General features: G+C 45.9%; 1 protein-coding gene and 1 long non-coding RNA gene across 2 annotated transcripts; one reads left to right on the forward strand and one right to left on the reverse strand.

The window, feature by feature from the left end:
- Positions 1–17,537: 17,537 nt before the first annotated feature.
- LOC139585851 (uncharacterized) lies at positions 17,538–21,424 on the reverse strand. The gene is made up of 4 exons (XR_011677378.1): positions 20,898–21,424; positions 19,479–20,301; positions 18,576–18,697; positions 17,538–17,892 (listed from the first exon to the last, which is right to left on the reverse strand). It is a non-coding gene; the product is annotated as an uncharacterized lncRNA (long non-coding RNA).
- A 1,289-nt stretch (positions 21,425–22,713) lies between these two features.
- Positions 22,714–25,372, forward strand: LOC139585852 (uncharacterized). The gene is made up of 5 exons (XM_071418846.1): positions 22,714–22,751; positions 24,040–24,097; positions 24,191–24,440; positions 24,706–24,762; positions 25,011–25,372. The coding sequence occupies exons 1-5, from the start codon at positions 22,714–22,716 to the stop codon at positions 25,223–25,225; spliced, it is 618 nt and encodes a 205-aa protein (XP_071274947.1). The 3' UTR covers positions 25,226–25,372.
- Positions 25,373–71,613: the final 46,241 nt, after the last annotated feature.

Raw genomic sequence — 71,613 nt, forward strand, 5'->3', positions numbered from 1 at the left:
TACTCACCCTTCTCCTAAGAATGCTCGGCTCCTTGGGCTGCACGCTTCGGGCTCGCTTGGAGGCCGACGCCATTGTCGCAGGGTGCGCCTGGGTAAAGTGGAGACGAGGCAATTTGGCATTGCTGTGACCTGAGTTGAGCGTCGCCCCTCCTCACTACCTCCACCGCTCACGGCAACTCCTCGGCCGTTCCCGAGGGCTCCTCGGATGGGACCGTGAAATAGAAAATTTGAAAGCTTCATCATCATGGAGTCCTGTAATACTTCCACGGAGCTCATATTTGCAGGAAACCCGGTGCATCGGCCGGTTGGTGACAGGGGCCAGACATACGCCGAGTCGATTGCCTAAATCGCACAAATGAGAATGGATGCTTGTAGTTGCACCAGAGAGCGAGACTTGAGCAATAACCACTGCTTCTGTACGCTACTCAATGCTCACCTTGCCCACTCAGCCTTGACCGCTGCTCTCTGCTTTGACTTCCTAAAAAGAAAGACAAAGAACAGTGCTCTAACACAGTCACCATTTACACTTCCTCAGCAGAGACAAATGGTGCCTCACCTGCTTGGGAGAAACCCCTCACCCGGGATGGGAACCTCTGGCACAGATTTAATCTATCTGAATCTGAAAAAAGAGTTAGGACAAAAGTCAAAGGGCTGTGGGATAACTTAAGAGCTCCAGATAGCTTGTGTCCATCTACAAATCCCACCTAGAGTCCAACTACACCCCACATTACAAATTCCAAGTCCCCGGGACTTCTCCTGTTGCGGCAGGTTATGCGGCAGGGCAGAGCAGCTCCGGCACAAGCATGTGCAGACACCCGTGACACAGAACGCAACAAACTGGGGGACATTAAACACGACACATTAGGCTTGTGGTGAGGGCCTCGAGGGGAAAAGGCAGAGATATCTGACCAAAGGGAGCCCAAAGACACACTAGGTAACAAGGTACGCTGGACAACACGACGTGGACCGGAACTGCTCTGCGTTGCCTGCCTGAAAGCTGCCATCAAAATTAGAGCTTCTCCCTTCAGCTGTCCTAAGAGGCCTTTTGGAGAAGATTGCTTTTCCCTCTGCTAATTTTTAAATCTATCCCAAGAACTCCCAACCCGCTACTCTCCTATCTCCAGGCCGTGGCCCCTGACTTATCTTTTGGATGATCGGTGACGTGAATCCACGTTGCACCTGAAATGAGTCTGCCTCGGAGGGCCCCGTGATCGCCTGTTAGTCTCTTGGTCGGCTACAGTAAAGAAAACCAAAACCAATGTATGAGTTCAGAGTTATGTGGGCCAAATCCCAGTAAGTCAGCTACTTGCCCTCTCCTGAGTGTGCCTGAGTCCTTCAGGCTCTACCTTCATCCTGATTCCAAGGGTGTGACCTTTATTATTAGTGGCACCTGGGTTAGAGAAAAGCAAAGTTAAATGGCATTCCTGTGAGTGCAGTGGATGACCTTGTGTGAGGAAGACATGGGAATGCCTCTGCTATGCTTCTGAAAAGCCTTGTGTGGGGGGGCCCTCCAATAAACACCCTTTCTCACCCTGCTGTCTGCAAACCCCCCTGTCCCCCAATAACTCCTAACTGGATACCTGCTCACCCTCCCTCTCCTAGTCACAACCCTCAACTCATCTGAAGCCTCAATCTCAAACATCATTTTTGACACTGGGCAGATTCCTCTTGTGATATGATGAATCTGCTGAAAGAAGTGCTGTGCTTGGCAAAACCTGGAATCTCTGAAAGCTGCACTCCTCCTAAAAATAATAAAACAAAACCCAAATAAGAACAAAACCAGAAATTGCAAATGCATTTTACCACCCCTAAATGCAATATCCCAAATCATGAACTTAAATACTCCCTGTATTCCATGCTGAAGAAAACAGTATCTTCCAAACCTCTGTTGCTTTGGATGCCCAGAAACACCTGCTGAAAACAGGCTGAGATAAGCTGAAAGAGCCTCTTCACTGAAATGAGAGGAGAGCTGTTATCCCAGCACACCCCAAAAAGGGACTGAAGCCCCTCAGCAAAAGCTGGGGTTAATATACCCCTGATGGTGCCCGCCTCTCGTTCCCATGATGCCTGGGAAAAGGGAGGGGGCTAATCCCACCGAATATAAAAGCCCTCAGAGCAGCTGCAGCTGTTTGGCTCCTCTGACTCAAATTCAAGGGGAGTAAAGGGCTTGTTATAGAAGAAAGCTCTTCAGAAAAATAGCAGTGCTTTCTTTTTTGCAGCAACTACTCAGAGTAGAAGAACAGAAAACAGGTAAGACGTAAAACTTTGTGTTAAAGTTACATAGCTAGATAAATTGGGTTATTTGCTGTTAACTCACATAATTATTCCTTGGTGATTACTAAGTAGAACATCAAGTGTGAGTAAGTAGGGTGGAGAAGAATGCTAATGATATAAATAGTCTAAGTCTCCTTGGGACTCCTAATTAGGCCTATCTACATTAGAAACAAAAATAAGAAAAAGAAAAAAAACCTCCTTGGCAGCGTATGGGTTAAGTACATGCCAGGCTCACCCTTCTCTGAGATAGCTGGTCCAAAGGCACAGAAAGAATTGCCCAGAAATGAATATTTAAATCCTAAAAAATGCTGAAAAAGACAGAGCTTCCTTCAAGTGAACCTGTAAAAATGAGAAACCAGGGCAGTTAGGTCCACTGAAATTGCTAAAATGGCAAATAAACCAATTCTGCCCTTTAATTTATTCTCCAAAAATATTGTGAAAAGAAGGGTTCTCCTCAATTTAAATCCCTCCAGCGATGAAAAAAACAGAAATTTTTCCCTCAGTCAAAACCTTTAACAAGGAGGGACAGCTGGGGAAGGTTTGCAGGAGGCACTTAAGACTCACAAGGCAGCCTGACTTTGCAATGGTGGCAGCTTGTGTCTGGGAGATATTTGGCGCAATGCATAGTTTTTAGCGTGCAGCCGGCCACAGGCCCCCGAATACCAGTGCTGGCCCTTTTCCCTGGCAAACAAAACTAACTACTCCAGGTTCCTGAAGGCAGATTGCAGGAGGCACTTGGCACTACCAAAGTACCTTGAGTTGGCACTGGTGCCAGCTTGGCTCTGGAAGGCGTATTTCGCAAAGTAGAATTTCACCAGGCAGCCGGCTGCTCCGGGCCACAGGCCCGTGAACACAAACACCGGCCCTTTTCCCTGGCAAACAAAATTCACCAGCCCAGGTTCCTGATGGCAGATTGCAGGAGGCACTTGGCACTGACTATGCAGCCTGATTTTGCAGTGGTGGCAGCATGGGCTTGAGAGGCATCCTGCGCAATGCAGAATTTCAGAAGCTGGCCGGCCGCTCGTGGCGCCTGGGCCCTTAACAAAAACACCGGCCCTTTTCCTAGGTTAACAAAACTAACCAGCCCCAGTTCCTGGTGTTGGTTTCAGGTGGCACTTGGAACTGTTAACGCAGGCCAAGTTTTCACTGGTGCCAGCTTGGGTCTGCAAGACATCTCGCAGACAATGTGGAATTTAAGGAGCCGGACGGCCACTCCGGACCACGAGCCCCCATAGACCAAAGCCAGCCCTTTTCCCTGGAAAACAAAACTCACCAGACCAGGTTCCTGATGGCAAATTGCAGGAACACCTTAAGACACTGAAACCAGCTGGAGCTGCAAGTGGTGCCAGCTTAGGTCCGGGAGGCATCCTGTGCAATGCGGAATTTCAGCAGGCAGCTGGACACTCTGGGCCTGAGGCACCTGGAAAAAAAACGCTGGCCCAATTCCCTGGCAAACAACACTCACGAGCCTGGGGTCCTAAGGTCCACTTGAAGGAGGCCCTTCGTACTGTTAAAGCAGCCTGACTTTGCGGTGGTGGCAGCTTGGGTCTGGGAGGCATCCCGCACAATGCGGAATTTCAGGAGCCAGCCGGCCGCTAAGGGCCCCTGGCCCTGAACACCAATGCCGGCCCTTTAAACAGGTAAGCGTAACTCACCAGCCCAGGTTCCTGATGGCAGATTGCAGGAGACACGTGCCATTGTCAAAGCAGCAGGAGTTGGCACTGGTGCCAGCTTGGGTCTGGGAGGCATATTTGGCAATGAAGACTTTCAGCAGGCAGCCTGGCACTCCGGCCTGCAGGCCCCCCAACAATAACTCCATCCCTTCTCCCTGGAAAACAAAACTTACCGGTCCAGGTTCCTGAAGTCAGTTTGCAGGAGGCACATGGCACTGCCTATGCAGCCTGACTTTGCAGTGGTGGCAGCTTGGGTCTGGGAGGCATTCTGTGCAATGTCGAATTTCAGCAGGCAGCTGGCTGCTCCGGGCCGCAGGCCCCCAAACAACAACGCCAGCATATTCTCAGAGAAGAAACTCACCGGGCCAGGTTCCTGATGGCAGATTGCAGGAGGCGCTTGGCACTGTCTACGCAGCCTGACTTAGCGGCTGTGGCAGCTTGAGTCTCGGAGGCATCCTGCGCAATGTGGAATTTCAGCGGCTAGAAGGCCACTCGAGGCCTTAGGCCCCAAAAAAACCCACTGGCCCTTTTCCCTGGCAAACAAAACTCAGCAGTCCAGGTTCTTGATATCAGATTGCAGGAGGCATTTGGCCCTCTAAAAGTAGCCCGACTCGGCACAGGTGGCAGCTTGGGTCTGGGAGGCATATTTCACAGTGCGGAATTTAAGCAGGCAGCAGGCCCCTTCCAGCCACAGGCCTTCTGAAAAAAACACCAGCCCTTTCCTAGAATAGGAAAACTCACCATCCCAGGTCCCTGGTGGCAGATTGCAGAGACGCTTGGCACTGTCAAACTGGCCTGACTTTGCGGTGGTGGCGGCTTGGGTCTAGGAGGCATCCTGTGCGATGCGGAATTTACGGAGCCAGACGGCTGCTCCGGACCGCAGCCCCTGAACGACAAGGCTGGCCCTTTCCCAGAAGAAGAAAACTCACCGGGCCAGGTTCCTGGTGACAGATTGCAGGAGGCACTTGGGACTCTAAAACCACCTTGAGTTGGCACAGATTCCAGCTCGGGTCTGGGAGGCATCCTACGCAATGCAGAATTTCAGGAGTCTGCTGGCCACTAAGGGCCCCTGGGCCATGAACACCAATGTCAGCCCTTTACACAGGTAAGCATAACTCACCAGGCCAGGTTCATGATGGCAGATGGCAGGAGGCACTTGGCCCTCTAAATGCAGCTCGAGTGGGCACTGGGACCAGCTTGGGTCTGGGAGGCATCCTGCGCAATGCGCAATTTCAGGACCCAGCCGGCTGCTCGGGGCCGCCCCCCTGAACACCAACGCTGCCCCTTTCCCAGGTAAACGAAACTCACCAGGCCAGGTTCCTGATGGCAGATTGCAGGAGGCACTTGGGACTCTCAAACCAGCTCGACTTGGCACAGGTGGCAGCTTGGGTCTCGGAGGCATCCTGCACAATATGAAATTTCAGGAGCCTGCCGGCCGCTCGCGGGCACAGGCTGCTGAACGCCGGTGTTTTGCGGAGATAATCAAAACTCCACAACTTTGGTGAAAGTTGTAAAGCCTGTATGTTTATTACAGCCCTGGACGCACATGAGTATCGTTCCCCTAAAATGACATGTGTACCTCGGGGAACTTCAGGTCTCTTTTTATCCCCCTCTCAAATACATATGCATACAATTTCACAATAGGTTCGTACGTATTAATTTTTATGAATTTTGCGTGATATTTTCTGCTAGTTTTTCTTTATCAGAAAGAACTCCTTGGTCAGGTTGACCTGCTCTCACAGCAGTCTCTCTGTCTCTCTCTATCACCTTCTGTCTCCCCCACCCTTTATCTCTGTCCTTCTCTGAAGTAGTTTCTCTGAGCCTCGGCTTTGCAGTCAGGCTAAATGGCTATGTTTTCTAAGCACAGACTCAACTCAAAAATGTACATTTGACCTAAATCAAAATGGATTTCTACCCTGGAAAATTTCCACTCTGCCTCATTCCCCCCTTTCCTAAAAGGAAGAAGTAAATTCTTTTACTTCATGCAAATTCCTATGACAATAAGTGTACTTTAGTGCTTTACCGTGTACGTTTGATAAGGAGGTTAATGCAGCTACTTGCTGTAGCATTCTCTAATTCCAAATTAGCTGTATAATGGATAATCTTAAACTTCTTCTAACTAATATTAACAAAACTACAATGGGATGACACAACTTTAATTAAAGATTCCATTTGCAGTTGGTGACCACCCAAAGATCACATGCCACCGGTGATGATCTGCATTTTGTTTTATTCTTTGCAGAATTCCGGTTATTTCCTTTTGTATCGTGTTGGACAGTTCTCTCCGCTTTCTTGGGTTTTTCTTCAAGATCCCCAGTAGGTCTTGGTACTTAATTAATTGTTTTACCAATGTAAGGTCCATTCCAATAGGAGTAAGTGATAGCCTGTGATACATTGTGTAATTGGTTTTAATCAACTGGTGGGATGTCACTCGGGCCAAGTACGAAAACCACACTCGATAATCTTAACGAATTACAAAGACAAAAATTAAAATGATTTCTGCTAGACAAAATAACATCATTGTTATCAATTTTTACAGCGGCACAAGCAGTTCTCGGGCGCACGCAACCTTTATCGGTATATACGAGCACAGTTTTCTGGTCAGTGACTGGATGAATTTCAAAGTGGCAAACACTCTGTTCAGTGTCTAGACACACATCTTGGGCATTAATAGTATTTCTTTAACAAATGAATCCCAGCTGTTCTCTAGTAATGCAGGATTTTAAGTTTACTTGTTCTAAAGGGTAGAGCGCTGATTTAATCTTAGCGCAATGACGGGATGGATAACGTAAACAATGGCATTACATATGGTAAGCACAAAGGCAGTGGCCACATTAGAAGCAGGATAATAGGTGAAATTTACCATAGTCCACAGGGATTGAAACTTCTTTTCAAAATCAATGGCATTATCTCAGACAACTTTCCAAATTTCAGCTGGAAAATGACCTTCACCCCTTTCCCATATGATCAGAGCTGCTGTTGCTTGCATCTATAACAGTGCTTGTATACAACTGAAAGCTAAAGACACATTATCCTGAACTGTACTAAGCGCTTCTTCTATTAACTTGTGGTCTTGGTACCTGGCCTTTTCTCACTTGGGTAGGACTTTTGAAATCTGCCACTGGCTAGTTCCTAATGCCAATAGAGATGGCTGTAAAGGCTGCTTCAATTTTGCTAGGCTACCTGCTGTAGTGGCCAGCTTATTCATCAGTATTTCTGAATCAATTCAATTTAAAAATCTCAATCCTGTCCTTAATATCTCAGTTAGAAGCTTTCTTATTCTGCTCTTGGGGTAGACTTATCTTTGTAACCATGTTGTCTAGCTCTTAAAGGATGTTCTTAGGAAAGAGCAGCAGGCTGGTTGAATTTTTGAGATGTTCATTTGCATTAGCAACTCAACACGTTTGAGAGGCCATTCTGGATTGAAGAACGGTTGTTCTTCGCCCTCATTTCTCACTACGTAAGGGCCTATTTCATACGCTTCAGATTCATGTTTGGGTTGCGTCTGAACTATTTGATTAGTAGTGTGGGTTGTATAAGGTCCTGCTTATACAACACTGCAACAATAAAGTGCAGTGTCTATTTTAAACTTAAATGAGAGCCTGATAGCATCCTGAGCCTAAAGGCAGGTCACTTCTACAGGCTGTATCAAGGTGAAATTACACCAACGGTCTGATTCGCTTAGGCTATCGCAAACTTCCTGGTGCCTGTATACGGGAGAGGTTGAGACACTAATTGCATCTGGTCTCTCATAAGCCATCCCATTGACCACCCAGCACCCTACTTTGATTTCTTCTCTCCTGATCTCTTGAAGTGTCCACAGTTCTCGTTCCTGCCGCTCCTGCTCCTCATATACCTGATCTTCATGAATTACTACAGTGGATAGGTTTAGATCTTTTATCTCAGCAAGTTCTCCCATGGATCTAGTATACTGATTAAAAGCCTGGGACCAAGGCCATTCAGCATTGCTTTGGATAGAGGTACTCTCTAATTCTAAGACTCCGGTTATAATTATATACAAAACAATTCTGTAAATGAAATTACAAACTACCCCCGGCCACAATATACTCATTTTGTCCGAGTAAGCTTAATCTCAGTTCGTTGTCTCCTGATGTCACTCTCTGAGGGGCTCCTGGGGCCTTCTTCACTCGAGAGTGATGGATCTAGGCATTCTGCTCTTTGATCTTGATTGTGGTGAAGGTGGTGAGAAGCACTTGGAAGGGTCCCTCCCACTGTGGTTCCAAAATGTTTTCTGCAAGAGGCTTAACATATACATAATCTCCAGACTGTATGTTATGTACTGGTCTATCTAGCTCTCTGCTCCGAGTTCCAGCCGCGTGTTTCTCAATTTCTCTAAGCTGTTTGCTTAAAGCCACCGTGTAGGTGGCCAGTGTTATCTCCCCAGTGTGGGTGGACATTCCCTTTTGTATTCCATATGGTCTTCCATAAAGCATTTCAAAAGGACTCAGCTTTCCTTTAGCCCGAGGTTTAGTTCGAATTTGCAATAGTGTCGGTGGAAGATCTTGGGGCCAGGGTAGATTAACTTCCTGCCCCAGTCTTACAATCGGCTGCTTAATCAAATGATTCATTTTCTCTACCTGGCTGTTTTACCGGGGGCGGTATGGAGTGTGAAGTTCCCAATCTATGCCCAGGTGGCTACTAATCTGTTGCGCTACTTTGGAAAAGAAATGTGATCCTCTATCTGAGGATATTGTGGCTGGAACTCTGAAGCGTGGTATTATTTCTTGTAATAATACCCTGGTCACCTCTTGAGCTTTGACAGTTCTGGTGGGGAATGCCTCTGGCCACCCTGAAAATGTATCTGTTAATACCAATAAATACCGATACCCCCCTTTCCTTGGGAGTTCTGAAAAGTCAATTTGCTGCTGCTGTCCGGCCTGTGGTCTCTCCCGGTCTGACCGAGTTTAGGCCTGGGGGTATTTCTGGGGTTAGTCTGGAGGCGAGGATCACGCTGTCGGTTTACCTGAGTAACAGTGGCATATAAATTCCTGGCAACGATTCTTTCAATCAGATACGTGTTCTAGAAAGCCTGTGGAAACTACTACTTAAAAGTCAACACTTCATTTCAATGCACTCTGTATCACTGGCAGCCTTGGTCATTCTGGGAAAGGAGCCACACTTTATAAAAGCTTTTAACTAGTTAGGCCCTGGTGTGTTTTCTAGTGCTCCTCCTTCGCTAGTGACCACAAAAATGGGAAGGGATTACCAGCTCTCTTTCAATGGTAGTCCACCCCTTGTGGTTGCATGTCTCTTTTGATTAGTATTATTATATTCTGGCTTACCTTCGAGGAAAATCTGTCCATAATTACCTCACCTTTTGCTTTCTTTGCCTCTCCATCCACCAGCTCATTTCCGTCCTCCAATTTCCTTTCCTCTGAGCTCACTCTCTGGTGTGCCTTAATATGCCTTTTCAGGCAGCTGAACCGCTTCCACCAGCCGGATTGTCTCTTCTTTCCTCGTGAGGTTAGCGGTCCCCTCTCCTTCCAGATGGCTCCATGTGCGTGCACAGCTCTGAATGCATACCTCGAGTCTGTATAGATGTTTATTTTCTTTTCCTTTTCTATTTCTAAGGCATGGGTCAGGGCATTTATCTCGCCCTTCTGTGCAGTGGCACTTGTCGGTAAGGGTCCAGACTCTATTACTTTATTACCTCTCTGCAGGTAGTCACCGTGTACTTAGCATGTAGCTTTCCACCGGCAACGTAGCTGCTCCCGTGAGTGAACTAGGTCTCTGCATCGTCCAGAGGAGCGTCTTTCAAGTCTGAGTTGCTGGAGTAAGTAGCTTCAGTGGTCTCTAGGCAATCGTGCTGTACTGCTTCTCCTTGATTCCACTGAGAGAAGAAGCTGGCTGGGTTGACAATATCAGTCACTACTATCTCTACATCACCTTGCTCTACCATGATGGCCTGGTATTTCAGGAACTTCTGTGGTGAGAACCAGTGGCTGCCCTTTACTGCCAGTACTGCGGACACTGTGTGGGACACTAGCGCGGTCATTTTTGTCCCAGGGTAAACTTGCGTGCCTCTTAAATACTCAGCACGACTGCTGCTACGGCCTGAGGCAACCTGGCCATCCCTTTGCTGTTGCATCTAGTTGCTTAGAGAAGTAAGCAACTGCCCTCTGGTATGGACCCAAGTCCTGAGCCAGTATTCCCAGGGCAATTCCTTATCTTTCATGGGAAAATAGAAAGAATGGTGTACTTACATCTGGAAGTCTCAAAGCTGGAGCTGACATGAGAGCACTCTTTAGCTGGTGAAAGGCCCGTGTGGCTTCTTTTGTCCACTGGAGATCTCTGTTTCCAGTGGCAATAAGAGCATAGAGGGGTCTGACGAGCAGTCTATAATTATAAACTCACAGCTGGCACTACCTTGCCGTGCCTAAGAAGGTTTGGAGTTCCTTCGTTGTCTGGGCTTTTGGGGTTTGGCTTATGGCTTCCCTGCCCTAAAGTCCGCTGCTCGGCACTCGCTCCGTACCCCAGGTAGATTACTGTCTGTTTCGCTACCTGTGCCTTTTTCTTTGATACTCTGTATCCTTGGAGTCCTAGGAAATTTGAAAGGCTTACCGTCTAGGCCACGCGTGCTTCCTTCCTCCGAGTGGCTACTATAAGATAATCCGTGTACTGCAACAGCCTCCCTTCTTCTTTTGGAGCTTACCAGGACTCTGGATCTTTGTGAGTTGTTCTCCAGTCAGAGTGGGGGAATTTTTGAAGCCTTCAGGCCCATGGACCATGTGAGCTGTGTTTTGCACTGCTTCTAGGGCTTTCTCACTCGAACGCAAAAATTTTCTGGCTGGCTTCGTGGATGGGGAGGCAAAAGAAGGCATCTCTCAGGTCTAAAACAGTAAACCAGGTTAACTCAGGTGTTAAACAAGTTAGTAAAGTATATGGATTTGCTACCACAGGGTATAAATTCTTTGTTATCTTATTGACAGCCCTCAATCTAGTACTATCAATTATTGGGCTGATTTCTTTCCTATCTTCTTTTGAGGGGGTACTGCTTAATTCTTACTGGTTGTGTTCCTTCCTTAAGCCTGATTACCATGGGAGGGCATTTTTCACTCTCCCTGGTACAGTAGAGGACCATGCCCCCAAAAATACTTATTTACTTATTCTAATATCTCTTTCCTAATGCCTTTCTTAATTTCAATGGCTGTTAATGTTAAGCCTAACATCTTTATATCATTTGCCTCCAGAGTAACCTACTCATTTGAAATTGTTTAGCGAATTGAGCATATACAAAAGCTTCTAAGTACACATGTTACTTTAAAGGTTTGCAAAAGTATGCCTTCTCAGACTGGCCAGTTGTTCCCCACACTACAACATAAACATTCTCCACAGGTACTAAAGCTTTATTTAAAACTGAATATATGGCCCCTGTATCAACTAAAATTCCACCCTTTTCTTTCTTCTGATCTCACTGCCTCTTGCAGAGGGGTCTGTTACCTCCTAGTTCTGGATGAAATCGGACTGCCAGGAGGGGGATGGGTGCGAATGGGTATACCTTTGGAGCCTGAGTCCTCTTCCCTTTTGGGGAGGTCATTCTTATCCTTCCTCCCTTACCTCAGGAGGAGCCTTCAACAAATCATATGTACTCATTTTGCGAACTGTAATCGCTTTGCATTTCAGCATGATAATCTTTGTCTGACTTCATACATTGCTATCTTATGCTGCATACTGAACAACATGTTTGATTTGCCTTCTCTTTGCTTTGTTTTTTTCTTTTTTTTTTGTTCAAGAGCTACACCAGTAGGTCAGAGGGAGCTCTGACCCCACAGTTAGTCCACCATTCTGGGTGATTTCTTAAACCAAAAAAACCACATCAGCATACGGGACCTTATCCCATTTACCTTTCCATTTTAAAACAGCTTTAACTGCAATGAGGTATTATAAATATTTTTATTTTCTGAGCTGCCCCTACTGACAGCCTTGTCCCAGTCAGCCCCTCCCAAAAGGGGCTGGTTCAGGAACCTCTTTGCTCTGGTTAGTTCTCATTATCTCCTTCTCCTTATGCTATCTTGTTTCCCTCCAAGCCTCACAGTGTCTTTTCTCAGTTTTTCCTCACACACAGATCTCCAGGTGGCAGGTATCAGATGTGATTGTTCACACATAAGCTTTAAGATCTCAGGTTCTGAATTGGCTTCATCAGGAACCTTTAATGTACGCTTAAGACACAGTACAGCAATACTAGTGCCTCTCACAAACTCTTGCACATAAGGTGCCAGCCTCTCAATGCACCAAAAACTCCCAGGAATTGCCTGCAGTCTATTCCGTTTATCACTTTGGCGTTTATTACTTAACCTCTATGGTGGGTTGTTCTCAGTCTAAACTTACTGTATTACCCACTGAAGTCCCATAAATTCATTCATCTCTTCTATCTAAACTCTATTTTACAAAATCTCAGTCTATTTTAGTTCTCTTCTTGCACAATCTAATTAAAGCATTGCTTCTACTGACACTCACTTTACTGCCTTGCAAAAGGCTGTGCTTGTTACAGCAAAAACTCTGATATGCTCACACACACAGACACACGCACACCACTGATCACAAATTCACTAGAGCCAGGCCGCACCAAATTCCCCATGTGCCTCGGCAACTGCCCGGGCCGTGCCAGGAGGGCTCCTGAGCGGGAACGTTCCAGGCCAGGCCACGGGCACAAGAAGCGCCCTCAAATGCAGCAGCACAGCCCGATTGCAGCCCTGCAAACACTGCCAGAGCTGCAGCTTCCCGCAACTGAACCCCGAAACTGACACCGCGGGCGGGGCTCACCTTGCTTCAACAAGGGCAAAGAAATGTGTTCTCCCCTTCAAGTTCATCCCCTAGGAGAGCAAAAAAGAAGGGGCTTTCCTCCAATGAAATCCTTCAAGCCATGTGGAAAGGGGGATTTTGACCTCAATTCAAACCCTTGAAAAGGAGGGACACCAGCGCTGTCCCCTCCATTTAAACCTTAGGATGATGAAAATGGGCTGGCTGCCTTCAAATCAAACCTGCCACTGGCAACTATTTACAGACTCGAACAGGACGGGCCACTCAAAAATCAGTGTCTTGAGCTGGTTTATTTCAACATCAGTCTCAACACTTAACAATGGAGACACTCGATGTGAACAGCTCACTGATTTAAACAGAATGCCAAAGAAACATAATGTTACAACACAGCATAAAGCAAAATCTTCCCAAGTTTCAGCCAATCACACATAGAGCAAAAGCATATTCACATTACTTCTACCCAATTACATGGAGAATACATAGCTTTGGTTAAAACAATAGTGGCATATTTTCTAACACAGTGGCTAACTAACTAACATATTCACGTAAGCCTTCTAAAATATACATTAAGTAAATTTGTTGCAACCAAAAAGGACAAACCACATAGGCTTATTGTTCTATTTCTCATGTCTAAGCTGCAGCCTAAAACTCATTCTGCTATCTTGGCAGTTCTCTGTCTTTGCTAGCTTTTTGGGGCCTGCTTTTTTACCATTTTCTCAAAACCCTTTAACTTTATGGATTCCAGCAAAACCCATAATATGACAACAATACTGTGCCCATTCCCGTTCAAATGGAACACAGGGATTCCCTGTCACCCCTGGGATACCCCTAACAGCCTGGAAAAGACAGGTTTTCTTTCAATCAACACCCGTAAAACGGCAAGTGAAGGCGGATCCCCCCCAGTTCAAACTCAGACAATATTAGGAGAGTAGCTGCTTCTCTCTCCTTAATTTCTTTTGTCCTCAAAAGCTGCATTTTTGTTCCTGGAGAACCGGGGAGGGACTAGCAAGATGAGATTGAAAAGGGAAAGGACAAAAGTCCCCACTCCAAATCCACACGCGCTCACCCGTTCGGCTGCTGCATCCCTCGGCACCTCCTTGAAGCGATGCTCCGCGTATCCAAGCGCGTATCCAGGTGTTCGCCCAGACGCTGCGAGAAGCTCTCGCAGTCCTTCCATGAGACAGCCCCAGGAGCCCCCCATGAACCCCTCTACTCAGCAGCTCCATGCAAAAGGGAGCTGAGGCAAAGCCTCCCCCTAAAACAGCCTCCCCCCCCCCCCCCCCCCCCAGCAGGAGCCTGCCCCTCATCATCCTCACAGCTCACACCTGGGGCTGATGCCACTCTCCAATGGCGCCTCTCCCCATCCAGCACACAGCCTGCTTCTCACAGACACAGAGCCAACAGAAATCTGCTCCGGGTGCTGGCTTTTCTTAGTCCATCTGCTTCCACAATTCAGACACGTACCTGTGCTGATGGCACTGAGGGAAAGCTTTCCAGTGCACAAAACTGTCATTCTGGTAGCACGCTTTGAGACGCCTTCAGAAAAAGCAGAATCAGAGCCACCTCCTAAGAGCCCTGCTGAGGAACCCCGCCCTCCTTGGGACACCCAATGCAGCAGAGCTCGAAAAACGAGGGCAAAAGTCAAGCTTGGAGTGGAAAAAGACAATATAAATACAGCAGCCGTTCAAAAAAGCCTTCGCACAGCAATAGTGGGAACCGGTCACATTTCTTCTTTCCTTGCTCTCTGGAATGACATTAATACGAAATAAAAAACCCACACGAAACACAAGGCAGAGCTGGGATTTTACACGTCTTCCTTTTGGCTCTCTGGATGACAAGCGCCTCTTCCGGGACTGCGACATGATTTGGGCACTGGCAGAGAATGGAGGCAAAAGGTGCCAGAGAGCCCTTTCTATCGCCTTCAGCCCCTGCAGCTGTTCTGAGGGTTCCAGGGCACAGCTCGGTCCGTTCCTAGATCAAAACCTCAGGGCAATATCTTCAGAAGTACTACCCATCTCCAGTCGGATCCTCCTACATTCCTGTAAACAAATGAGTGCATAGAGAGGGTTTCTCCCCAGCTGAGTTTAGAGACCAATTTCTATTCTTTAGCAATACCTAGAAAACCGAATACCTTGCCAGGTTTTAGCATCCTACACCCACTCACCCCTCCCTGTGCATTTGGTGGCAGCTTTGGGTCCCTCTGGGGGACGGCACCCAGCGTGACCCCCCCCCCTCGCCCGCCACCCACCTGCTCCTGCACCGCAGTGGGGCTCCCTCTCCTGGGGACCTTGGGGTGCCCCCAACGGCATCAAAGCCCCGAGTCTTCACCCCCCCTTTTCCTGACCCCCAAAGAAGACACAGGAGGAGTCCGACTGCCCTGGACAGCAGCGCAGCGCTTCCCCCAAGCCCTTCCCACACGTGCATGGCCCCAGCAAGGGATTCTGCTGCAACAAGAAAGGGGGGGCAGCCCCCAGAAGGCTTGAGGTTCCTGCCCAGCCTCGCTGTCACGGGCCAGGGGCAGCGAGAGAGGGAGCGGCACAGACGGCGGAGACGGCACGGCACAGAGCGGGGGCCGCTCTCAGCGCAATGCCGGGAAAGCCGCAGCTCCGGCGCTGTCGGCCGGGGTGCTTGACCGGCACGGGGGGATCCGCCGAGAGCCTCCGGCCCCGCGCGGGGACTCCCGCAAGGGCCGAGGGGCGCCGGGCTCCGGCCCTCGGGGCTTTATTCTCCGGCAGCCCGAGCCCCGCGGCTGCGGGGCAAAGAAGGAAAGGGGGCACGGGAAGAGAGGAGCGAGAGCAGGGCATGAGAAAGGGCGGGGAGGGAGCTCGGGCTGTGGAGGAAAGCGGGACGGGAAGGGAAAGCCCGGGACGAGGGTACAGGGAGGCTGGGCAGAGGAAGGAGAGAGGGGGAACAGAAGGCAGTAGCGGGCTAGGGACAGGACAGGAAGGAGCCGGGTTTGTGGGGGGAGAGGGAATGGGGGAAAGGGAGCGAGAGAAGGCGAAGACGGGGAGAAGGAAGGAGGGCTAGAGAGAGGGACAGGCGGGGAAGCCTCCCAGAGCCCCGGCTGCACCCCGAGCCCGGCCCGGCGCCTCGCCCTGCCCGGGATGCTGCGCTCGGCGGAGCTCGGCTCGCTCCGGAGACACTCGGCTCGAGTCGGCTCTTCGGCTACTGTCGCCTATTGTCGCCTAAACTCGGCTCTTGTCGCCTGCATTCCCCTCTTCGGCCGAGCTCGGCTCGCTTCGGCCCAACTCCCAGCCGCACTGTGCCTTCGGCGCGCCTCGGCTCGGCTCCCTGACGGCGGGCAAGCGCCGCCGCCTCACGTTCAGCTCGCCCGGCTCGGGGCTCTCCCGCTGCCGCGTCCCGCGGGCGGCCCGGCCATCGCGCGGACACGACCGGGAGCGCGGGCTCGGGCAGGAGCTCATTAGGCTGTGACCGCACTCGCGCTAATTAGCGCGCACGAGAGCAGCAGGCTCGCTTCGCCTGAGCTCGGCTCGCTTCGCTTCAGGCAGCCTCGGAAGCCTCGCCTCGGTTCGCTCGAGGCCGTCAGGTTCGGCCGCTCTCGCCTTGCTTCGGCCGAGCTCGTGCGATTCCCCCGAAGGCGGCGTCGTTCGGTTGTGTATTGATTGTATATTTCTATAGTTAGATTTATATTTCTAGGATACTTCTATTAATCCAAATAAAAACCCCATCTCTAACCAAATAAATACAAGAAAACACCTTCTTTTAAACGATATCGAAATATTTTTATACTTTGTATAGTTATATTCACATTTATATTTATAGTTTCTTTTGATGCAATCTATTAATAATTATATATAATATCTATAAAATTCTTGACATGTATTTAAATTATTATTTATATTATGTATCGTATTTACTGCTGCAACTAAATTTTTCTCATATTTGTAAACTTTATCTGTATGTATTTATGATATATTTCTAGACTTAGATTTCTACCTTCATATACTTTGTATTTATAGTTTTTATAATCAAAACCCTGCCTATTAACAAGTAAAAAAACCCGCTTTCTTTAACGATTAAAAAAAAATTTTTATATTTGTAATTTTCATATTTCTATTTATAATTTGTTCTCTAGTACGTGATAACATACCTGCTCCTGTACCGCAGTGGGGCTCCCTCTCCTGGGCACCTCGGGGTGCCCCCAACGGCATCAGAGCCCCGAGTCTTCACCCCCCCCGTTTCCTCTAGTTAGAAACTACACTGGAACTTTTTTCTGGAAACAAAGACATGGCCTAAATGCTCTCCCCATGTCCTAGACAGATAGATGTTCAGTTCTTAGTTGACTGGGCAGCAGTTTCTTAAATAGAATGATAAACAATATGGAGACATTTTAGCTACAAGCAAATAGGCAAATCTGAACAAGGTCCTGGTGGCCAGCCACTGCAGTTATTTTGAAGCAATTTTTTAAACAATCAAATACTGATACCACAAAAAATAAAGCAAAAAGCTGACTACTGGCTAAGAAAGAAGGAAAAATTAACTTTTGATGACAACAACAACATTCCAAGGACACAGGCTTTTTTCCAATGTCATACCTTATTACTACCTCTCTTGGGAATTCTCATCGTGGATCCCAAAAGGAATAAATACCTCAGAGTGTCCTAAAGCACAAAGTAGCATGCACCAGCTCCTCACACTCCCAGGAGGTCAGCACAGCGTGCACCGAGTCTGCAACAAATTCTGCTCAGTGAGGGTCTGCAAACAAAGTTTCAAGTGATGAATTGAACTCATTTTCAAGGGACGCTTTCTAAGCACAGAAGCACAACAAAGAACAAGCAGAAACAATCCTTAAAAAAATCTGCAAGTTTTATTTAGCACATATGCGACGGATTTCCACCCTATGGCTTCTCACTTGGATTTGTCTGTAGGTTCAGGAAGATGATAATGCACACTCTGCCTTCCCTGAACCCCCCACACCAGCTGAGCGCTGCTCAGCGTGTTCAGACCATCGGGAACTGGGTTATGCACACCCGGATGGACCGGAACTCCTCTGCTGCAGATTCAGGAGACCAGAGCAGAGAGGCGCTGGCCGAGGCGTCATCCCAATTCTATTTCTGTGTGACGAGAAGTAGTTTGTTCCCAACAGCTGCAACAATCCTCAGCTCGCTCCCGTGGTGAGTATTAATGGCACACAGAGGGCAGCCTGAGGAAACAATGGTCTGGGCTCTAAGTGGTGGGACAGGCTCTGATTTTTTTCTTTTGTATTTGCATGATGATCGGTACAACAGGGCTCTGATGGATGACTCGGCAACACGCAATTAAAAACTCCTCCATAGGATTACATGGACTTGTAGGAAAAGACAAAAGCCTATCACCCTTCTGAAATCTCCTTTTAATCCGAAGCACGTGGATTGTCACTGTACTGCAACTTCCAGGTTTTCAAAGCAGCTTACTTCTGAAGACCAGGAAACATTTATTTCTACAGAAACAATGGGCAGCACCCAGGCTAATCTAAGCACTACTGTTTGATAGGGGATCTGCAAGTGTGCCAGTCCAGCTTAAAGCGGGCTTTATGCCAGTCTAACGTCCCCACTAAATTCTTCCCGTATCTCCCGACCCCAAAATCTTATTTTTCCCTAAAGCTTCTCATCATTGGCAATTTCCAAGTAACATGGTTTTTTTACAACATTCAAAAATGTCATGCTGGACTGAACTAGAGAGTAATTTTCCAATATAAGCTTAGCAAAGTCTGAATTGACTTGTCCAGACAGAAAACCTACAAGTGAACACCTACACCTGCCTAAAAAGACCTAATGAGCCCCTGGCAGCCACCGGCATCAAGGCACAGTGGATGTTTCTAATACAGGGTAAGGATAACAATATCACCTTTTGTTCTCTCCAGTTTGTTTCCTCTGCAGTCATATTTGCTTCTTATGATTTTTACAGTCTCTGTATCTTCTCGGACAGCGCTGAGTCTGACGACCAGGATACGAGAGTCTTTCCCTGCCCTATGGAGAGAACCAAGAAAAAAAGTTAAAAAAAGAACAGGGCAGTTTGAAGTTAATACTTCTGATGAGAAGCAGCACCTAACAAACAGAGCAACAGTGAACAAAGCGTGATACCTCCCTGGGGACAGAAGACTTACAAACTCTCCGGGATTTACAATTCTAGTAACCAAGCCCTTCAGCACAGCAGCCAAGTGTCCCATTAGGTGGTGCTGCACCAAAGAATGATCCGAGAGGTTCCAAAGAGTGAAATGCACCTTATTTTCCAAAGACGTAAAATCTTGCAAAATAACCAAACTACAATAGATATAAACTACAGGGCAAGAGTACAAGTGTTAACTTGAGGAACTAGAACCAGCCAGGTGAGCAACTGCTAACTGGATCCTCAACAGAGTTTGAGGAACCCTTCAGGATACAGAAGGGTTTTCCCCAGAAATTGCACAGGCTGAGTTTTGATAGAAGTACACTTGCCAGACACTCAGAAACGTCACCCACCCTCCGGGTGTCTTGAGAGAGCTGCGAATGGCTCACACGTGGTTTGAGCTGGTTCTGTAAGGTCTCAGGGTGAATTTCACCAGATGCAACCAAATTGGGCAACACCCAGTGGGACAGAAGGAACCCAAAGCTTGTTTTACCCAAAGCTTGGGTAAGCAGAGCTCCAGCAAATACTGCGGAAACAGACATAACAGGGTAACAAATAATAAACCTACTTTTTTTTTAATCTTACTTTTTTTTTTTTTTCTTCAGGTGATCAAAACAATTAAGGAGAAGGTGGAAAACTCACCATTACTGAACATTTCATCATCTGTAAGCTGACCATCCTTAGCATAGAGGACTCCAAATTTAAAATTCACCAATCCCCTGGGAAATAAAACCAGATATTGCATGATAAACAGTCAAACAGAAGACGTAAGAATTTGTTTCCTCTAAGGACTTTCACGTATGTACGTATCTTTGTATACATCCTACGCATTAGAACATACATTTTATACCATCTTCCAATACATAACAATTTACCTTTAAACTTTGATAGTATAGCATCAAATCATTAACTTAAATTGTTGCTCTATTATTGTTAAGTTGGTGCTTAAAGTTATTTTTGCTGTCATGTTCAAAAAAACATCACTTATTTTTACTGTAACGAGCAATTGATTTCCAAGTCATCATAAGCACATCAAAATACAAAGCTGTATTCACTGGACGGGTCTGTGAGATACAAGTAGTTAGGCTTATCCTTACCTCTTACCCTTCAAGAACCAATAAATCCTGTCAACAAAAACAGCATCTTTAGCCCCCTCCTATTAAAGATTCTACAAGGATGATGGTTTTATTTGTGTTTAGAAGTTTGGATTTGAAATGGCCAGTTCAATGGATAAAGACAGTTTAAGTAGTATTAGATTATTATTATTATTATTATTATTATTATTATTATTATTATTATCTGCTACTGGAAGAGACAAACCAGTAGTATCTATACTTAATTACTTCTATTTCCCGAAAATAATAAAGAAAAAGAACCAAACAAAAAAAAGTCACTTCCTTCCTTTTGTATCTCAGGATGAAAAATGTCTCTTGGGCTCTTCTCCAGTTTATCAAGACTCCTAGCACTGAAATGCAAATGAACGAGTGCTTTATAGGCCCCGAACCACCAACCGATTGCAGTTACAGCGCTTACAAAATGAATCGTTCCCAGAGCCTCTGGGAAATGGAACGGTTTGTGCAACTGCCATTTCTTCCCCAAAATACTAACTTCCAACACTTCCTAAACTTAGTTTGCATTTTAAAAACAGAAATTAGGGAGACTCAGGGTGGAGATCAGGTTGAAATTGATTTCCTTCTAAAGCACAGGGCTCTGTTCCATCACCCTTCACTTTGGCTCCACACAGAATCACAGGGAGCATTTTAGGAGGGCTCAAGAACCAATTCTATTTCTCTCTTTTTTCTAGTTCTCTCTCTTCCTAAATAATTCAAGGCAAGTCAAATGAAAAATGACAAGTTCAGCATCAAATTCACACTTTTTCCCTTTGTCTGGTCAAGAACAGGCTTTAAAACCACTTCTTGCTGCCTTCAACGATTAAGACTTGCAAAACAGTTTCACAAGTTTGATAGGTTTATCATAAAAACCACAGAACGCAAGCTCTGAATTACAGGAAAAGGTACACAGGCAAATATCTAAACTGATGGCTTATTTGTCAATCCATACCTTAATGGAGATTGCACTGAGAATGGTTTTGTGGGACTCTAAGGGAGACATATTTTCTGAGTACCCTGTAAACAAGAAAAGCTAGGATATATTACAGGACATACCCTCTTTTTCTGCATATTCAAATAGGATTATCAATAAAAACATTTCAGTTAAAAATGAAGAAAGAAAGCCACGGTAATTTTACTCAGCTATATTTACTGCCGATTTAGAGAAAAAAAAAATCACGGGTGCTGGAAAGAAAAAAAAAGTGAACCAGAAATGCCTACAGTAGGACTTTAAAACAATTGCTTGGATAAAAGCATCACGTGGAACATGAAGTAGAAAAAAAGCGAAACCAGTATCAGAGCTGCCTATTTTCTTACCATTGCACAAGAAAATCCGACAAGCAGTATAAAGTCACTGCCTAAAACTGATCATAGGATGCAACCAAGAACAATTGAGGCATTTGCTAATCTAAACAGAAACCTTTTCTGGATCCTAGTGTGAAAAATGCATGTATTTTATGATTGGCTTTTTGCAAATATTAAAATGAATATTATATGTGTTGTGTTAGAAAGTAATGCTGTATTAATTCTCTTAAGTAGTGTGTTAAATATAGTTTTAGGTTATAAAAATTGTTAAAATAGAAACTATTTTTAGTAGGATACTATTTTTAAAAGAAAAGACTCACAGCGAGATAGCAGCCACAGGACACCTAAATCTTTCAGAGAAAAAAAATTTATGGCCCTCTTATCAGAAGAAACAAACTTCTTCCTGACTCGAAGGCGCTGTTAGGATTCAGAGGAAGAAGTTGACCATGACCAGACAGAATCCTGTGTTTGAATGGAATTTATGCATCATGGATGAAGTGTATGAATATGCAACAGGCTGTTGTTTTTAAGGGTTAATCCTTTGTTAACGGGTGTCCTTTTTCGGGCTCGTGCTGCCCAGAAAAAGGTACTCGGACGTCCATAACTCTTTGTATTTATTGTCTCATATTGCCCTAATTAAAATTGTCCAAATTATTATTACTGTAATTGTATTACAATTTTTATAACCATTTTATTACTATTAAATTTTTAAAATTTTGAAAACAAGTGATTGGTGTTTTTAACACTAGTGTCAAATCACACGTTTTGTCTTTCAGCAGCTCGAGGCTGGAGAGCATTTCCCCTGGGGGTCGGGAGGGGCACAAGGGGGTGAGTCTGCAGATCGCACCTGTGCCATCAGAAGGATCCAGCCCGGTGCTCCTTGCGCTCGCCATTCTCCGGGCCATCGCTGTGTTTTACTGCTCAGCGATGCCGCTCCATCTGTTTGCGTGGAAGGAAGAGCCACGAGCACTAAGGCAGTCAGCAGCCGTGCCATTCCAGCGATATCGCAGCGCTCTCTGCTTGCAAGGCTGAACACGCTGCGAAGCCGCCTCCGCAGCCGCTCGCCCGTCCCCGCTCGCTGCCCCCGACCCGCGGAGCGCTGCAACCGCGCCTCTGCCGCCCGCCGAAGCCGGCCCCGCCGGGCCGCCCCCGTGCCAGCCATTCTTCTCGGCCATCGTGTTCCTTTGCCTCCGGAATGTTCCTCAGCCCTCCCGGCCATTTACCGACCCCGCCCTGCCCGCCGCTCGCTCCCACCCCTCGCCCTTGCCTCGCTCGGCAGCCGCGTCCTTGCCCCGCCCCTGGCACCCAGCGGCGAGGGGCAGGGCGCTGGCTCGGGGGACTGCAGTACCGCGCTCTGGCCACAGGGTGGCGGACTTACCAGGGCAGTGATTTTCCCGCCCTTTTGGCCGCCACCTTGAGAAGGTCAATCGAGTCCGCGACATCCGCGACACACCACTCCTAAGATGGCGGCCTCTCGGCTGCCTGTCGCTGGCGGGCTGCAGTACCGGGCTGTGCCCACAAGGGGGCAGCACTGCGCCCACCCCAGCCAGGGCTGCCTGGGGGGAATGCGGGCAGGGAAGGCGGCAAATAAGAGCAGGGGCGATCCCCTCCAAAAACTCCTCTGAAATAAATGCCCCAAAACAGCCGGGAAAAAAAAAACAACAAACCCTGCCTCTAAACCAATAAGAACCAAAAACCAAAAAGTTCCCAACCCTTTCTTTTAATCAATATTTAAATATATTTTATGTTTATATTTTTCATATTTATATACACATTTATATTTGTAATGTATATTGATGTATAATGTTTATTTATACATTTATATTTATAATTTTCTATTTAGAAAAAAAATTATATTCTATATTACATCTATTTCTATTACTTAGATTTATTTATATATTTTTATACATATCTTCATATATTGATTATATATTTCTGTGTTAAGATCTTTACTTCTGTAACACTTACATTATTTAAAGCGCCTGCCTCTACCCAAATAAAGCCAAATGAAGCCCTTTCTTTTAAAATGTATTTTAATTTTTTAATTATATTTTTCATATTTATATTCACATTTATATTTAAAACATATACTAATGTATAGTGTTATTTGTGTTCTATATTACACCTCTTCCTATTATTTATATTTATTTATGTTTTAAATTTCTATATCTATACTTTTATATCTTGTTTATATATTTCTATAATTAGAATGTAAATAAAACCCCTTTCTTTTAAACTATATTTACATATTTTTTTTCATATCATATTCACATTTATATTTATAATTTATATTTCCGGATAATGTTATTTATATTCTATGTTACATCTCATCATATTACTCACATTTACATTAATATTTTTAATTAATTTTATTTATAGATATTATGTATATTATAGAGAATATCTTTTAATAGAATATCGGATATACCATTTTTATATTATATATTTCTATTACTTATATTTATTTATAATAAGTATTTATAGATATCAGAATAAAAATTATATAATTGTATATTTGGATTTATATTTTTATATTATTTATATTTATACTATTTAAAAAAACCCAGCCCAGAACCTACTAAAAAGCAAAAATCCCAAATTTATTTAAAAGTATATTTAACATTTTTATATTTACAATCTATATTTAAATATCTTTGTATATGTATAATAGATTATAATTTATATCTATTATGTTACAATAATATACTATATAGTATAGATTTTTGTATTTATCTATTTTCCATATTTATTTTTACTGTTATAATTATATAATTTTTCTTCCTGAGTAGGAGGGACCTCGAGGAGCGGCTGATGAAGAGGCAGCGGATGCAGTTCGCCGAGCGCCTGGTAAGGACAGCCCGGGATCCCCAGCCGCAGGCTGGAGAAGCCCCCTAGCCCCGGTGCTTGGTGCGGGGCGCTGGCAGCTGTGGCCCTGCCCAGCGCCGCTCCCGGGCCCGCCAGCCCGCGCCCCCCCCGCCGCTCTCTGGCCTGGGCCGTGCGGGCCGGCTCGGCCGGTGCTGGGCGCGGGGAACGCCCGGCCGAGGGGCACAGCCCGCGCCGAGCCTTTCCTGCCGGCGCTCCCCGCAGCTGCTGCAGGACGAGAGCCGAGCGGCCGAGCAGCTGCGCTGGGCGCTGCCGCGCCTGTGGAGCCCGCAGAGGCGCGTGCGAGAGGCGGCCGTCGGGATCATCGGTGAGCCCCGAGCCCGGCGCCCCTCCCCGCCCCCGGCCCGGCTGCTGCCCCGGCGGCAGCGGGAGCCGCGCCCGGGCCGCTGCAGCCCCGGCCGCCCTCGGCGCTGCCGCCGCCCTCCCGCAGCCAGCCGTGCCCTCGGGCGGCAGCGTGCGGCAGGGGCCGGCAGGAGCCCTGCCCGGGCAGGAGGGCGTGCGGCCGCAGGGCTGGCAGCGCCCGTGCCGGGCAGCTGTGCCGCCCGGGGCCGACACGGGCTCTGTCTTGCCAGGGCTGGCCGGAGTGCTCGTGAAGGGACAGAAGGAGGAGCTCCAGATCCTCAGCGAGGGTGAGTCAGGGCATCCTGGCCCCGGAGCTACAATCCGTGCCCGGGCTGCGGAGGGCTCTGCTCCCCGTGCGGACCAGGGGCGGCGGGGGCAGAGCCCGGAGAGCTGTCAGGGAAACGTGGGCGATGCGTGGCCAGCACCTTCCGGCCGAAGCCATGGCAAGAGCCGGCTGGGATGGCCCTGGCAGGAGGCTTTCCTTGGATTCCCTCAATCTGGCCTCTGCGCGTGGCTCTGTTCCTCTCTCTTCCAGCTCTTCAAGCCCTGAGGGAAGATGAGAGCCCATCCTGCCTCAGCATACTGATTCAGCTGACCTTTGAGAGAAGATCTGCAGGACTTTGTTCATCTGCTGGATCAGATGCACCGGCGTCCATCGGCGATTTCCAGTTCCCACTGAAGATGAGAGCACCTGCAGAGCAGGATGGACCAGCTGGAGCTCCAGGCACAGCTCTTGCTGCTCAGAGCTGAGCCTGTGGGAAGCTCCAGGAGCTCCTGCCATCTCTCTCCCTGTTGGCAGCTCCCTCCCTGCAGCCCTCAGGCCCTGCCCACTCCCTTTTTTTATCTCCCAGCTCACCCCTTCCCTTTGCTTTCCCTTAATAAACAGTTTGGGTTTTTCACTTGAGCCGCGTCTCCGTGGAGCTGAAGGGACACAAAATCTGAGCCCGGGCATGTGCAGGGCCCTGCTGCCGTTCTCCTCCCCGCTGTGTTCTGTGCAGGGACAGAGAGGAACAAGGGCAGCTCAGGCTGCAAAGGTCCCTGTCCTGCTGCTCCAGTTGCACAGCCCTGTGGAGTTCAAGGTTGTGCTGAGCACGCTGAAGGGGACAAGGACCCTGGGTTTTAGAAGAGTCAATTTGAGTTTGCTCTGATCCCAGCCGTGAGGGATTCTATGGTGTCCTGGTTCAGGGCAAATTTTGGACAGAACCCCCAAAGGGGCTCCTCTAGGAAAGCAGATTCAATCGGCCCCTCCCCCCAGCTGGTCCAGGAGAAAATACCTCCTTGGAGAAAAGTGGAAAAAATCTGTTTATTAAATAATAAAACCTAAACAATATTAAACGATAAAACCCTTGCGGCTCCAAAAGAGATGACAAACTGAGAAAGTCCCCTCCCTGGGTTGTAGCTCAGCTCACTCAGTCTCTGATCAGTCTGTCTGGTGCTGGAAATGTCACAGGCCAGGCCCAGCCCGGTGGGCCACAGGTGCAGCTGCCGGTGCTCCCCTGAGTGTTCAGTCCAGAGCAGGTTTGAACAGGTCCAAAGAAAAAGGGAAAAAACCCACAGTCCAGGGAACTTCCTTGCCTCAGCAAGCTAAAACTAACTAAAAGCAAAGGAGAGCTCTGTTCCGCTGTGTGTCCATCCACAGACAACACAGTCCAGGAGCAGGAATGTGGAGGAGTGAGTGCAGTGTCTGAAAACAAACTGCTGCTTCTTCTTTCCCCCCTTCACTCTCTGCAACAAGTCTTAAAGGTGCAAATTATTATTCAGCATAAACAGAACAAGATGATTTGGGATAAAAGGATCATATAGTCAACCTTGGACATTCCACCCCTTATCCCCTGTCATGGTTTGATGCTGGCACAATGCCAGTGCCCTCATGAAAATACCTTCTCCCTTGTGTCTGCTGTGAGATGTGACCAGGAATAAGCAAAGCAGGCTCCCACTTAGAAATAAAAAAAACCCTCTTTATTAACTAAACTAGAACTCTAAGTAAAAAGAAAACACACAGGGAAAATTAAAACCTTCCAAAAACATTTCCTCCTCCCCCCACCAAATTTCAATACATCCATCCCCCAAATTACCAACTCTCAGTCCATTACCACCCTTTAGGTAATCAATTTTCAATACATCCATCCCCCAAATTACTACCTCTCGGTCCATCACCACCTTTTATGTAATCAATTCTCAGGTCATCAAGAGGAGAGGAGTCCTTCTTGTGCCATAGGCTTCCCCTGGAAACACACTTGATACCTCTTGTGTTTCCTGTCACACGTGGCACCGCCCGGAGAACATTTGCCATCTTCCTTCCATGCCCAGTGCTCTCACCACTGCGCATGGACCAGGGCTGCTTCTAGGGTTTTCCTTTTAAGGATGCTTTGTCCAGTTCCAAAAAAGAGCACAGTCTCTCACTTTTGGGACAGCTGTCCCCCCCAAATTTCACCCCCTGGGGCTGAGGGGTCTCGAGAACAGAGATCTTCTCCACTGAAGATCGAGGGCACCAACCACCACCCTCCTCATTCACTGTCTCTGTTCATGCACTCCCATAACATCACTGCACTCTCTTGGCTCCAAGCCGTTGCCTCCCCCTAAATGCAGTCTCCGTGTCACAGGGAAAAAAAATGGTTCTGTCCATGGCTATACAAGAAAAGTCCAGCCAAAAGCCACTCCATCATCTCCTCCCACCTAAGATTCTTCTCCACTTCTTTTTTCTTTCCTCTTATCTCATCTCTTATCTCTCTCCTTATTCAGCTCCAGGAGGATCAGCATTTGTAAGGTTTCCATGATGCAAGAAAAGGGTCAAAAATCTCAGTCTCTGCCTGTCCAGAACTCCCACGCTGCCCTGCCGGGCACCTTCTCACCGCACCCCCCACCCCCATCCCCTTTCTCCTTTTTGGCTGGCAGTGCTATCAGATTTCAAGGTGGCACAAGCACAGGCATAGGCTGGCTCTCTCTCTCTCTCTCTCTCTCTCTCTCTCTCTCTCTCTCTCCTGGGGGGGGGAGTGGGGGTGGCTCCCCGATGCCTCTTGGTGCTCCTCCACCCTTCTGTCCTCAAGGGCCTCTTCACCTCCCATCTCTGTCCAAGCCCAGCCTACCTCAGGCTGCATGGCTGCCCGTCCCCCACCCAGCAGCAGACAGCTGGGCAGGGCAGGTCCCACCTGCTTCCCTTGTTGGAATTCAAGAGAACTTCCCTCACGAGTGCAGACAGCTGGGCAGGGCAGGTCTGACCTGCTTCCCTTGCCGGAATTCAAGAGAACTTCCCTCACGAGTGCAGACAGCTGGGCAGGGCAGGTCTGACCTGCTTCCCTTGCCGGAATTCAAGAGAACTTCCCCCACGAGTGCAGACAGCTGGGCAGGGCAGGTCTGACCTGCTTCCCTTGCTGGAATTGAAGAGAACTTCCTCCACGAGTGCTCTGCTTTTTAACCTGTGTTCTCAGAGGCGTATCCATTGTCCCCAGTGGCCACACCAGGTGCCAATATTAAAATCTGAACACCTATTGGTGACCACAGCATATCCCAGAAAACCTACTTCCTGTCAAACCACGACATCTCCATATTGTCATCTTACTACTAAAACTAATATAAATTCTAACTTTACAAACACATACATTATACATCCAATATACAGCTATACACAAAGGTAATAACATTCAGCAAACAGTGATTTACCTTTACACATAGGTCTCACCCAACAATCAGATCTCCCTGAGGTACACATTGTGATCTTCCATCTTTTTGCATTATCCACCATGTGCAACCTGGTCCCTGAGCAAAAAGAACCCCACAAATGGGTTTGTCTGTATTCGAGGCAGAATTAATCCAAACTGTCTTCTCTAACAAACTTCTGACATGTACCACTGGGACTTTGTCTCCATCTACTCTATGCAAAGGCTCAGATTGGGCAGGGCCCACTCGGTTAGTAGAGCCTCGGGTGTTAACTAACCAGGTGGCTTTTGCCAGATGCTGCTCCCAGTTTTTGAAAGATCCCCCACCCAAAGCTTTCAAGGTGATTTTAATAGTCCCTTGTACCTCTCCACTTCGCCTGCAGCTGGTGCATGGTAGGGGATATGGTACACCAACTCAATGCCATGTTCGCTAGCCCGGGTGCTGATAAGGCTATTCTTGAAATGAGTCCCATTGTCTGACTCAATCCTCTCAGGGGTACCATGCCTCCAAAGGACCTGCTTTTCCAGGCCCAGGATGGTGTTCCGGGCAGTAGCATGAGACACAGGGTGGGTCTCCAACCATCCCATGGTGGCTTCCACCATGGTCAGCAGGTAGCGCTTGCCCTGGCGTGTCTGGGGCAGTGTGATGCAGCCAATCTGCCAGGCCTCCCCATACTTGTACTTGGACCCCCGCCCACCATACCATAGGGGCTTCACTTGCTTGGCCTGCTTGATGGCAGCACACATCTCACAGTCATGGATAACCTGAGAAATAGTCCATGGTTCAATCCACCCCTCGGTCTCGTGCCCACTTATAGCTGGCATCTCTGCCCTGATGGCCTGAGGCATCATGGGCCCATTGAGCTAGGGATATCACTCCCTTGTGTTCCCAATCTAGGTCTATCTTGGACAGCCTTATCTTTGCTGCCTGGTCTACCTGCTCATTGTTTTGGTGCTCCTCCTTGGCTCTACTCTTGGGAACATGGGCATCTACATGGCAGTTCTTCACAGGTAGCCTCCCTACCCTGGTAGCAATGTCTTTCCACTCATCAGCAGCCCAAATTGGTTTTCCTCTATGCTGCCAGCTGGACTCTTTCCACCTCTCCAGCCATCCCCACAGAGCATTGGCTACCATCCACGAATCAGTGTAGAGGTAGAGCTTTGGCCACTTCTCTCTCTCAGCAATGTCCAGGGCCAGCTGAACAGCTTTGAGTTCTGCAAGTTGGCTTGATCCACCTTCTCCTTCAGTGGCCTCTGCGACCTGTCCTGTGGGGCTCCATACGGCTGCTTTCCACTTTTGTTTCATTCCCACAATGTGGCAAGAACCATCAGTAAAAAGAGCGTATCGTGTATCTTCTGCTGGCAGTTGATTGTATGGTGGAGCTTCTTCAGCCCGTGTCACTTCTTGTTCCCCTTCTTCAGCGAGACCAAAGTTTTCACCTTCCGGCCAGTTTGTAATTATTTCCAGAATCCCAGAGCAATTCAGTTTACCTATACGGGCGCACTGGGTGATAACAGCAATCCATTTGCTCCATGTAGCACTGGTGACATGGTGAGTGGAAGGAACCTTGCCTTTGAACATCCACCCCAGCACCGGCAGTCGGGGTGCCAGGAGGAGTTGCGCTTCTGTACCAATCACCTCTGAGGTGGCTTGGACTCCTTCATAGGCAGCCAAGATTTCTTTCTCTGTTGGAGTGTAGTTGGCTTCAGAGCCTCTGTAGCTTCAACTCCAAAATCCCAGTGGTCAACCCCGAGTCTCCCCAGGCACCTTCTGCCAAAGGCTCCAGGACAAGCCATGGTTCCCAGCTGCAGAATAGAGCATGTTCTTCACATCTGGTCTCATCCTGACTGGGCCAAGAGCTACTGCATGAGCAATCTCCTGCTTGATCTGGGCAAAGGCTTGTTGCTGCTCAGGGCCCCAGTGGAAAGTGTTCTTCTTGCGGGTGACCAGGTAAAGAGGGCTCACCATCTGACTGTACTTAGGAATGTGCATTCTCCAAAAGCCTATGGCACCTAGGAAAGCTTGTGTCTCCTTCTTATTAGTTGGTGGAGACGTAGCTGTGATCTTGTTGATGACGTCTGTAGGAATCTGACACTGTCCATCTTGCCACTTCACTCCTAGGAACTGAATCTCATGAGCTGGTCCCTCTACTTTGCTCTTTTTAATGGCAAAACCAGCTCCCAGGAGGATTTGGATGATTTTCTCTCCTTTCTCAAACACTTCCGCAGCTGTGTTCCCCCACACAATGATGTCATCAATATATTGCAGATGTTCTGGAGCCTCATCCTTTTCCAGTGCAGTCTGGATCAGTCCATGGCAGATGGTAGGACTGTGCTTCCACCCCTGGGGCAGCCGGTTCCAGGTGTACTGCACTTCCCTCCACGTGAAAGCAAACTGAGGCCTACATTCTGCTGCCAGAGGAATGGAGAAAAATGCATTGGCAATATCAATCATGGCGTACCACTTCACCGCCTTGAACTCAAGCTCATACTGGAGTTCTAATATGTCTGGCACAGCAGCACTCAGTGGTGGAGTCACTTCATTCAATGCACAGTCCACAGTCCACAACAGTCAATCTCCATTCAATGTACAGTCCACAGTCAATCTCCATTCTCCTTCAGATTTACGCACAGGCCAAATGGGGCTGTTGAAGGGTGAGTGGGTCTTGCTGACCACCTGTTGGCTCTCCAGCTCTTGGATCATCTTATGGATGGGAATCACAGCATCTCAAGTGGTTCTATACTGTCGACGATGAACTGTGGAAGTGGCAATTGGCACCTGTTGCTCTTCTCCCCTCAGGTGTCCTACTGCAGATGGATTCTCAGACAGCCCAGGCAAGGTGTTCAATTGCTGCATGCCCTCTGTCACTACAGCTGCTATCCCAAATGCCCACCTGATTCCCTTTGGGTCTTTGAAAGACCCTCTTTGGAGGTAATCTATGCCCAAAATACATGGGGCCTCTGGGCCAGTCACAATAGGATGTTTCTTCCACTCATTTCCAGTCAGGCTCACATCAGCTTCCACCAAAGTGGAATCCTGGGATCCCCCTGTCACACCAGCAATAGAAACAGACTCTGTCCCTACATGTCTCAATGGAATTAATGTACCTTGAGCACCAGTATCAACCAAAGCTTTATACTATTGTGGTTCCGATGTGCCAGGCCAACAAATCCACACAGACCAGAAAACACGATTTTCCCTAGCCTCTACCTGGCTAGAGGCAGGGTCCCTCTAAGCCTGGTTATCCTTCTTTCCCTGGGCATATGTCTTGGATGTTCCTTCAAGGGGATTGGACATGTCATCATCAGCATCATACCTGGCAGCTCGGCTATGGGCAACTGGAGCTGCTTTCCTTTTGGTGGAACTCCCTCTCTTAGCCCTGTCTTCCTTCAATTCACGCACCTGTTGGGCCAGAACAGCAGTAGGTTTTCTACCCCATCTCCTTACGTTTTCTCCAAAATCATGCAGGAAGAACCACAGGTCAGCTTGTGGGGTGTACCTTCTCTCGCCATCTGGGGAACATCTGTGTTGGGCACCAGAACCTGTGATCTGTACTGCTGAGATTTGGAGAAGGTCTTCTTTAATCTCCTCTCTGAGCTTCTTATGATTCTCCTCTATCTTGTCCTCTAAGTTCTGCAGACGTGTTTCCACTGCTGCAATTCTGGCATGTGTTGGGCCATGCACAGCATCTGCATATGCTCGGAGCTTCTTTGCCATATCAAGCATGGTCTCATCCCTCTCATCCCTCTTCATTATGGCTAAGGCAGAAGCATATTCATGTGGCCCAAGTCGCACAAGTTTTCGCCACATCACAGACACGCATGGTACCAAGTCTGGATTCCTAGTTGTTATGTCATCTGAGAAGATAATCTCTGCCACTGCCATCTCTCTAAGGCCTTGGATCCCTTGCTCTATGGTCTTCCACTGTGTTTGTTGCATATAAAGATCATCTGCACACAGGTATCTTTGTGCTACACTTTCCAAGAGCCATGCCCAGAGGCTGTGAGGGTTTGCCCCCCTCATCATTCCTTGGTTGATGACAGGATCATGTGACAAGGATCCCAAATGCCTCGCTTCAGTGCCATCCAGAATTGTAGCCTCGCCTGCAGCATCCCAGAGACGGACTAACCAACAAATTATGGATTCATCAGGTCATCGAGTGTAATCCTTCCATAGGCCACGAAGGGCTTCAAGGAAAAGGACTCAGTATTGGCTTCTGATCTTGTGCCTGCTGCTTTGACTCCTGATTTTACATCAGGAAGCATTGAGGGTCCTCCTCCTGTATCATCATCACCATCATCCACTGGTCGATCGGTCTTGTCCATGCACTTTCCACTTCTAGTGCTGGTAGCAACAGCCATTGGTTGAGGCTTATTGTCTGGTTTAGCTGCTGGCTTAGGCTCGCTATCTGGTTTGGCTGCTGGCTTCAAGCCTGGGCTGTTGGCTGCAGCCTGAGGGACTGGGATAGCTGCTGATTTATCTCCCTGCGCCCCTGCCTCTGTCTGCTGCCCGACAGTATCTAGCAATGTGCGATAAGCACAAGCCAGGGCCCAGCTCACTGCAATGATCTTTTCCTCCTTAGGGTCATCCTGCTACTTCTCTTTCAGGTATTTCCTCACCTCAGCTGGGTTCTGAATTTGTTCATGGGGAAAGTCCCAGACTATAGGGTCAGAGAATTCCTTCAGGATTTGGCCCATATCCTCCCATTTCCCACACCACTCATGATTTTCCACACCTGGGTCTACTCCTGGGTCAGGGGTCTCATCAGCCCGTCTAGAAATCTCAGCCCTCATTCTAGAGAAGCTGCAGACTGTAGAGAGGAAGCTTACCAGATTGAATACCAGAAAGATGGTCTCAAACATTCAGGGTAAACTGAACATTCTCCAATAGCGATGTAAAAGATTCAGAGGAGAAAAAGGAAAGCAAAGGCTGAAAAGCCACATCCCCTGCTCCTCCTCTAACAAACTGGGAGCATAACCATAGCCACGAGCCATTCATACCTGGAGCAGACCCCAGCATGTTTATATATGTTTATTCTTACAAATCATTACCACCAAGCCCAGCAGGAGAGCTATTCTGGTCACTCCTCCTCTGCTGTAAAAACTATGTATTAGGGACAATGCTAGAGCTATTTCTGGATAAGAAAATAAACCTAGGGACCATAGAGGTATTAAGATCTCAAAAAACCCTAGGGACTAGAAATGCATGCAAGCCTTCACCCCAAGAGACATTATGAATTCAAGAAGCATGGCTATTAATTGCTTTATACCAACACAGAGTAATGGCAACCAAAATGCACTCAAAACGGTTTTTTCCACTCTCTCTCGAATCCCACGTGTTGGGCGCCAAATTTTGTCCTGGTTTAGGGCAAATTTGGGGAAAACCTCCAAAGGGAGCCCCTCCAGAAAGCAAACCCCCACGGCCCCTCCCCACAACCGGGTCGGGAAGGATTCCTTGGAGAGAAGTGGAAAGAACCTGTTTCTGTAACAGGCACAGCACCCCCCAGCACACAAAAGGAACAATACCAGGTGACACCACTCTTTCACCGCTCTGAAATGATGACAAATTCAGAAAGTCCCTCTTGGGGGTGGTCACTCTGTTCTCAGTCTGTCCTGTGCTGGGGCAGCTGCTGCAGCCACAAGGTGCAAACTCTCAATGTTTCCCAGGTCCCAGTCCGGAGCAGGTTCAAGTGGGTCCAAAAAAGGAAGAGGAGAAACAGCCCAGGGAAAATTTAGACTGCTTAGCTAAACTAACTAATGAGCAGGAGCAAAAAGCAAGAGCAAAGCAGGAGCAAAGCAGAAGCAAGTGCAAAGCGAGAAGCCAAGCAAAAGCAGCACCCATGTACTGCCCTGTCTGTGTGTCCTGCCAGCCGTGGGGGAGCGGCTGATAGCAAAACCAAAACAAAACATTCGCTCTTCACAGCCAGTCTTGAAGGCACAGAACATGATATCCAGCATAAACAGATGGGGATGGGGATACAAGCATCATAACGTCACCCTAGGACAATAACAAAGTTTGCTTTAGTCCAAAATGCTGCTGAGTTTCAAAAGAAAGTCTTTATCATAGACTGCACAGCTGCAAAAATACACATTAACAACTACAAGATATTTAAGGACAGAAAAGTGTGTTTGAAAATGCAAATATAGTCCTATTTTATACTTTTCTCAGTAAAAACATTTGAGACAAACAGTGTTGAAGTCAACAAAATAACATTATTGAACCCAACTCTGCTCTTTAAGGTGATCTTCAGTAAAAAGCTTGACACAGAAACATACAGAAATGTATTTTATAGTAATTTTCCCTTCCCAAAAGGCCTCCGATGTTCCTGCATGGCTTAGGAAAGCAGTAAGAAGTCTTTATGTTTAGTTCTCACAGAAAATGTGCAATGACTTTTGGTTTTTGCTATCTCAACCTTTGTACAAAGGATGCTAAATCCCAAAGGAGAGAGTGATTTCAGCATTGCCTTGGGCCCTTTCTTTAATGCTGGTACAGTTCTAAAAGCCCTACTTTGATGGGACAGAAGAACCAAGAGAAAAGAAAAGGTACAGGAGAGAAAAAAAGGTGTCACAAAAGTGCAGGAGGGAGGGGGAGAGGCAGGACAGGGAGGACCCAGGACACACAAAACAGAGTTGGGGCCCAGGGCCTGGGATTGGCTGCAACTCCAGCTGTCAGTGCTGCTTCTTCTCCTTCAGCCTCTCTTCCTGCTCAGCATCTCAGGGGGCTCGCCTATCCTCCACCTAAGAACAACCTGAACACTAAGAATAATTAGAATAGGCAAAGCTGTGGCTTAAATATTACTTTGAAATGAAGAGCTGGAGTGCACAGCCCAAAGATCATGGGCTACCACATCTGGGTTTGCAGTCCTGCAAACCAAGACTTTCTCTCCTACAGAAACTCCTACCAATACTGAGCAGCTTTGCCTAAACAAGGATTTGAGGACTCTGCCACATTACAATACACTATATATCCTTTTTCACTGTATCCAATACAGCAGAACTGGCATCTTCCACCTCTCCTAAAAACCAGAGACAACAGCACAGTGCCTTAGGACATGCCAGGAACGTGAGGCAATCTAAGGGATGGCAGTGGGTGTGTCTGCATCAGCAGAGCCCCACCGAGTCCTGCCCTGCTGCTCCCGAAGCTTTCCAGTTCCCTTCAGCCCAGGGCCAGAGAGCTTCCAGTTCCAGGGAATGTCCCAGTACTGGGACAGCTCCAAGTCCCAGTTCTGCTGCTCCCAGTCCCAGACACCTTCCTGTATTTGTGTATGAAAGCATCAGTCTTGCCCAGGCTAACATCATAGACACCCTCTGGCAGCAGAGACCTGAAATGTCTGCTGAGAATGGCTTCTCCACCCCTCTGGGCCAAGGAGGAGGAATTCCCATCCACACTCGGGGCTGGTCTGCTGTCAGAGGCCTCAGCAGGGTCACCTCCAGCACACCTGGTCAAACCATCCATGGCCTGTGCAGGGGCCTCAGCAGGGTCACCTCCAGCACACCTAGTCAAACCATCCATGGCCTGTGCTCCACTGTCACTGTCAGCAGAGGCCTCAGCAGGGCCACCTCCAGCACTCCTGGTCAAACCATCCACGCGTCTGTGGAGCTCCTGGCTCAGCAGCAACACCAGGGTCCCTCCAACTCGAAGCACTCTGGCAATCACAGGAAAAAGAAAGTTTAGGTGTTGATCCCTCACTGCTGACGCTTCAGGTGCCACCTGCGTTCAGTGAAACACCCAAGTGTGTCACGGCTCAAGTCAGTGAGCTGCACCTCCAAGAGGAGTTTAAATCCCTGATCTCCTTCCCTCTTTCTAAATGGCAGAACAGGGCCTTGTCCTGATTCCAAGGTCAGTCCTTGTCCTGACTCCTGACTCCATTTCTGGTGTTAGCAGTTCTTTCTGTTGGGTTAGCAGGGAAGAGGGACTGATTTTTTACTCCCCTCAGCACTCTTTCAAGGATCAAGGGCACCATCAAGCCCAGAGTTTTTGGAGATTGCAAAGGAACAGCCTCCCAGTGCAGCAAAGGCTGCTCAGATTAGCATGGTAATTCTGAAACTGGTCCTTCCTTTTGGAAACTTCAAAAAACAGCCTTTTGGAACTTTTCCTGTTCCACTGATCCTTAATGGCTTTCAAACTCAGGAAGCAAAAGCAAATTAATAAATGTTTGCAATTAATTTTTCTAGGTATATGTCTAAACATTACATATGTCTTTGAAAGAAGGGAAAAAGAAATACTGTCCAGATTCAGTTTACAGCAAGTAGTTTGAACAGCTTTACTGGTGGGGCTCTCATGGCCCCTTCCTCATCTCCACCTTCCTAAGGGAATATTTTACTTAGGATGGACCAATAGAGCAAATAAGGCCAGAAAACAAGCACAGTGAGATTGCCACACCATTCTGTGGAGCCACACAACCTTCTCCATCACCTTCCCACCACATTCCTGCACTGGCTGAGTGAGATCAACACCTGCTGAAGAGCCCCTAGAGAAAGGGCTTCTTTGCAGGCAAGAAGTAGAAGGGAGAATGGCTTGACCTGTCTGTTAGAAGCAGCCCAGCTAGCAGCTTGGCCCAACTCTGCCACCAAATGACATGGTGAGAGATGAAAGGACACACCTAAAACCAGCCCAGGCTGCTAGTGAGGCATTCCTGGACAGCAAGGACAATGCATGCTCCTTCTTCTTGTCTGAGATCCTTCCTGCCCAGGCAGGCTGGCCAAAGCTGGGCTGTGGCCTCAAAAAGGAAAGACTATGCATTTATACAAGCAGGCCTCAACTAGAAAAGGATTACAGCTTTATTTGTCTAGCCATGCTTTAACTTTGTCCAGGTAGGCCTCTCCTCTTTCTCCTTTCTGCCACACTGGAGTGTGGCTCAGAAACACTTCCCCTCATGCCTTGCAAAGAGCATTTGTGAGCATGGCTCACACAGGAGCCTCCCTTGGCAGCTGCCACTGGCACTCAGAGCTGGTGAGACACAACAAACAGCCTCCAGGGGACAAGTAAAGGGCTGAGACCTCCACAGCCTGTACAGGGTCACACTACAGAGCTGCAGACTATGGAACAAAGCAGATCTGAAGCTGGCTGAATGCTCGGATCACAAACCACCATGGCACTTCCATCAAACCCTGTGCCAAAGGCCACACGTATCTCTCCATTTCCTGGAGAAGATCACTCATGGTCTTGAACTTCTCTCCAAATGGAATATATGAAATAAGGCTGTCAAAGCTTTCTGAAGTCAATGTCAGCGCTGCAGAATAAAGGCACAGAGTGCCTGACTCTGTGAAAAATGCACAGCAGCTCTGCCCCTGTTCCCCCTTCAACACTGCCTGCCAGCTCTTTCTAGGCTATGCACATTCATACAATCCACATTTTGGATTATGCAGATTCACAGCTCCTTCTGCACTTGCCCTCTACCATGGAGACACCACCCCTCTGCAGACTGGGAGGAGACAAATGTGTGGGAGCACCCTTCAGCCTGCAGAGTCTCTGCTCCTGAGGATGTCTGCCTCTGCAGCAAGACTCTCCCCTAAGGCACTACATGGTCCCAAATTAACTGCTGCCTCTCGACACCCAGTACACCTTAAACATGAAAATCATTGAGCAAAACACAAAAGAAGAGCTACATTTGTGAGCACTTTACTCAGTGCAAATGTTCTAGTGCACATGTATGAATGGCAAGGAGCCACCTCCAATTCTTCTCCATGCCCCTTTTCTCCCCTCAGGAATCTGGTTACAGCCAGAATCACATGGATTCTGTCAGAGCTAATGCCTTTGAAGGGTCACCTTAGAGCTTCTGCATCCCAGCCAAGGTCAGCTCCCCTAAGGAAGATGAAGCACTGTGCCTGTGGTGATGAAGGCTGGCCATGTGCCAGGCACTGCAGGCCAGCTGAGACCCCTCCTCAGACCCCAGGGGTCCTTCCATCCTGTGCCAGGCTGTGCAGGCTGGGCTGAGACCCCGGGGATCCTCCATCCTGTGCCAGGCTGTGATTCCAGGGGTCCTCCATCCCATGCCAGGCTGTTCAGGCCAGGCTGAGACCCCTCCTGAGACCCTGGGGGTCCCTCCATCCTTTGCCAGGCTGTGCAGCCAGGCTGGGATCCCAGGGATCCTCCATCCCGTGCCAGGCTGTGCAGCCAGGCTGTGCAGCAGGGCTGAGATCCCTCCTGAGACCCTGGGGTCCCTCCATCCCGTGCCAGGCTGTGCAGCCAGGCTGGGATCCCAGGAATCCTCCATCCTGTGCCAGGCTATGCAGCCAGGCTGGGATTCCACAGATCCTCCAACCTGTGCCAGGCTGGGCAGCCCAGCAGGCCTAGGCCCTGCACAGACCCTGGGGTCCTCCATCCCTCAGGGTGCTCCAAACTCACTGGACATGGCCTCGAGCAGACAGCAGGACTAAAGACTTCCAACAGCCCCTCCTCACCTAAACTCTGCTGAGATTCTATGCCAACTTTTCCACAACTAGCTGGAGATGTTTCCTGGAGCATTCTTGTGTCAACACTTGCAGCACAACAACTGGGTATCAATTTTATCTGCAAATGAAAGGACATGCGCTTTCCCTACAGCGCTGATCAAGACATGCAAAAGTGACAGCTCCTGACCAGTGATGGAGACACAAACTCACTCAGTTTAGAAAACCTGACAGCTCAGTACCTTCCATTGTCCTACAAACCAAAGTCAAACACATCTTTAAGTGAGAAATAAACCTACATTTTTATAAAAAATCAATAATGTTTCTTACCATTCCAGTAAGAAATAAATACTGCAAGGTAAAAAAATATGCACACTTCATCAATCACGCACAAGGAAACTCAGCCAGCTTGCCTGTCATGGATTTCATATAGGCATAATTTAGACTCAAAATCTGACATCCAGAATAAGGTCATGAAATTATTTCCTTCTCTACAGAATAGCTTCTAAAATAAGACCAAACAGACTCCTTCTTACAGGAGAAGGGAACCATCATTTAAAATACTCCTACTGCAAAACATGAACAATTCAGCTCAGTTTAATGTGTCCTCACCAATACTCACCTGGTAAATTTAACTTACAGGCTGCACTTCAATTGGATTTCTCCTGGGTGTGTTCCACTAAGATACAAAGCACTCTCACAGTCCAGAACACTCCACCTTTTGGAGGTTTTCTCCCAAATTTGCCCTAAACCAGGACATTTACCTACTCCCATTGGGATGAACATTACTTTGGTAAAGCAATCTTTGCTTCATCAGGACTTCATTGAAATATTGGAGAAGATCAAGAAGAATAGACAGAAAGCACTGGTAACTGTTCATCACAATGTGAAAGAAATACACCATGTCATAGAGAGAGTAAGAAAAGATGCTGAACACAGCTGGTAGGATACTCTTTTTGGGTGGTCACCTACTGCCACAAGAGTCCTGAACAGTATGTGTCATCCCATCATTGCCCTTTTGCGTTTCGTTTTGATTGGGGTTTTTTAATCAGCAATCTTACTCATTATGAATTGGAGAATGATGAAAGAGTTAACAAAATTGATGTCTGTCATTAATGCACACAACTTGGCTGATGTCCTTTTCACTGTGGACATCTCCAAGACTATTGACACAAGGCGACTATAAATGAGAGGATGTGTTTTGAAATCGTCTTCAATTTTCTTTGAAGATTATAAGAAAATTACTTTTGATTTTTGGTGAATTGTTTTGAAAAAAAATATTTTAAATGAACTGTTGTTGATTTGTTTATTGCTTTATTGCCTTTGATTATTTGTGATTAGTTTCAGATATTTGAAAAAAATGTTTCAAAATAATATGGTTTAAATTCCTGTTATTATATTTGTTTCTTGTTTCCTTACCCCCGCCTTTTTTATCTTTTCTTGTCCTTCCCTTCTCTCTCTCTGTCTGACGTATTGTCTCTGCTTTCCAGGATATGCTACCAATGTGCGACAAGTATACAACAATAGTACAGAACGCTGCTGATGAAGACCCTTTGAAGCCTGTCGTGACTCACCAGGTGCTGTGAAAGACGGTCTGAGGTTCCCCCCATTTGCCTCACGACCGTCCACAGGACCGATATCAGGACCCTGAGGACCCCGATGGGACCTCTGGCCTGCCAGTAATGGATGAACACCAAAAATCCTGAGGCCCCTGAGCAGAATTCTGGCCTGCCAAGTGATTGTTCACAGCTGTGTCTTCAGTGACTGCTTCTAGCAGGGCCTGCCAAAGGGCGACCCAGCCTATATGCTTGCACCTGCTTCACGACAATAGACCAGGAATTTTCCCACCTCTTGGCCAGATGAACTTGCTGGGGCAACTTGGTAGCCCCCCCATGGAAAATCCTTCCTCTGCTCCACTACCACCGTGAGGCACCGAGGTTGAAGCCCCCCTCCCAAGGACTGAGACTGAGACACCTGTAATTCTGATGCAGGGGTGCTGGCCTGACTGAAGCAGGATGCCTGCTGAGTGTTGCCTACAGATGTGCCTACAGGACCTAGACTGGTTTCCCCCAGAAAGCAGTCCTGAAACAGTGGGTCCCACTCACTGCTGCTACTGACTTATCCTGCTGAGAACATGGACTGTCTGTACCCGTCTTCAATACCTTTTTCCCCCTCAGCAATTTCAATAGACTTCTTCTTCTTGATTGTATCTGTTCCCCCTCAGCCATTTCAAGATTCTGTTTCCCCTCTCAGCAATGGACTATAATAGAACCTTGAGTTCACCAGGACTTTGAGATCTTCCCAACGTGACTAGGCAAACTCTATCGACTGGACTAAGAGGACTTAGTCTCTCCATGTTTGGTAGCTATACTCCTCTCTCTTTCTCCCCCTCTTTTTTATTCTTTTCCTCTCCCTGATTCCTTTCAGGCATTTGCTCTGGTCATTCTATAAAGGTGCATTTGTTTTGATTGATACTGCAATCCCCTTTCCAGGTTGTCTGTTGCACTCCCAGATCAGTTAACCAACCAACCAGTTAACCAACCCGTTGGTATGAGCGGATGGTGACAATACCTTCTTTCAAGCTGCACTTGGTTCTAGTCCATAGAAGCACACTGGTAGGTAAAAGTAGACTCTAAAAGATAACATTCAAAATGTATTTCCCTTGTCTTCCCATTAAAGCAAGTGAAGAAAGCAGACAGGAGATCTTCACATAACATGCTATGCAAATTGAAAAGATTCTGTCCTTATTTGAAGCAACTGAGAAACTCACACAATGAAATACAGTTCAGACAGATGGAAGGGTCACAGATGATGTCAAATCTGTACTTCCAATGTTTGAATGAAGCAAGATTTCTTGAAGTACAATCCTATACAATGAAGGTGAGTTTGCAGAAGCAATTGAACTGGCTCTGTTTTATAAACACAATGTTTTCTAAGTAACTGAGGATTCAGGAAGGCAACCTTGGACTTTAAAGGATTTAGAAACATACAAATACCAAGACTGGCGGTTCATTAGCTTTAACAGTCTCTTCAAATGAGATCTATTTTTAACTTCTTCTTGTAGTAGGTCTGAAGACATTAAGAATGATGCAATAAAACAAAACAAACAACAAACCAAAACAAAACCAAAACAGCTTTCTCAAAAAGCTTGGAAAAACCAGAGAAATTATGATTTTTAGGGGTTAAGTAGTCCTTTAAAAGTTGTCTCTGGGAAAAGAGATAAAAACCACTAATTGACTGGGGAGTATATTCCAAGCCTGTACTGAAGCATGTAAGGGACAAGAGCCTGGAATAAAACTACTATGCTGGGTTCATCTGTTAAAAGCATTCCAGAATGGTTGAAATTATCAATCACATAATGTGGGATTAAAAAAAGAAAAAAAAAAAAGAAAAAGAAAAAAGAAGAAAACATAGAGAAAAAAATATTTTGAAGATGTTTTCCCATTCCCAGATGGCATAACAGCTTTATTTCATTTTGTTCCTAAGACTGATTAATAGCTTATGAAGTGTTTTACAATTGAGAGTGAGAGTGTTCACACTAACCGTACAATTTGGATGGATCTCTTTTACTTTGCACAGCAGCAGATACGGTTTAGCACTCCACAGTTCAGTCCCCGAAAGTGAATGGGTGTGGCAGATTTAACCTACCTGGCCAGTCCACCAGAATGCTTAATTATCTTGGAAAATGCTTTGCCCTATCTCATTATCTGGACATGTCTCTCTAGCTCCGCTTTGAGCTCCTTGATCTTTCATCTACAGGATGAGATCCAATTTAGCTTAGCAAGGACATAGCCTTTCAAAACCACATCTTTTATCTTCTGCATTCATCCAAGTACATTTCTACTGCAGGGAACCCTGTGGAAGATCCTAGTTGTTTTGTTTCTCAGATAGTTGTTGCATAAAAGAGCTCTTCTTTTAATTTTTTCCCTGCTAAAGGATAGGCTCTGTACTTAACTGATTGTGATGCTAACTCATTATCATCTATTCTTCAGTCGTACAGAGTAGGCAGCAAAGTTTTCTTCTGAAGACATTCATTTAATGAGAAAGGCTGAAGGTCTGACTTTAGTTGCAAAGGCCACTGATTGACCGGTTGCAAAATTGTTAAGTCTAGTAAGAGCAGGAAAAGTGTGCTGTTGCTGTGCCTGTAAATGTCGTGTCAGCTGCTGTTGGGATAAAAAGCATGAGCATAAGAAAACATGGATAGAAAAGAAATTTGTTGTGATTTCTGCACAAGAGGAAGTATGAAGCACTTATTTCAGTGGCTAAGACAGTATCATCATCGGGCCAGTTCTCTTCAACATCTTTTGAACAACCTGGACACAGCACTTGAAGGAATATTAAGAAAGTTTGCCAAAGACACTAAATTGGGAGGAGCTGTGAACTAACTCCCTTGAGGGCACAGAGACCTTGCAGAGAGATCTTGCCAAATAGGAGAGATGGGCAATTCTTGCTGGCCGGGAGTCTGTGCACAAATCACAAAAGGGGCGGGACTGCTGGGGACGGCGTCTCAAGCTGGGTTTTTTCCAGCATCAGTCTCATTACATGGTGATGACAATGGGAAGCTGCCAGCAGCTCACATCCCCAGCAGCAGACAAAGAACTTAATGTTACAACTGACTTGAAAAGTTTTTTGACCAATCACACAAAGCAAAAGCATATTGACAGTACTTCTATCCAATCACTATAAAGACATGTACCTGGGCTTAGAACAATGCTCGCTTCTTTCGAATAAAAGACCTGCTTGTAAGCCTTAAGATACAATGCACAGAGCTCCATTATTCAGCTTAGAACTACCTAACATCGCGCTAGATATACTTTGCTGTAGCTTAGGGAGTTATTCTAGACAAGCATTAATACACAGACCATTGTTCCATTTGTCCTTACTTTTCTACTTCTCATCTAATTTTTCTGCTGACAAACCTTATGACTACTGCTTAGCTCCAATGACAGTTCTGCTGTCTCTGAGGCCTTCCTTTTGCAGCTTTCCCAAACCCCTCTGTTTTTGAGGATTCCCACAGGCAATCACCAACCAGATGGAGTGGAACAAGGGCAAGTGCTGGATTCAGCACCTGCAACTGGGCAATCTTGGTGGGTGTATAGACTGGGGAGGGAGCAAGAGGCTGGGAGAAGCACTGCAGAAAGGGACCCAGGCTCCTGGCCAATGGCAAGCTGAATGTGCATCAGCAGTGCCCTGGCAGCCAGGAGGGCCAAGCCTGTCCTGGGGTGCATCGGGCACAGCATCACCAGCTGGGCAAGGGAGGGGATTGTCTTGCTCTGCTCTGCTCTGCTCTGCTCTGCTCTGGGGCGGAATCACCTTGGTATTAGAAAGTCCTCAAATGAGGTCTACAAAGACAGGACTCAAAGAAATGGCATGCAGCTGAGTCAGGGGAGGTTTAGGTCGGGTATCAAGAAAAAGTTTTTAACCCGAGAATGGCTGGGCACTGGAAGAGTCTTTCCAGGGAGTGGTCACACCATCACAACTGTCTGAGTTTGGGACATTGCTCTCAAGCATATGGTGTGATTCTCAAGGATGGCCCCAGGCAGGGCCAGGAGTTGGACTGATGATGATCCTGATGGGGTCCTTCCAATTCAACAGATTCGATGACTCGATGGTTCTGTCCTGGCCACTCAAGGTATATTGCTTGGTCTCATCAGATTTTGATCTGCTCTTGTTGTTGGTCAGACTTTGTCCCTAGTGGCTAATGATATTTATCACAAAAGACAAAGTGCCTTTTCTCAATTTTCTCAAGCAATTGGAACATGCGCCTTAGAAGCCTAAAAAAGTCTTTTCTTTGAAACAACACTGTAGTGTTTTTCACTGCCCAGTAGTCTTTCCAGATCTTAAGGAGAAAGAAGGCAAAATGAGGGGACGTATTACAATGAACGATTGTCAGTTTTCTGGTTCTTTAGCAGTATATTTGTACTTCCACTATTCTTTTCTGTAAAATCATGGTTTTCTATAGTATCCAATTTTCTAGCAAGACACATTTCTGCAACTGAGCCCATCAGTCTTTGTGAAAAGATATTGTCAAAAGTACAAAACATATGAATAGGCAGTGACAAGTGAGGGAAAAAAGGAGTATGAGAAGCAGCTGCGTGATACTAAAGTGAGACAAGAAGGAGGAGAAGGTGCTCCAGTTGACAGAGCAAAGAATCCCCCACAGTCCCTGGAGGACATCATCATGAAGCAGGTTGTCTCCCAGCAGTCCCTGGAGAACCGTGGAGGAACACAATGGAGCTCGTGGGGAGCTCGTGGGGAGCTCGTGGGGAGCTCCACAGCAGGTGACTGTGCCTTGAAGGAAGCTGCAGCTTGTGGAGGGAGAGAGGGCCAGAAAAGCATCCTTGACCTCTTGGAAGAGTGGAAGAGTACGTGCAAATCTTCAACAGCTGCTAACTCTAATCTATTCTCTTTCCACTTCTTGTCTTAGGTAAGTAAGAAGACAACCCAAGAATTAGAAGCCTAAATTCTTTTGCTTGAGGCTCCCATTCTTTCTGCCATTCTCTTCAAATTTAGTTTGAAGTAAAACTGATGATAAAGTTCTTAAGGCTTGATGTTCAGGCTTTTCAGAAAATAGGGAGTGCAAATAACTCTTGTCACTGTCATTTTTTTCAGAGGAGGAAAAAAGGGAAATTACTGGTTTTCAAGGACTTACGGAAATCCATGGGTAACGGTGGTGAGACTGAAGAGTTTACTTAATCTGAAAAGAGAATGTCGTGGAGCTACCTCAGCTCTGTACAAGTTTTTTTACCAGGAAGTCTAGACTTTTAAACAGACTAAGGACACAATAGTTATCTCTGGGAATATTTTAGTATGTATAGTACATTCATCTTTAAATAGTTCTATCTGTTTGACAGTTATGACTTGGGCTTTAATTTTGATGTGAAAAGAAATATTTGTGATTCAGATCATTTCCATTTCTGAAGCATTTCAGTTGTTGACTGTTTTTGCTGTCTCCTGAGGGCGGGGAAATAGTCTTTGTACCAATACTGAAACAAACTAGATGGAAAAATTTGTTTTCCTCATTCTTTTCTGTCTATTTCAACAGGCACAGCAGCAAGACCACTGCTATGAGTCTGAGTGGCCCTTCCACTCCAGGATGACAAACTTGTATGGGCTAGTATGTTATTTGCACCCATTTCTGATGCCGGCTGTTAACTGTTGTGCAGAAAGATCTGTCAACCTTTTTCACAGGAAGACACTTCTGAATTGCTTCACTTGTCTCTGAAGCAGAGACCTAAGCTGGCACTCCATTTCTGAGATCTTGCTGTGTTAGCCCCCAAACCCATTTCTTTCAAATGCCTTTTACTTTCAACCCAAGCACTTCATTACTTCATGATGTAATCTCTTCTTCTTCATGTTCGGGGGATTGTTTTAGACTGATAAGAACATATTGCTGTAAGCAGGTAGAACATCTATCTTAAGCAGTATCCATCACTTGGCTTTGGTTCATGTATCATAACATCTGCAAGGCATGTCATTTACAATCAATGGATGGGCTGGGGTAACGGGCCACAGGTTTAGGAATCTTTCTCCAATTAATTTTGCGTTAAAATTTAGCTCTTATCATTTCAATTGGGTCTTTATTAAAACAATCATCTATTTATTACCTGTACCACAATGACCAGTGTACCTGTACCACAGTCAACAGTGGCTGAGCATCCTACAACAATTCCAAGAAGAAGAATGGTCTGAGCCCCCAGTGCAGCACAAGAAGTCTGTCATCAAGCCAGAGTCCCGCAGGCGTTTTCTCAGCCTGGAGAAGAGCAGACTCCGGGCAAATTGTTAGAGCAGCTCTCCAGTAGCTGAAGACAGCCTACCAGAAGGAGGCAGGTGAGCTACACAAGGGCACGGAGCGATAGGAAAAGTGTGGATGGCTTTAAAACCTGAAGAGGATAGGTTTCCTTTGGCTATTGGGAAGAAATTCCTTGCCAAGATGGTTGTGAGACACTAGAACATGTTGTGGGTGACCAATTCCTGGAAGTGATCAAGGCCAGCTTGAATGGGTCTTTGAGCTTAAGGCGGTCTAGTGGAAGGTGTCCCTGACAATGACATGCTGGGGAGGACGTAGGTGAATTTAAGGTCCCTTCCAAACCCAACCATTCCATTATTCTATGGTAATCATTCTGTACAGTAGCAGTAAGAAGTTGAAGCTAGAAATAACATATTCATGCTGAGAAACTGCTATCCAAGGAGTTGAACTGTTTGGGTCTCACATTTATGTGCCATTTAGCAATACTATATCTAATATCTAGTCCTCGCTCTTTATCATACACACAAGTATTTTATCATCTTTAACGTTTCTGACATTTGGGAATTTTCTTCCCTTCTCTTTCTTTCTTTCTTTCTTTCTTTCTTTCTTTCTTTCTTTCTTTCTTTCGTTCTTTCATTCTTTCTTTCTTTTTCTCTTTCTCTCTTTCCTTCTTTCTTTTCTTTCCTTCCCCCACTTCCTTCCTTCACTGCCTTCCTTCCACTATGTCCTTCTTTCTGCCACGTCCTTCTGCCACTTCCTTCCCTCCCTCCATCCACTTTGATGTTAATTTGCAAACTGTCAAATAGTTACAGGAAATTACTCACAAGTATTTTATCATCTTTAACGTTTCTGACATTTGGGAATTTTCTTCCCTTCTCTTTCTTTCTTTCTTTCTCTTTCTTTCCTTCTTTCTTTCTTTCTTTCGTTCCCTCATTCCTTCTTTCCCTCTTTCCCTCTTTTTCCCTTCCTTTTCTTTCTTTCTTTTTCTTTCTTTCTTTCTTTTTCTCTTTCTCTCTTTCCTTCTTTCTTTTCTTTCCTTCCCCCACTTCCTTCCTTCACTGCCTTCCTCCCACTATGTCCTTCTTTCTGCCAAGTCCTTCTGCCACTTCCTTCCCTCCCTCCCTCCCTCCACTTTGATGTTAATTTGCAAACTGTCAAGTAGTTACAGGAAATTACTCTTCTTTAAATACCATTTTGAAGCTTAGAAATGAATAACAAAATTGTGTCAAAACAGGGCATTTAAAAGCCATCTGAAAGTGAGAACTAGCTATTGAAAAGACAAAAATACAAAAATGAAATGATGGAGTGGATGGTTTTAAGGGATATTCTTTGTATGGCTTTGATACAAATGAGGATCTCAATTTTTACACCTTCTAAAAACACCTCTTGAAACTTACTACTTTCCGTGACAAAAATATTTCCAAAACAAGGAAATTGATTTATGCAGATGAAAAGATCATCTCCCAAATAGTCATCATCAAGTCCAAAAGATTACCCTGCTTTTACGTAGTAAGCTTTATGGAGATTTCTAGTCTCACACAAACAAAGAAGAATCTCTCAAATGACTAGAAAATTTTTAAAAGCAAAATAACCTTGAAGAAAAAAGATCCAAAAAAGAGCAGGGAATTATATACGTCCACACTTGTTACATGTTGGTTACTAATATTGGCTCTAGTTTGTTGGCGAGTACACTTCCCATTCACGCACGCACGCACCCCTCTTCCTCCTGCACACAGATGTGTGATATTGGGTCTCAAAGAATGGACTATTTTCTCTTAGATAAGTTGTGGCTCTCAAAGTCAAAGCGTAGTCTTCCTGGCTCTATTGCCAGGATTTTGTTCCGGGAAGGGAATGTGCTTGTGCCTGTTAGAAATGGGGAGGAGGGGACAGAAAGCAAAGCCATTTGAAGACAACCTGCAGCAGAACTAAGAACGAAGGGTGCTTCTTGACTGCACAGCAAAAGAAATATCGGGAGTAAAATGGAGGAAAACTTGAGGTGCTGATAGAGTTTCTCCTTGTGACAGCTTTCAAACGTACAGAAAACAGCACTTCCTCATTCTCCTGCCTTTTCAATTCACATTAACAGTGGAAGAAAAGGGGTTTTGGACAACTTTCTTTTGCTTCTTGCTAAACACTCTGCTGACACTCCGTGCAACTTCCAGAAAAAGATCAAGGATGCTTTTTGTACTGGGACAGTTTCTCCTTGCGAGACATAGTAGGAAAGCTTTTTGCTAAGATGTAGGCGACAAGAGACGCAGATTCAGAGATACGGAGCTCTCCGAAGGTAGGGGCCGCTCCCGGGCGTCTTTCCGCAGAAGCCGTGCTCCGGATCGCACCGCGACCGGCACAATGCTCTGTGTGCAAAGAAGCGGCTTCTTCGCCTCCGGGAGACAGAGACCGAGGCCGCGTTTTAAAAGCCAAGAAAAAAGTCGCACAACATGGGGAGTGTGTGTGCAGTTGTCAAACCTAAAGAAAACAGTACCTTAGCACTCTCCTGCCTTTTCTATTCACATTACCATTCAAAAAGAAGGAGTTTTGGACAACTTTCTTTTGCTTCTTGCTAAACACTCTGCAGACCTCCGCGCAACTTCTAGAACAAGAGCGGAGATGCTTTCCGTACGGGCACAGTTTGTCCTGGCAAGACATAGTAAAAAAGCTTTTTGCTCAGTTTTATGCGACGAGAGAGGCAGAAGGCAGAGTAAAGAACTCTCCGAAACTAAGCCCCCTGCCAGGGCGTCTTTCGTCAGAAGCCGCTCTCCGGAGAACACCGCCACCGGCACAATGCTCTGTGCGCGAAGAAGCCGCTTCTTCGCCTCCGGGAGATGGAGAGAACGGCAGCTTCCCAAAGGCGAAGATGCAAGCCGCAGCACACCGATATAGCGTGTGCAGCTTTCAAATTGATAGAAACGAGTACTTTAGCATTCTCCTGCCCTTTCATTCACATTATATTCGAATAAAAGGAGTTTTGGGACACGATGTTTTTCTTCTTGATAAACACTCTGCAGTCCTCTGTGCAACTTTTAGAAGAAGATCGGGGATGTTTTGTGTACTGGCACAGTTTCTCCTTGCAAGATATGGTGGAAAAGATTTTTGCTGAGTGTTGAGCGAAAAGACACGCAGAAGACAGAGATACGGAGCTCTCCGAAGCAAAATGCCGGTCCTGGGCAGCTTTCGGCACAAACCGCTCTCCAAAGCTCCCTGCGCCCGGCACAATGCTCCGTGCGCAAAGAAGCTGCTTCTTCGCCTCCAGGAGACGGAGACAAGGGCAGCTTCCAAAAGGCTAAGAACCAAGCTGCCTAATACCAGCATAACCTGAGCACCTTTCAAATAAATAGAAAAGACTACTTTACCACTCTCCTGACTTTTCCATTCACAATATAATCAAATAAAAGGAGTTTTCGACAACTATCTTTTCCTTCTAGTGAAACAGTTCGAATACCTATGTGCATCTTTTAGAGAAAGATCCGGGATGTTTTGTGTACTGGCACAATTTCTCCTTGCAAGATATGGTGGAAAAGCTTCTTACTAAGTGTTGAGCGACAAGAGATGCAGAAGACGCAGATACGGAGCTCTCCGAAGCTAAGTGCCGGTCCCGGGCATCTTTCGGCACAAGCCGCCCTCCGAAATGCACCGCGACCCAAACAATGCTCTGTGCACAAAGAAGCCGCTTCTTCGCCTCCGGGAGACTCGGCGAGCGGCAGCTTCCCAAAGGCGAAGATGCAAGCTGCACCACACAGGCACATTGTGGGCAGCATTCAGACTATAGAGAAAACAGTACTTTACCGCTCTCCTCCCTGTTCCATTGTTATTATATTCGAAAGGAATGGGTTTGGAAAACTACTTTTCATTCCTGCAAAACTCTTTGCAGACCTCCGTGCAAGTTTGGAAAATGATTTTGGATGTTTTCTATACTGGCACAGTTTCTCTTTGCAAGATATGGTGGGAAAGCTTTTTTTCTGAGTGTTGAACGACAAGATCCGAAGAAGACCAAGATACGCAGCTCACGGAAGCTAAGTGCCGGTCTGGGGCATCTTTCTGCACAAACCGCTCTCAGGAGTTTCATGCGCTCGGCACAATGTTGTGCGCAAAGAAGCCGCTTCTTCGCCCCCGGGAGACGGAGAGCACGGCACCTTCCCAAAGGCTAAGAACAAAAAGTCGCCTAATAACAGCATAATCTGAGCACCTTTAAAACAAATAGGAACGAGTACTTTACCACTCTCCTGACTTTTCCATTCACAATATAATCGAATAAAAGGAGTTTTCGACAACTATTTTTTGCTATGGGCTACTTTCTAAAGACCTGTTTGCACCCATTAGCACACCATCGGTGATGTTTACTGGCACAGTTCCTCTTTGCAAGATATGGTGGAAAAGCTTTTTGCTGAGTGTTAAGCGGCAAGACACGCAGAAGACGCAGATATGCAGCTCTCCGATTCTAAGCGCCGGTCCACAGCTTCTTTCGGCACAAACCGCTCTTCGAAAAGCACTGCGACACAAACAATGCTCTGTGCGCAAAGAAGCCGATTCTTCGCCTCCGGGATACTCGGCGAGCGGCAGCTTTCCAAAGGCGTAGATGCAAGCCGCACCACACAGGCACAGTGTGGGCAGCATTCAGACTTAGAGAAAACAGTACTTTACCACTCTCGTCCCTGTTCCATTGTTAGTATATTCGAAAAGAACAAGTTTTGGACAACTAGCTTTTCCTTCCTGCAAAACTCTTTGCAGACCTCCGTGCAACTTCTAGAACAATATCGGTGATGTTTTCTATACTGGCAGAGTTTCTCTTTGCAAGATATGGTGGAAAAGCTTTTTGCTGAGTGTTGAGCGGCAAGACACGCAGAAGACGCAGATACGCAGCTCTCTGATTCTAAGTGCCGGTCCCCGGCTTCTTTCGGCACAAACCGCTCTCAGGAGCTCCCTGCGCTCGGCAAAATCTTGTGCGCAAAGAAGCCGCTTCTTCGCCTCCGGGAGACGGAGAGAACGGCATCTTCCCGAAAGCGAAGATGCAAGCCGCACCACACAGGCACAGTGTGGGCAGCATTCAGACTTAGAGAAAACAGTACTTTACCACTCTCCTGCCTTTTCCACTGATATTATATTCGAAAAGAACGAGTTTTGGACAACTAGCTTTCCTTCTTGCAAAACTCTTTGCAGACTTCCGTGCAAGTTTAGAACATGATTTTGGATGTTTTATTTACTGGCAGAGTTTCTCTTTGCAAGATATGGTGGAAAAGCTTTTTGCTGAGTGTTGAGCGGCAAGACACGCAGAAGACAGAGATACGCAGCTCTCCGATGCTTAGTGCCGGTCCCCGGCGTCTTTCGGCAGAAACCGCTCTTAGGTGCTCACCGCGACCGGCCCAATGTTCTGTGTGCGAAGAAGCCGCTTCTTCGCCTCCGGGGGACTCGGCTAGCAGCAGCTTCCGAAACGCGACAAACAAATATTAACACCACCGGCATTGTGTCCCGGGCGTCTTTCGGCACAAGCGCCGCACCGGAGCGTACCGCCACCGGCACAATGCTCTGGGCGCGAAGAACTCGATTCTTCGCCTCCCGGGATCTGAAAGAAGAAGCATAAGCTTAAGACGCCCTTGCCTCAATTGTGTACAGGTTTGGACGCTCCTCTCGATTAATTGTGCCATTCCTGACAGCACGTGTCGCTGTTGGTCAAGCTTTGAGTATGCTTAATAAGTTGCGATGCTGGGTGGTCAACCAACTCAAGGTAAGATCAGCGATTTTAAATCAGCTTCTCACTGGTGTAGATACCATTAGTCATTGCACACTGCAAAATAAAGCTGCTGTAGCTTTCTTGTTAGCACATGGGCACGAGTGTGAGGATTTTGAAGGAATGTGTTTTTTGAACCTCTCTAACCATTCTGCAGTCATTCACTGGAAACTCAAACAAGGACAAGATAACATGAAGAAATTGATTGGGAATGAGAGGGTTACGCATGAATGGTTTGAGAGATGGGAAACAACTCGATGGTTGGAAGATCTTGTCAAGGGAACTTTGTTGTTACTAGTAGTCATTATTATATTGCTTCTTGTTATTCCATGCATCATGAAACTGGTGAGCCTCTTGGAAGTAAATACAGTGAAAAGGGTTTAGCTGGTGCAAGACGAAGAAGGGGGAAATTGCAGCAATGTATCTGAACCTCTTAGACTAAAGGGTGCACCAGCCATCCAGCTGGAATATGTTCTTATCAGAATTTTCTCAGAGCCCTCTGGAATTCATCAAGGTTACTAAGACATAAGCCGTGCTAAAAGAAGAAAGAGAAGTTGAGAAACCAAATTCCAAGACTACAAGAACTCGATAACGGGGGGCAGCAAAGCGCCTGGACTGTAACCAACCGTATCTTCTGAGAGGTGCACACAGAATGTGTGGACATAACAAAGGCACCAAGATAAAAATGCGGGCCTAGCGTGTGCAGAGATTTAGAATGTGTAAGTGCATCGTGTCAACAATCAACGGCTTCTGCTTAATCCTCTTGCTCCGTTGTCCTGGAGTCCTGAATTTCCCACAAGGAAAGCCCTTCTAAAAGGGCTCTGATTTTAATGATAGTTGCTGTCTAGACGATGAATAATGGGAATAGTTCTTTCAAATCCTTCCCTCGCTGACATCTGTAAGTTTCATCTTTTCCTGATTGTACTGGTGGCTATACATTAGTTATGACTAGAAAGGAATGCGTTTTAGGGATATGTGGCAAGGAAATAGGTAGCTCTGCTTCCATTTCCATTGTCTAAGAAGAATTCTGATTAGTTTTGGACTTTTCATAGACCTCTGACTAGATTGCATTTGTCTTTGATTGAGCCCGTAAATTTTAGGCTACTAGGCTTGACCAATGAATAGAAAAGGGAAAGTCACACAGCTTAGGTGGTTCTCTTGTCAACAACTTCTCAATAGTAGGGCGATTTCTGTCCTCAAGTTTGCTACTTCAGCTAGCAGATTATGCTCACTCCAAAAGAAGGTGAGAAGTTTGCTACCGTAAATGGTCCGATAATTCTTCCTGCTTCTTTGTGACTCTTTTGTATGACTGGATTCTGTATTATTGGAGTTTGTTATAAAAAGTTGGATTAAATTGCGCGCGTCCGCTCTTGGGAGAACAGTATTTAGCCAATAACATCTAGGCTTTTATCGACCTGAGACTGTCTGAACGGACCGGACGCTTTAAACACAGTAATTCCTGCTAGTTCCAATTCCATTTTTAGACTCGACAAACCGAATGGTATACCTGCACCAGTAGGGAGGGACATCGGACTTTCTCCTTTTTAGAGAGAAACTAATGAAAAAGTTTCACCAGAATCATAGCAGGCTGTAAAATAAGAAAAGCATCATGAAAAGAGGCCAATCCTATCCTCTTAGATATGGCTAGTTGTGATTGGACATGAATGAAATATGTCAACTCTGTGTTCCTGGGTATCACATCAGTAACAGCTACTTCAGCTGTTGTAGTTGTCTCCTAAAGCTAAGAACAGAATCCAAAGAATTGTCATTCCATGGTCACAATTCACCCTGTGATGGTGACAGGTGAAAAAGGAGTGGAAGGTGCACGGGTAAATTAACTTGAATGGCCTATCTAAATCAGCAGCCACTGATTTCCTGAAAACTTCAACAGGTCAGTTGACCTGTTGGGATTCTTTTAATCCATGGTCATGTTTTTCTTGGGATTCTTGTAACCTTTCCCCATTCGTTCAGCCTTTGCCCTCAAGCCTTTGCTGACATTTCAAGTATCTCGACAAGCTGGAAATGTGTTGTCTTTCTTTATCATGTCATAATTCCCTTCAAAGGGTTGTTTGCCTCAAGTCTTATTTTTGCTGGTTTTCTGCTAGTTGATTGTCAGAGGGCAGCAGGTGCTTTGTAAGAGCAAGTACACAATCCTATAGCTTGCTTTTCTTTTGATTTGGCCTGTCTAGAAAACTGAATGACTGAACATTTCCGACAGAATTTTCTCTCCCCATTATGTTTCACCGGAAGGGCAGATGCAAATCATCTACCTAAACTCTTGGCACGGAAGAAAATAGTGGTTTGCTGCTGCATATAGGTAGAAGCTTACAAAAGGAAGGCCTTGGGCTGAGGGCCGTTACTTTGGCTAAGTAGAAAAGGACTATGGGAAGGTGAGGCCGCTGAATCAGAGGTAGATCAACAAGTTCTAGAATCGTCACGTGTTCACAGCGTGGTGTATGATGGTTGGTTGCATGAATTTTGTTATGGCTTAAAGCTATGGAACTGATAAAGGCCTGAGTGCTTCAAAAGCCTGGTTTTTGCAAAAAAGCAGCTCCCCTCTGCACTTGCCTGGGGACTCTGCATCACTAGGGACCCTCACTCCCAGTTTGCCAAGGAGATGATCAGTAGGAATGTTGCAGAGCTGCTGTGTCCATATGAATGGAATGGCAAAGAGTGAAGCGGTGGGTATTTTTGGGCTTTAATACAATGCTGCTGCATTGGGGCCAGTTTAGTCGGTTTTCCATCAGTGGCCTTTCTGTCTAGAAGTGCACTGCCCAGTCTTTCTAGCATGTGATGCCATTTCCTTCCTGTTGTTTTAATACCTTCCTTCAGTTGAAAGGATGATACAATCTTTACATTTTGAAGATCCCTGTTAGGAAACACTATGCCAGAGGAGTCATTGCTCCCTTTTCTTCTGCCTCCTTTGTAATTTTCAGAGACTCATTTCAAATTTCTGCTAATGTCGAGAAGAATACTGAGACTACTCAGCAGGGCTGAGGCTCTCAGCTGCTTTCCTCTTTCATACTGCTTCATACTGTATGTGACTTAATGGCCTGGTTTTGTCATCCGCATTTTGCTGTGACCTGTGAACACAAAAAGAAGTCTTTGTTTTTTGCAAGAACTACCCCTAGGAGGATTTGTGTTCCTTTTGATTTCTACGGTGTTAGCCCTGTTGCAGAAAAAAAGGAGGTTGTACCCTCTTCTTGTGCTCTCATTCCCTCCTCTCTGCTTTGCATGTCCTAGTTAATCTACTGCCATGACTCATTTGGCATCATCTCATCGTGCAAATTCTGCACAGTTGCATGGACTTACAAATGCCAGTTGCCAAGGAGCTAATATAACCATTCAAAGATTAAAGAATTGTAGGGCTGGGCAAGTTCAGCTGCTGAAACTGTAAGTGGTTAAGTCATGCCATATTAAAGAGACAGAGCAAAGCAGTTCATCTAGGACTTTCAACTGGACACCTCTGAGAATAACAGCTTGACAGCAATGACACAGCCATCTTCCTAGCTGTATTCCAGAAAGAGAAAAGGGACACCTTCAATGGTTAAGATGTTTGGCATGAGAAAACAGCAAGAAATGTAGCACAAAATACTTGAGCCAGATAAAGTGCGTTTTTGTTCGTGAGAATTTTGCAGTTGTTCTTTCTTGTCTGTGCCTTTACTTTTCACAGAAGACAGGGAGGGCGTTCAATTATTATTGTTCTTTTGTTTTCTATTCTTGGCCTCCCTCTTTCCACCTGCCATTAACAATTTTGCCTTTCTTGACTGGCTTGTCTTTCTTTACTTCTAGAAGGTTGCATGAGGTCCTCCCACCTTGTCATAAACATTCGCATACAGTGGAAAGGAGTAGAAGGTACATCTAAATGCACAAAACAGACCCAGAAAAATAGAGTTTTTTTACAGTCTTCTGTGAGAACAAGATCTCTTTGAACTGAGTAATGCTTTAACTTTTAGTCCGCTCATTACTATTATTACAAGTGTTTGGCCTTTAGTACATAGCCTTTGAAATCATCCAGCCCAATATTTTTGGCTAATTTTGTTTTAGTTCTCTCGGGGACTTTGTTTCTTAAGGAATAGTCCAGAGCGAGAGCGTCCACGGTAGAGTTATGCTGCCATAATAAAAGCGTCGTAAATTCTGGTACAGTTTGTGCTGGTAATAGGTCTAGGAAAGAAAGGTTTTACATCTTTTTTGACTTTCAAATGTAACCATTATTTGAAACAGTTAAGAGTTGGGCTTTCCCCCCCTCCAAAATACTTCTCTCTGGAATGTTACTCAGGGATTACACATAAAAGCTCACCCCGTAAAATATGTTGCGGATAATCTGCAGTAAGCGCAGCTTAGCAGCTAGAGATGATTATGTGGGTTAAATGACATTCCTTCCTTCTGCGGTGATGGAAACTCTGTCTACGCAGACATACTCAACAAAAGTTACCATGGCTTAGCTCCTCTCCTCAACTTCATGTGCATTTTAAAACTTTCCAAGAAGGTGAATTCAAGCTCCTTCATTGCTCTGTGCTGGAGTCCCAAGAAAATATCAGTGTGCTTTTTGTCATTTACAGCTGTCATTGCTTAGCTCTTGAACATGAGACTCTCTCATGACTGATGAAAGTTGTCTAGTTAAGAGTGGGTCAAAGACACGCTCCTGCTCTAGAAGGAGATGAGAAGGTTTCTGCAGTCTTTGTCATCTCTACTGCTTGTGATTTCTATACAAAACCAGTGGGAAGTTTTCTGAAGGCAGTCCAGAAGCTGGCAATATGGACAGCTTACAACCAAACACTTGCTGCACTGCTACCACGGTGATACCAGGAAGGACTTAAAAAATTTAAACGGGCAAACAAAGCAGTTGGAAGGAAAAGAACATTAACCATTATTCCAGTCTTCTAATATATCCTCCTTTAAGTCATCATTTTCATGCAGTTTAACGGCTTGCCTTGGTATCCCTCAAAAGGAATCTGAGACAGAGTAAGCTTTTTAATGCAGTAGATGTGACACGTGCAGGCCAAGTTGCCTTTGTTGACATCAAATGCCAGTTATGCTTGAGCTACCCTTTGCTTAAGGTACTTCGCTTACACTAAGAATTTTACTCATCATTGAGCAAATTTTGCTGTCATGATTGAGTAAATTTTATTCATGATAGAGTGAATTTTACTGTCACTCAGAATTTTACTGTCATGATTGGCAGTGAAACTTTTCAAGGAAAGCTCTGGATAGCAATGTTTGTGTAAAAATAGTATTTTATCTCCTGTATTTGTGTGAAGCAGGTAAGCCTTTTGCTGTCACCAGTGTTGCTTACCCTTTCATGTCATATCCCTCTTCATATCCATATTCTGCTGAAGGCTTAGTAATCTACTTTAACATTGGCACGTGGAATAAGACTCCTTTTCCTTTTTGAAAGCTAATGTCATTTGACCTAGTGACAGTAAATAATTCATTAATTGTAAGTCCCCAGCTAGCATCTTTTACGCATATTCTAACCTTCTAAAGAAGTAACAAAAACACTCTCCAATACTTGACTTTCTTAAGCACACAAAATGCTTCCCTCCTTTGCAGTTGGCATCTGTAAAATGAACCACATCTCTGCAGTATTTTAACGTGCACCATATTTAGCCAAGTAATTCAAAAGAAATAAAAAGCAGCCCCTTCAATTTGGAAATATTTTTGAATTGTTTTTGAACATACAAAACATACCCTTACCGTACGCATTGCATGCAGATTTAATCGTCGTGAAAGCAAACCCTATGTTTCTGTTGGGATAGCACGGTTTTCCAGTTTCCACAATTGTTCTTGGCACAGTTTTCTACTTATGTGACTGTTAGGACACTCACAGGTACTTCTAAGGTACTGTAGTAAGCGGAGAAGGAGGAGAGGTTGTGCCTTATTTCTGGCTTCCTTTGGTTTTCTTTTTGGTTTTCTTCCTCTTGCTCTTTTTCATGTCACCTTTCTAGATACTGTGATTTAGATTTGCAGTTTACTAAGCTGTGTTTTCTGTCTGGAATTCTTTGAAATTCCGAGAGGAACCCCACCGGTAAATATGCATCTTTTTATGATTTGCTAGCTACATAGAAAATCTTCCTGCTGCTCTAAAATGCTTTTATTTGATACGCATTTTTATCACCATTCCAATGGAAAGAGAACAATTCCTCTATTCACTGCTTTTGTACGGGATTCAGTTCAATGTGCGCTAACGGTGCAAAAAAGTCCCGCTGGAAGAAAGGATCTGCATACCAATTGACCAAGACATGTGCTACAAGGGTCTTGGAAAGGTTCAAAGTTTCTCTACCTTTCTGGCAGTCTGTCTTCACAGCAGGACTTGATGAGGGATTTTGCTGGCGTTTCTTTGACAGAAAGCAATAACAAAGCAAGCAAAATGGAGCAGCAAAAGAAGATAGCAGCAAAAGGTACATTATCCCCTCTGTTATTATCATTGTCGAAAGAGATTTTTTCTCGCCATGTTACAATCAAATACCTTAGTAGAGCTAAAGACTAGAAAAACGCAGCTCTGTTCTGGTTCATTAAAAGCAAAGCCATCTGTGGACAGAAGTGCCCAGCGTGATGCTGGGAACTCCTAGCTGGTTTCAGTAAGCTGTCTGGAGAACGGCATTTTCGGTGGGCTTTACTAGCGTGTCTGTAAGGAGGGGGAGTTTATGTGCAGCTTTGAGCCCTGAGAGTGCCATAGGCAAAGAGACCCATCGTGTAGCTCTCTGAGCAGCCACAGCACACTGAGGCATGATGGATTACTCCCAGAGTTCACGTGGTAGAAAGGTTTTCTGCCCCCGTGAAGGACGACACATCCATTTTCTTGAATAGAGCCATTCTGTATGTTACAATGGTAACTTGAATTCATCAAGTTTGTGCTATTTGTACAATGGCAGTGAGCTTGGATTCTTAAGCTTCTCGTGTTTGACCTGTTTCCTGTTTCAGTAAATAGCAAAACTTCCAAGGACTGCAGTGACAAGAAGATGAAGCTGCTAGTGTATTTCAAATGTTTGCCTAATAAAATGGTGATTTTTGCACACATTCGCAATGGAAATTTACGGTACCAAAACACCAGCTCTGCTCAGGGCAATTCTGAAATTGACTTGAGCTCTTTTCCCTGTTTCTTAGCAGGTGAACTGAGATACTTCTAGCTTCCAAGGCAAGGCGTTTGACAGCAGCTTCAAAAAGGCCCAGGCTGTTGGATGAAAAGGTGAAAAAACTGAGGGAAATGGGGGGAAATTTCACTTCTGGTTTATGTCATAGATTCAGCCAGATGATCAACAAGCATTAGTTTGATGAGGTACCAGCGTAGTCTTTCACTCTTGCAGATCCCCAAAAGCTTAACCATCCAGCAGCTTCTTCCTTGCAACAAGTGCCACAGCCAAAAGCCAGGCCTGGCCGTCACCTTCTCCTCGCAGCCTACAAACTCTGCCAAACGTACCGGTGATTCTCACTTTCCTTCTCAGCTACATGGACAAGCACATCCTCTCCATGTCTCCGAGTCCTTAGTGAAACCAAACAGCGGTTCACCTTCAAACAGCTCAGTGTGCCAGGACAGAAAGATTTCACTGGCCTGTCCCCTTGCTTTTTCCTTGCAGCCTTTTATTTTCAGAGCACACACCGAGGCATTGCACTTTGCTTCTCAGCTGAGTGCATTGCCATATTGCTGGAGTCCCACACGTCCATCTCCTTCTCGCACTAACTGCTTCTGTTGAAACATGCTGATGTGATGTGCCTTCCTGCTCAGCTATTCACACAGTCACATTCTATGTCCTGCTTGCAGTCTGAATCTAAAAGGAGACGTTTCTGACTATGTCTCACACACACAGATGTACCAGGATGAAAAGGTTGCTTGGACCTTGCCACTTACGTTCAAAAACATCCATTCACTCCACAATCAAGAGACACCTTTCTTTGCTTTACATCCTGCAAACTTCACACACACACACACACACACACACACACACACAGACACGAGAGCTACGCACTTTCTTTCTTTCTTAGCTGCACACACTCACCTATTTCCCACCTTGACCTCTCTACCACTTCTTCTTCGGCCTTGCTGTGCATGGACATTTCCTGTTAAGATACCCATTGTGTTGCCTATCCCTCCCCCACATTGCCTTGCCTTTCCTACCCAATCTTGCATTTCCTTGTCATTGCTGACAATTCCTTTCTTTTCCCTTGCCTTCCTGACCCATGCATGTCCTTCCCTTGCCCTTCATAGCAACCCAGTGCCTTGTATTGACTTGCTCACCTATCCTTCTTTTCCTTCCCATTTGTCCAGCTCCAATCTTTCATTTCCTTCTCCTTCTCGGACTCTTATTGCCTTGTCTCCCTCTCTTTTGTGTTGCCTGGCAAAGCCACCACTTGTCTGGCCTTGTCCTTGAACCCCTTCCTTGCCTTGCATTACCTTGCTCACCAGTCCCCCACCTGGAATTCACCACCTCTCTTTTTGTGGAATCTCTTCAACATGCATTGCCCTGCCTGCTTCTCCTAGGATTCTCCAGGCTTCCACTGGCTATTTTTTCTCAAGGCCCAGCATTTCAGGAGCTTGTGAGAAGAAGCCTGGAGGAGGCCACGTGCAAGCACACCTATCTGTCCTGACAGCTTTCTTCTGACATCTATGCTTCCATGTCTTGAATTTTGGACACAAAGTTCATCTTTCACCCTTGGGCTTCAGGGGCAGAATGACAGTTCTTTTGCATACAAAGGAAAGCAGGCAACCCAAGTGTCTTAGGTGCAGATTAGACATGACCCATGCAAGATCAAGGCTGGACAGAGCGGTCCGTCCGGGCCGCTTTTGTGTACCAGCAATCTTTGAATGGACCTGCCTCTTGCCTTGCATTGGGCAACCAACCAGTTTCCTTGCCATGCCCTGCTCATTCTCCATTGCTTTGCATTCCCTTGCATACCCATGCCTCACATTTGACCTGCCTGCAGTTTTCCTACAGGGCTTGGCCTTGCCTAGCCCTTCCGGTTACCATTACCTCCTATGCCCAGCCTTGCCTCTAACTTCTGGCACTTGTCTCACCTACCACTCCATTTGCTTTCCCCTCACGGCTTCAGTCTTGCCAACCTGTCCCTTGACTTGCCTACAATTGCCTACACTTGCTTTGCATTGCCTTACCTGCATGGAAGGCAAGGCAAAGAGGGGTAGACAAGGCAAAGCAAAGCCAGGAAGTTATTGGAAGGGCTAGGCAAGGCAGACATAGGCAAGCAAGCAAAGCTAGGGTAGGGTAGGCTAGGAAAACTAGACATGGTACTGGAGGCAAGGCAAAGCCAAGTGACTTGGAGTGCCTTTCCTTGCTTGGGAAGTAAAAGATACGGTGGCAATGTTGGTAGGGCTGATGATAAGGTATCGTGGGAAGGTATAGTACAGCAAGACATTTCTGTCCTGGTCCTTTCTGTGTAGGAGCCATTGTTGGACAGAGTCAGTACCGGACGTGGTATGCAACTTTTGCTCGGTAAGTTCCTGAAGGAGAACAGCAATGCTTTCTCACGGGAAGGAAAGAACTTAGCCCCAGTGTTGGAGGTGCAGATAAGAAGCTGTGTCGTGCAGCTTAAGGGCGGCAGCAACTTTCTATGCTGGCATATTTGGTTTGGAAGCCCTGACTCAATTTGTACAATCATGGAGTCGGTATCCATCTTTGGAAGGCAGTCTCCTTCCTGCAAGAATCCATTTGGTATGTGTTTTCCACTTTCTCAAGGCAGCCTTCTTGAAATTCTGCCAGCACACTTCTTTTGGACAAGGTAAAGAGCTGCGCTGGGTCTTGGTGTGCAGCCTAGCTAGTGCCCCGCACGGGTAATGCCCAATAACAGTGGTCTGACACCTTTGTAGAGGATCAGGCCCTGGATGCTTTGGATTTTGGAGGAGGGGATGCCATTTCTTTTGAGATGGGCTTCTAGTTCCTCCTCCCTTTGGCAAAGTTTGGGTGGCCACTTTGGGTGGTCTCAGTGAATTGAAAGGCTTTTCCCAATAGGCAGTTCTCTGGGTTCGAGTTGTTGAACTGTCAGTGGCAATGCAGAGGCCAGGCCAGGCCTCTGCAGGACAGGTTTTTGTCCCTTGTAGCTTTAGGGACTGTGTGAGCAGTCCCTGGTGCCATCCCATTTGGATCCTGACTCTGAGAGATTGAAGGCTTACGGTGGTACCTAGAGCTGAGAAGGAAAGTGGCGATAGCAGGGTGCACGTTTATAGTTTGATGGGTGCAATTGAAATTGTAGGCAGCAAAGAGCTTTCTCCACCAACAGTTTTGCGAGCTCGGCCAACATTTTCAAGTTTGTTACCAGGCTCTGTGAGAGAGAAAAAGTTTGTTAGGGCAGAAGATCTGGTGTCGGCCTTTGAGTGTGGGGCAAAGAAGAGTATCCACTTGGAAGGGGAAGATCAGTGACATCTTTTTGTCCTGACACAGTTGATTGGAGAGCAGGGACGTTTCTGACTTGGCTGGGTCCTGGGGGTAGTTGTGAGCTGGGCTCGGTGCGTGTCCTGGTTTTGTGAGTTGACAATGCTGTGGTGTGGTTATTTAGAAGAGCGCTGGCAGTGCCCAGGAAAAAGACAAGCACTTTTCTAGCCCAGCCCCGTTCGTGTGGGAGCAGTGGAGGGACAAGAGCTCCGCTGTGGATCCTGGCTCTCGGGTACTGACAGAATGGGATCCTGCATGTAGCCCAGAAGGAAGAAGAATTGTCGTGAACGGCGGGAGAAATGCGACACACCATATGCGTGAATGGCAAATCCCGAAGTTTATTGAAAACTCACACATATTTATATTGGTGTTAATGAAGCTTATACATATTGCAAAAGCTGAGTTCATTATTGGTTAAAGCACACTTGGATCAACCACACCTACTTCTATCTTCTAATAATTATTTTGCTTCTATGTTTGCATTCTTCCAGCTTCTCTACCTAAGATATCTACATTTTCTGGCAAGCGATTTTCTCCCCCGTCTTCCCGTTTCAGAGAAGGTCACTGTGACCTTTGTCAGTGATCGGACACTGGTTGCTTAGTTCCCAGCTTGTATCCCCTATCCTTAGCCATCGGTATCACATCGAAATGTCCTTTCTCAGCTAACCAATTATCCAAAAAGCTCTCTACAAAGCATCATTTCATTGTTGGCTGCACAGTTTAGAAGCTTCAAAATAAAAGGCAATTGCAGCATGGCCTCTTCATTTTAGAAAGTTTTCTGGGCCATCAGCTGCTCAACATGTAACTTGCACCCACTGAACTGCATTCAGCTTCCTGGAGATATGCACTTTCCCTCAAGATCTAGGTACCATCTTGCACTCGAACGCTTGAAGATCCCAAACCGCTTCAAAATGTCCAGCGGCTGCTCTCAAAGAAAAAGTCCTACAACAAAAAGGCAGTGCTGGCCATGACGGTCCCTTTGCAGTCTGTCAACCAAACGAAACATACTAGCGATTCTCACGTACTTTCTCAATGATATATATACGTGCATCAGCACATTCTCTCAAAGTGACAGAGACTATCGCTACAGCCAAGCGTTTTCAGCTGCACTTCTGACTGACAGATGTGCCAGGACAGAAGGCATTTGCCAACCTACCCTCTTTCCTGTGCAACCTGACATTGGCAGCACAAATATTTTCACATTCTTTCATTGTGGCCATGTCCAAAGCAGCTAAAGATCGCACAGGTGGAAGTGTCAAGACAGAAGATGTTCTCAAAGTAACTCCTTTTTTTTCTAAAGAGCTTTTAAACTGCGCACAATGCTTTGTATCTTCTTTCCCACATAGACCTGCCCTCACTTTTTCACACTCACATCTTTGTTGCAAACATCCAGCAGCTGTTTGCGTAGAAAAAGGCTCTAGAAATAAAAGCGAGACTTGGGCTGCACCTTCTGCCTGCCCTGTGTAAGCCACATCAAGCTCACCAGTGCGCTCTGTCCTTCCCTTTTCCGCTGCAACTACCATTGTGTTCTCTGGATCTCGGAACCTAAAGGTAGGCACATTTGTTTCCACAGAAGGGCCATAGGTAGCGGCACAAATAGCTCTCACTGAACTTTAATCCTTACCACTGCCACCATGAGTTTGGTTGGTAGGCCAGTAGGAGTCATGCTCCTTTTACAGCTGGTATGCGGCAGCCACCAGCCCAGTGCTCTTCGACTCTTGTAACCAATCCTGCTTTTACTCTCCCGGAGGGGATTAGGCATCTGTTTCTCACACAGACCATTGTGGCAGCAGCCAACGGCTCTAGTGCACTGCTTCTGCCAAAAGACCCTGGGGCCAGGCACTTACCTTCTCAGCACTACGTAGCCCCGTATTCTGCGTCTCTTGTCGTCCAGATCATACCGCAAAGCGTTTCACAGAGAAAAAATGTGCCAGGACAACAAGCTTGGCTGAAGTGTACCCCTGAAACTGGTGGAAGTTTGTATTTGCACCACATTCAAGGGGCAGTCCTCTTTCCTATACAACCTGCAAACTGCTGTCTGTTCCCAGTGCCCTCTGCCCGCTCCTTCTTACCTTGAAGTACCATGCCAAAGAGGGCTCTGTGCCGAGGTCTCAGAAGAAGAGGGAAGCATATGTGTTTGTAAAGTGGACTGTCTGTTAGTCACTTCCCTCTTCAAAGCAGCGTGTTCCATGCCAAGCAGACAACAAAGCAACAAAAGATGAGTGTGACTCTGCATTCAAATCCTGCAATGTTCCCAGAAGTGAATTTCTCTCTTCTATAGGACTGACTTGTATGAAGTGGCGTGGTTGTTTCCTTCCATTAGAAGGGAAACTCATCTAGCCAGGCTTCATCACCCCCTGCATCTTTTGGGGTAGTTCTTGGAAGAAAATAGATAGCAACTTTTCCACTCCACATGATTCATGTTTCATTCTCTTCCTTCTGTACTTCAGGGAACAAGCTATCAATTCCCTACTCTTTCTATGAAAAGGCATGAAGCTATTAATTAAATTCCCATAGATATAATAAGGAATCAAAGTCTTTTATGCCTGAAGGGCAGGCCCTTATGGTATGAAAAGTATGGATTGTCAAGGGTGGAAGAAGATCTGTATGAAAAGGGAGAAAGCCCAGAAGCATGCAGGGATTTTCAGGTATGAAAGGGAAAACGACATTAAATTGTCAAGGGAAAGAAATTGAAAGAGGCAGGAGGGAGAAGGGAGGCGGAGGAGCCAAATGCTGCCTTTGAGGCAGCTGACACGAGGACCGTCGGCCTCATGAGCAAACAAAAAAAACCAAATGAAACTTCACAGCAATCTCATCCACAACTTAGTGGACAAATGTGCAAACCCATTTCTTCATTTATTATGTGTCTAATATATAGAGAGATGTTCTTCATTCTGACAGAATTTTCAGGGAGCAAGCTAGTGTAAGGCACCTGGAACCAATGGTGTATTGGAAATGGCCAACATGCAGAACACGCTCCATCCTGAACGCTACCACAGCAGAATCACAGCATCATAGAATGGCCGGGGTAGACAAAGACCTTAAAGGCCATCTAGTTCTCTGACATGGGCGGGGACACCTTTTACTTGCTCAGGTTGCTCAGAGCCCCATCCAGCCTGGCCTTGAACACCAGGTTGGGGTGTCCATAACTTCTCCAGGCTCTCTGTGCCAGTGCTTCACCACCCTCACAGGGAAGAATTTCTTCCGAGTATCTAATTTCAACCTGCCCTCTTTCATTTTGAAGCCATTGCCCATTGTCCTGTCTCCAGAGTTGCTAATGAAGAGTCCCTCTCCTGCTTCCCTTCAGATATTGGAAGGTGTTGTGAGGTCTCCATGCAACCTTCTCTTCACCAGGCTAAACAGCCCTCATTCTCTCAGCCTGTGTGTCATGGCTTGACACTGGGACAATGCCAGTGCCCCCATGAGTATACTCTCTCCCTGGTTTCTGCTGGGAGATGTGACCAGGAATAAGCAAAGCAGGCTCCCACTTAGGAAAAAAAAATAATTATTAACTAAACTACAAGGGAAAGGAAAAAAAAAAAAAAGAAACACACAAGGAAAATGAAAACTTCACAAATACATCTCCTCCTCCTCCTCCCCAAATTCCCAATACAATACATCCCCCAAATCATCGACTCTCGGTCCAGCACCACCCTTCAGAATACTCAATCCTCAGTTCATCAAGAGGAGAAGGAGTCCTTCTTGTGCCAATGGTGACCTCTTCCTTTCATGTCCACTGCTCTCACCACTGAACACAGACCAGAGCTGCTTCTAGGGTCGACTTTTAAGGATGCTTCGTCCCACTGCAAAAAGGCACAGTCTCAACTTTGGGACATCTGTCCCCCCCATATTTTTCACCCCCTGGGGCCGAGGGGTACCCACACCGAACCCTCTTGGTCCTGAGGCATTGCCTCCCCCTAGAATGCAGTCCCTGTATCACAAGGAAACATGGCTCTGTCCATGGCTACACACAAAGAGTCCAGCATAAGCTACTCCATCATCTCTTCCACCTGCGTTCTTCTCTATTTCTCTCGTGGCCCATTTCCTCGTATCTCCTCTATATCTCTCTTCTCATTCAACTCCAGGAGGATTAGCATTTTTCCATCATCCAAGAAAAGGGTTAAAAATCTGAGGCTCTGTCTGTCCAGAACTCCCATGGCTGCCCTGCCAGGCACCTTCTTGCACTCCCCTCTTCTCCTTCTCGCCCGGCCAAGAACAGGCACCAGCTCTCTCTCTATCTCTCCTGGGGCGGGGTGGGGATGGCTGCCCGATGCCTCTCAGTGCTCCTCCACCCTTCCATCCTGCAGGGGCCTTCACCTCCCTTCTGGCCAGGGACCCAGCCTACCTCACCGGGCTGGGTGGCTTCCCCTCCCCTGCCCAGCCCGCAGCCAGGCAGGGGAAATCTGAACCTTTCCCTGACCGGAACCCAAGAGAGCCTCCCAGGGGAGAGCCCTGCTTTTAACCCCGTGTTCTCAGAGGCGCATCCAATGTCCCAATGGCCACATTAGGTGCCAATATTAAAATCTGAACATCCATTGGCCTCACCACAGCATCCCAGAAAACACATTTCCTGTCAAACCACCACACTGTGGGATATGCTCTTGTCCTGAATACTGAACTGCAGTATTGTCTGATGATTTTTTGAATCCTTTGAAGGCATTTTGAATTCTTTTTCAGCCTTAAATTAGACTAAATAGCTTTGATTTGTGGGTATTGAGCAACAGAAATCACTGCCCTGGCTTGCCTTTTTTACAGCTCCTTTCCGTGGGAGACTCGCTGCAAACGTCACAGCTGGTGAGACAGTGGGCACACCATCATTCTGAAAGAGCTTTGCACAGTAAACATAGAGGAGGATTAAATATTGAAATGCAGATGACAGGAGCTGCCCAATGGACTCTGCTGGTGGAAATCAAATACTAGTCTAGTCTTTTGAATGCAAATAATTCCTCCCAATGAGGCCAGACAGGCTTGTTTGCCTTTGAATCTGAGCATGTGGACAGTAGTGGATGGTCTACAGGTTGAAAACAGTGTAGATACTTCTCCTTTTTTTCAATAGTGGCTCAGAAACTGAAAAGGCAGCTACAAAATGGTAAATACATCCCTACAGATTCAAAAATGGTTGTTCTTAAGTTGCATCTCCACCATAACAACAAATTGTTAGAACTAAAATACAGATGGGAATTTTATAGCTTCTCAGAAATGAAGCAGGAATTGGCCAATGGGCCTTAGCAGTAGCTACAAGTTTTTCAGCATGAGGCATCTCAAAAGTATTTTAACCGTACAGAACTTTTCTGTACTTTTGGCCTTTTATCTCAAGGATGCATCAAAAAAAAAAAAAAGGAAAAAAACCCCAAGAAAAATAAAAAAGGACAAACCCTACCAAATATATATATATATATATATATATATTACATGACTAAGATAATAAGCACAATCAGTAACATATATAGAAACAGAACCCAATGTTTTTAACTTTCAACCATGTCTTCTCAACACACTCTCGAAAATGGAATTGTTTCCCTATCTGCCTTGAAACATTTTGGAGCAAAAAACACTCTAAGGTCCTGATAGGTGTTTTGGTCAAAAATCCCTTCTTCTGGTTTTCTGTCCAGAAGCAGAGTAATGGAGGGGAAAGCTGGTAGCTGGCCAAAGGAGGTAGGAAGAGTAATCATCATCCACAACACTGGGGCTAAAGAAATTTCCACAGAAAATTACCTGCCTTATTACTTGCTCATGTGGTGGGTTGAAAGCTCAGAATCTGTTTCCATGTTTCCCATCCCTTGAATGCTCTATTTCACAGAATTCGAGCCCCTCAAACATCAGTCCTGCCAGAACAGCCCGCCTCCTGCTGTCATAGGGGATCTGCTGATGCCCACTGACTCTTACCAGTCTAGTGCTCGTCACTGTTGCAGATCAAGAACTACTGAATAGTTCTGATGAATGCTCTTAGAGTGGTTGAAAACAAGGAAAGAATGACTAGACATTTGTATGATCAAATCCCCTGATGGAATAAAAACATGCCAGGACAACAAACTTAATAAATGTATTCATTGTCATAAGAAGGGAGATGAAGGGTCCAAAAGATTACTTGCATACTTACTGTTCTAAATCCCTTGTTATCTGGTAAATTGCAAAGGATGCCCGGCTTTCACCAAAATGCAAATCAGATTAAAATGTGAAGCCTTACACTTTACTGGATATAAAACTTCATCATCCATTTTTAAATCTTAGAGATTGCGATGTTGTCCTGGTTTAGGGCAAATTTGGAGGAGAATTTCCAAATTAGGGCCCCCTCCCCGCAACTGGTTCGGGAAGGATTCCTCAGAGAGAAGTGGAACGAACCTGTTTATTTAATAGGCACAGCACCCCCCAGCACGCAAAAGGAACAATTCCGGATGACACCGCTCTGAAAAAGATGACAAATTCAGAAAGTCTCTCTTGGGGGGGTGCTCACTCTCTTCTCAGTCCCTCCAGAGCTGGGCCAGCTGCTGCAGGCCACAAGGTGCAAACTCTCGGTGTTTCCCAGGTCCCAGTCCGGAGCAGGTTCAAAATGGTCAGTAAAAGGAAAGGAGAAATGGTCCAGGAAGAAATTTGGACAGTTTAGCTAAACTAGCTAATGAGCAAAAGCAAGCAGAAGCAAAGCAAGCAAGAGTGAGAGAGAGCAAAGCGAAAAGCAAAAGCAGGAAAAGCAAAAGCTGCAGTCTCTGTGTCCCGCCAGGCTGATAAGAAAACCAAAACAAAACATTCCCTCTTCAGAGCCAGTCTTAAAGGTACAGAACATAATATCCAACATTCACAGAACACGTGAATGGGGATACATGCATCATAACGTCACCCTAGGACAGATGTATTTCCTATTAATACCTTAATATTAATAAGGTTTAGAGCTGGAATTCAGAGGGAAAAGAAAGCTATTTTGAATTCGTTCTATTCAATCATCTTGTCTGGACTGTCTCTTCCTGCTTTTCACTTCTGAAACTCTGTATGAAAGGCATAGAGTTCTGGATTAATTCTTTTCAACAGTTTCCCCTGTTATTCTTCTTTAAAGGCAAACCTGAAAAATCCACACTTTCTTTCCCAACCACTTCTAAAATTCCATTGAGAAGCAAAAAAAAACCCCATCAAACAACTAAATCTCTGCTCCAATTTGTAGGAAAAAACCCCATGCCATTAACTGCTTTCCTAACACTTTCTTTCTCTTGTATTAATATGGCAACCTTTTCTTGCTTTTATAGATTAGAACCAAATTCTTAAAGCTATAAGGAAACACAGGTTTACTGTAGCTGATTCTGAGATACAGTAGTCCAGCAAGGAGTTCAGACCTCAAAAGAAGAGTCTGTACAACAAGATTCAGCACAACGTTGAGACATATTAGCTATTGTTCAAGAAAAGCCGCCAAAATGAAACTGCTTAGACTTCTATACTATCATGGGTGCCTGCTTCCAGAACGTGACCTAAGTTGCTGGAAACTAGCTGCAATATGACTGCAAACAATGCTGCGAATGTAGGACATTGTTATTCTTCTCTTCCATTGAAAACCACAAGTGGAGTTGCGTCATTTTCTTAAAAATTCTCTATTTCCTTCCAAACTGGTAAAATGATGATAAATAAAGTGTTCTGTTCATACAGTTTAAATCTAATAATGTTCAAAATGAAAAACAAAAAAAAATTCATTCAGATATGGTCTGCAATAATACAGCCGAGAGAAGATGAACCAGTCTGGCCTACAAAATAAAGTGAAGCAGAATTTGGGAATTTGGAACACCTTACGATGTAATATTTAAAGAAAAAAAAGAAATAAAATGTAACCTACCCAAACTCAATCAGTGATGCACCGACAGAGAAAAAAGAACTCATTACTACTAATATTTCTTTCATTCTCAGACAAGAAGTTAAATTATCCTCTTGAATGCACGGAAGATTGTTGCGAAAGACAGCAGCCTTCTTCTTTACAACATATTCTTCAGAACTCCAGGAGACAAATCATTAGAGCTATGAGGCTCTTTCTCTCTGTAAAACTTCCAGAGCATAGCCACTATTATATTCCTTTAGAGATCCTCACCGCCCTGGGCGACTGGTGGATAGTCTACAGCTCCAGTACATCAGCCAGACGCTCTGCCTTATTTAGCATGGCTACTGCAGCAAGGACATCATCTCTACTGGCTTTCTATCCAAAATATATGCAAGGCACAACAAAGAATATACCCAAAACACTGAGCACAGCCTATGGCCTTCAAAACAAAAATCTCACAATGGCAATACTGGATCTTCTGATCCAAACCATCGGGAAACATTTCTTTAGAGGCGAAAAAAGCTCCTGTTGATTGTACAAAAAATAGTGATGTAAACCAGAGTTGCATGACCCAGTATTTCTATTGAACTGGAACTATTTTGATCAATATTATGCATCCATTTCTTTTCAGGGCATTTGGTAAAAAATGTAAAGTATGGTTTAAAAGGAATTATTGGATGCGTACTAAGTACTAGGGATTAGTTAAGGTGTTGGTTTTGCATGGCTTGGTTTTTGGTGGGGAGGGAAGAAGCCAGCCACAGAAGTGAATCTTTTGTGAAAAGCTCCTAGAAGCTTCCTCCATGCCTGGCAAAGTGAATCCCTGCTTGGCACTAAGAACAGACATGCTGCTAAGCCAATTAGACAAGCAGTAATATATTTAAGAAGGAAATCAAAACTGCGGCCAGTTAACTTTTAAGTTTGCTAATTTTCTGGTTGGCACCTCTTCTGGTTTGAAAGCAAAACCAGCAAGAGATGCTGTCGCTGTTGCAGTGTGTGTTTTTGATTGTAATGCAGTTTGAGTAGTCAGTTTGATAATACTTCCTGTTTTGTGCTGTTGGAGCATATTTTATTATTAAGGGATTGTTCCTTTCCCCCCCATGTTGTTAGTTTTTGCCCTAGTTGTCCATCTCCCCAAAGACCTGCCCTTTTCTTCCCTTTTCCTCCTCCCACTGAATGTCAATCCCTCCCCAAGCCTGCCCCTTTCTCTAGAAACTTCCCTATCAATTTTATACTCTTCAAAACCCCATTGGTTTGTTTAAGTTATTCTCCTCCCCTGTAGTCCCCTATTGGTTTAAACATTGTATTCCCCGCCTTGTGGCCCACCCCCAGTTGCTCCCAGTGTGTTCAAGATTGTATCCTCCTCTGGGACCTCTCCCCATTTCTAAGTTGATGTATGCATTTGGCTCAGTGTCTTTGTGTCCCTGACCCTCCAGGGAAGAAACTC

The sequence above is a fragment of the Agelaius tricolor genome, unplaced genomic scaffold, assembly GCF_023055355.1.
Source record: "Agelaius tricolor isolate 1412-34295 unplaced genomic scaffold, bAgeTri1.0.p SCAF_92, whole genome shotgun sequence".
NCBI classification, from domain to species: domain Eukaryota; kingdom Metazoa; phylum Chordata; class Aves; order Passeriformes; family Icteridae; genus Agelaius; species Agelaius tricolor.

Excerpts from the sequence above, each read along its gene's own strand:
- LOC139585852 (XM_071418846.1), top strand. The coding sequence starts at position 22,714 with ATGGCGGCCTCTCGGCTGCCTGTCGCTGGCGGGCTGCA. Across the intron at positions 22,752-24,039 it reads CCTGTCGCTGGCGGGCTGCA|GAGGGACCTCGAGGAGCGGC; the intron begins GTACCGGGCTGT and ends CTTCCTGAGTAG. Across the intron at positions 24,763-25,010 it reads GCTCCAGATCCTCAGCGAGG|CTCTTCAAGCCCTGAGGGAA; the intron begins GTGAGTCAGGGC and ends TCTCTCTTCCAG.